The sequence below is a fragment of the Chenopodium quinoa genome, unplaced genomic scaffold (genome assembly GCF_001683475.1).
Source record: "Chenopodium quinoa cultivar QQ74 unplaced genomic scaffold, ASM168347v1, whole genome shotgun sequence".
Classification (NCBI taxonomy): Eukaryota; Viridiplantae; Streptophyta; class Magnoliopsida; order Caryophyllales; family Amaranthaceae; genus Chenopodium; species Chenopodium quinoa.
This window is the reverse complement of record NW_018742907.1, coordinates 648,857-719,176: the sequence shown is the minus strand read 5'-3', so window position 1 is coordinate 719,176 and position 70,320 is coordinate 648,857. Positions and strand designations below refer to the sequence as shown.

Sequence of the window (70,320 nt, the reverse complement as noted above, 5' to 3'; positions counted from 1 at the left end):
ATGAGATGCTGCCTTCTTCAAGCAATCTGGAAGGCGGCACTTTACAAAAGCATACACAGAAGAGTTCTGCTCCATTATCTGGACCTATCTCCAGAAAAGGAACCACTGAGATTGTTTCTATTTCTTCAGCACAAGAGAAAACTACAGGAAATTCTTCTAACTTTGAAGCACGAGAGGAAACTATGAAAATTCTATCTAGCACAGAAGATGTGGATCATGTCATTGAGCAAGGTAACTACTCTCAATGATTTACTCTTTTTGTCCAAAATCAATTTTCTCATTAGAGCTTCCACTTTTTTTCAAGTTTAAGCTTTGCTGACTGCTCTTGTTGATTAGCATCTCGTCTGGAGGCTTTGAGGGAGGAATGCAGCAATACTAAAATCACTCATTCTGTATCAAGGGCTTATATAACCTCTATAACTCAGGTATTGAACCAAAAATTGCAACTAAGTCTTTTCAGATCCTTTGGCTACTACTTGTTAGAAACCTTGTTCACTTTGATACATCTGTATTTTGACAGAGCGACCAAAGTGATAACTCGACAGTCAAATTTGAAGGACTTGAAATCAGGTCTAGTTTACTCTCAACTTTGCAAAAGGTATGGTCTAAGCATGGAAACTTAACAGAAAATATTACCATCTGTAATGGTGACATAGTTTCTAGGGTATTAGAGTCGCTGGCAACTGCAGTACTCATTCTCGAAGAAAACTCAGCTCGATCCTTGAGTGATTCCCAAGCTGATTACCTAAGCTCCACATTGTCTGATCTGAGATGTATGCAATTCAAAGTTGACTGGCTAGTTCCTTATGTAGAAAGTGCTGTAGAGCTACACAAAAGTAAGCCACTATTGGATTCTAGGGACAAGCTAGGCCATTGCAAGGCCCAAGTTGCTGAAAAGATATCAAAGACCCTTGAAGAATTAGCTGCACTTGATAAACTGGCCGATGAACTGGATGAAGAAATTGCCAATGTGTCAAAGGTGATACCTTTTTCTGGAAATGTAGATTTAGATAAGCTTTTAGGAGGTGGGTTGTCATGAATCTGCTGTTAAATTGGCTTGACACTTCTTCGCTATATATGTATGGATGTTAGCTAGTGTTTGGATTGTGGCAATAGTCCCATTGCATTTTTGCTTATAATTTATCATTGAATCATTTTCTCTTGTACAACATCCCATAACTTTCTGTTACTCTTGTCCTCTTGTAAATGCTTGTATTGAAAGTTATGAGTATGTGACTAGTCCAGTAAATGCTTGTATTTTCGGAAGTAAAAGAAAGATTGAAGCGAGCTTGATTTTAAATTCTGTGCTTTGTTACCATCTTGATAATGATAGCTACCTACTTAACTGGTCTCATAATCTAATGTTTATGTTTTAAATTAGTAACAAAATCTGATTTTAAACACTACTTTGCATTTTCAAAACTGTCAAATACTTCTTTCAAAAAAAAAAAAAACTGTCAAATACTTTTTATTCGTGTAGTTGTGTAAACGTGAAGTCAAAGAGATTAATTGTACATACTCATATTATGTAAAAAGTGAATATATAGTTATTATATACATCAAAGAGTAGAACATTTATTTAAAAATGAAATAAAAAGTAAATATATACATCAAAGAGTACAACATTTATTTAAAAACGAACACAACCGACCGTAATAATAAAACTCAAATATTCATCGGAAGTTTGGAACATTTTTATAGAAAAAAAATTTACAAAAATTGGGAGATGTCAGATATCCTCTCCAAAGTTGTTACCCAACTAGGCTTAAACACAATTCACTGAATTCCGTAGTTGAGAGTTGAGCAAGTACAGTAAAAGAAGGGAAGAAGATGGAGATGCAGCAGAGAAATCATCTTCACAAACCAGATTGGTCTAATCTTCCCACCGAAATTCTCCAATTAATCGCTCAATTCCTTCTCAAACCCATGAATTTGAAGAATTTCAGATTAGTGTGCAAGAATTGGCACTTCTCAACCCTAATCTCCGCCTTCTTACCTCGCACTATCATTTCCGATGTCCCGGAAAAGGTAATCTCCTCCTCCATTTTACTCCTTCGCCCTCACAATTCCCCTCATTTAAACCCTTTAATAGTTCTCGCTGTTGAACCCATCAAAGGGGTTATCAAATTGTTCAGCCCTTTCACCCGAACTCTGCTCGTAAATCTTCCCGAAAATCTCGATTTAGCTTGTTTTCGCTCTACTCGGCTCGCCACTGCGTATCATGTTGTTGATGACAATTATGAACCTGATATGTTTTCTTCTTGTCCTTACATCAAAGTGTTGATTACATGGTCTAGTCCGACAATTCCGTCTTCCCGTCACTGTTGTATGTTGACTCTTTCTGATGGTGGCAAAATGCTTAAATCAAAACCATTTACGGAGCACAATGTAAATGGAAAGCGATCACCTTGCGAGAATGCTGATGATGTTGTAAGGTATAGGGGGCAGACATATGCCATAGATGAACAAGGGAGTCTCTGGCATTCTAAATATTTTTATGATTTCAGTTTTCTAGTTATTGATTGTACCTTTTGCGGTAAGGTAAGACGACGAAAGCGTTTGGCAGTTTTAAAATCATCATCAGCTGAGAGATTCTTGATGATCGTACCTGTGAATGGGGAAGGACGTAATCTGCATTTCAAAGTTTACATGTGGACAAGGGACACCTATCAATGTGTTTGGTCTGAGGTGACGAGTTTTGGCAAAGCTGATCAGGTGCTGTTTGTCTGTAGATATTATTGCTTTTTTGCTGCTGCAGGTGAATACCCTGGGTGTCAACTAAGAAACTGCATCGTTTTTTCTGACGATGCGTTCCCTCGGTATTCTGAGTCTAAATTTGGTTGGAATTAACAAGGCAAAGTTGGAAATGAGCTTGCAGTTTACTCCTTGGTTGGGCAAGACTTTTACAGTATGCCTGCTGAATGTTATCCGGGCTTCCCTGTGATATTGTTACAGTCTCCTCCACCTTGGATTTTGCCAAACGCATCATCTTGTTTGCAACCTCAATTTCAAAGGTATTATGAGTAGAATCCTTAGAATAGATTATTAATATGTAATACTATACTGCTATTAACTAATTTATCTTTCTATGGGTAAAATATTATAGAGCTGTTACTGTTATTTGCTCATCTTGTTAGATTATAGAGCACATCTCTGAAATTGGATCAAATTATGGATGCTTGTTTCTAAAATTGTTTCCATATGATATACTAAAAATATCAGAATAATGCCCTTAGTTCAATCTTGGAAATCAACTTGGTTGTGGTTTCTTTTCTTGCTAGAATACAAGGTATATTGAGTGATTATTGGGGCTCCTCCTTATTACTTTGTTTGGATTGAAGGAAATGGAGGGTAAGGAAGAAAAGAGAAAATGAGGAATGTAATATCTTTCAATTGGATGACTAATGTGGAAGGAAGGGAATTGGTTGGAAAAGAAATAGAGGGATTAAATTATAAGAAAATGATCTCTCCAACAATGGAGAGATTTGGAAGGAAAATCATTCTTCCCTCCCCTTCTTTTCTTTCCTCTTCCTTTATCCAAACACACCGTAAATGTGAGCATTGTTTTTCTTCTTCATTCTAAATGGTTGCTTTGACATTTGAATTTTGAATGATAAATGCCAAGAACTTTCAGCTTTTCAGGCAGCTTAAACTTGCCTATAAAATGGTAAAGTTTTAAGTGTTATATTATTACTACATATAATTATCATTCTCTGTCAACTCAAATTTTTTGTGACCACTCCAATTTAACTACTAAGTACTCAAGGAATTTTGCTCCAAAATCGCCTTGGGCATACATTAATTGTCTGTCAAATTGCTCACAACTTTTTATTTGATGGAATTAAGGCTGGCATTGCAAGTTCCTTATACTACTAATCTACGTACTATGACCTTATTTGGGAGTTTTTACTTTACTATTGTATCTTAAAATGGGATAGTTTGACTGTCTTGGCTCTTATCCACATAAATCAATCATGAACAAATGCCAACATATCCATTTTACATCATCTATCATCTTATTTGGGTGCTTGTATTACTGTACTCATTTGTGTTTAGCTAGGATAAGGTTGGTTTTCTTGGTTCTGACTGACTTTTTACTCATGTATGTATTCCTTGATTCCTTCTACGTCATCTAGTTTTGAATTACTCTAAAACGCAATTGACTATACAGTTTGGGACAGGGCAACCCCATCTTTGTGCAAGGAATTTTCTTATATGATGTTAATTAGAAATCTTTTTGCTTATGTCTACATGCCTGAATAATGCTAAGAAGACTACTCAAATTTAGAATTATGTAATGTTTGTTTGTGAAGTGGGCTTGAGGAGGTTAAAATGATTCAGCAACCCGATTCCAATAAAGAAGATAGTCAAGTGGAGGAATCTGAATCTGAGCACAAGGACCAAACCATTGATATTATTTCTACCAATGCTGCTGGAGTTCAAACTACCAGCTCTCCTGTTGTGAATGATATAGAGCATGTTGCTGAAGAAGGTAACTGTTGGAGTAATTTCATTGTGGATTTGTGGGCATAAAAAAAAGGTTACTTTCAAGTATGTTAGATTTTGTATAGGTTTTTGTTTTCTTTTATTGTGCACTCATTATGAGTTTGTTTTATTTTATTAAGTTCACAGCTTTCTTTTCCTAGTTGAAATTGGATTTCACTTGCTGTATTTTCTAATTTTTGGTTTATCTCGTATTTTGTAGTTATGGAGACAGAGAGATTAGGTGATACCACTATTCAGGCACATCACATGGAACATTTGGTTCAGGTAATAATAGGATTTACGAACTTAAGTAGGTGATTCTTGGAAGTCAGTGTGGTACATTTTGTTCCCACTTCTTTAAAAGTTCTAATAATCTTCAATTTATACTCATTTTCCTTCATTGTGATTTATATCTTCATTTACTACATAGAATCATCTTTATATAATTTTCTCTGTGAGCCAAGGTGACACTCTTTTTGGCCCTCTACTATTTAGTACTGGATAATAAGATTTTACTTTTTCAATCATTTTTTTACAATGTTATGACAAAAAGTCACTCATGGACTAATGGTGGCCGATATTCAAGTTTTTGTTTCTGTTGCCTTGTTGGACAACAAAAATAAAGTTATCAACGTATTATCACTGGTGAAAGGGAGAATAAAAAGATAAGTACATATGAATATATGATAATTTCAAGTTCATTCCAATCAAGCATAAAATTTTCCTATTCTTTACCCCCAGGTTTTAGAACTTCATTTCATGGGAGTTCATAAAGCATAAACCTGCTATAAATAGTGACTAAATTTACATGGTCTTGTGCAGGCCTCTGTGAAGAAAGTTGTTACTGTCAAGTTTCAAGGATTAGATGTTGAGTCTGATCACCTATCTGTTTAAAAAAAAGTTTGGATGAAGCATGGAGATATTGTTGAAGGGAGTTTGATACGTAGTTCTGACACTAAAACCATGGCATTGACTTCTTTGGCAAAGATGGTGCTTATTCTACAAACCAATTCTGGAAAGACCTTGACAAATGACCAAGCTCATTATCTTGATTCAACTCTCTCTGATCTCCAATGTATGCGACTAAAGGTAGATTGGTTGTCTCCATTTGTTGAAAATGCTTTGTCGATGCACCAAAGCAAGCCATTGCAGGCCTCTTTGGTGGAGCTTCAGAAGGCCAAGAGTAACGCAGAAGAGTATGGAACAGAAGTTCCTTTCAGAAATGGCAGAAATGAAAAGAGAACTGGATAAGGATATAAAGGTGGTTTCTGAGAGTTTGCCAAAAAATCTGGTTAAATGGCTTGGAGAGGGCCTTTGCTAGCTGATGACTTACTTCATAGAATATAATCTTGATTGTTGGTAGGAAATTATGTTTATTGTCTTGTTGTAGTAAGTATGCAGCACACTTGTTTTGGCTGTTTAATGGCTGTTTTTGGGAATGTTAGGCCATATAGTCACAAGGGATCAGTCCTTTTGCTAGTGCTGAATTGCTGATGTTACTGTTGGAACGAATTAATGTGTTTGTAAGATATCTAACTATATAAGGATTGTGTCTTGCTATACTTTTCACCTAAATTTCGTCACTTATTCCAACTTATTAGCCCTGAACATTTGATATTTTATTATTAATATCTAAACCTATCTTATACCATAGTTTTTATCTAATCTTAATGACTGAGCTTATTAGCCAAAGCTTTTCAACCAAAAGGAGTCAATCTACCATGAATGTTTTTTCAACACTACCGGAGCTCCTCCCACCTTAAATGCTCTAAAGGATTTAGCTGAGGAAGGTACTGCCTTCATCGATATGTATAGCTATTTCGGATTTAACTTTTCTTCGTTCTTAGACTCGAGCTGATCTATCTTTTCTTGTGGATTAGGGCCTCATCGGAAGACATTGAGGGAAGATATCGTACACTCTGTAACTATGATGCTTTTAGAATCAATTTCGGACCATCTGCTAGAGGTTGTATCCTCTCTGAACCAGGTAATAAATTAAGCATAATATAATCTATTTCATAGCAGTCCTCTGATATGTACCTAGTACAACGTTACCATTCTTTTTGGAAGCAAGAAGTAACACGAGTGACAGTTCAATAGTTAGATTCAAAGGACCTAATATAAGTCCTAACTTAGCCTAAAATTGCAAATATTTGGTCTAAGCATGGAAACATCATAAAATTTAATTGTTTTTCTGACAAACTCTTCTAAACCGTAAAGAATGTTGTTACTGTCAAGTTTCAAGGATGATATATTAATTCAAAATTTTAAAGGGATGACATATTATTCATAAAGTCCTAATTTAATTTGTTTTTGTGTTTTTTAAGTTTATTTTTACCATTTAAAATTTTGAATTAATATGTCATCCTTTTTATTTTGCTATATCGTGATACCAATCCATTTCCAACCCTTTTTTTGTTAAGAAAAAAAATTTGTCAATAAGGGGTATGAAATTTAAGTGAAAATTGATATTTAAACATTTATTTTTATTTCCATAAAAAAAAGAGTTGAAAAATTATGTGACAAATTTATTTTTATATTTAAAATAAACCACCACAAACTAAATTAAGCATTTACAAGTGACTTGTTAAAAAGTTTAGTATTTTTTTTTGACTAATTGTAGCTTAAGATTATTTTTTTATCAAATTGTTGCTTGAAGTTAGTTTTTTTTATTAATCAAATTATTGCAGGAGTTATTTTAATTATTTTTTTATTAAATTATCGCTAGGGAACTTTTTTATTTACCAATCTGGTAACTTGGCCAAGAAAGAGAGTTTTGAGTTGGTTTCACACGTGCGAAATACCAATGATGGAGCAGAGTCCAACTGGGAGATATCGCCGAAGCCATGATGCAGATTGGTCGGAGCTCTCGCCGGAATATCTTTTGGCGATCGGAAAGCGCCTCGAAAATCGCACCGACGTCTGCAAATTTCGATCAGTATGTAAGAAATGGCGATCTTCTTTACCCCTTCGCAAAAACCCTAGACTCTTAATCCCTTTTCTCCCTAAAACTATATCTCTCCCTTTTTATGATAAATTGTTTGATAATCATCGCTATAATCTTGTGGTTTCTACTGTTTTCCATATTCAACCCCTTATTTATGAACCCAATTCTAACTCAAAAGGTTGGATTTTAACTGTTGAAGAAAGAAAACCTGGAAAACTTCATATTATGAATCCTCTTTCCAGGGATGTTATCTAAATGAAGTACCCTAAACATCTTAATCTGTTCGAATTTAGAGTTTCTGAAATTGGTAAAGGGTATCTCATTAGACGTACTCCTCTCCGTATTATTGATCCTCATTTAGATAGAAACATATCAATTGAAGGTTGCAAAGTTGTGTTATGCTTGAATCCTGCTCAAAAATCTGTTTATGCTACTGATTGCACAGCTATATTGCTATACTCAGATGGGACTTTGATGGGTTTCAGATTGGGAAATAAAGATTGGGGCTATGTTTGCCAAAGCTTAGTCTTGCGGTTTAGGGATGTATTATGGTTTAAGGGAATGGTTTATGCAGTTGATGATGGTGGAAGATTGTATGTCATTGACCATATTACGCTCCACGTGACTGAAACTGTTGTTGATCATAGGATTTTTGATGGTCCGCACTCATTTAGGCTAGTCGAATCGAGTAATGAAGTTTATTTGTTTGTTGATGTTAGGAAAGTGTACAAGTTGAATCAGATGCAACATAAATGGGATGAGGGAAAGTCTCTTGGGGGTAAAGCTGTGTTTCTGGGTTTTGATTGTTGCTTTATGGTCTCCACTCAAAATATATTATCTCATGGAGGGGATTTTGTCCTTTTCAATGAAAGTATATTGAAAGATTCTTATATCAACAAGTCTGAGTTCAAAGAAGTAGCAAAAGGTCTTGGGATATATATATACTGCTTTGCTGCTAGTGACGGAACGAATTCACAACCAGATTTATTTTACCAAGCTCTTTGTAATTTGCTGTGGCCGCCCTCATCTTGGTTCTGGCAGGATAAAATGCTACAAGTATATAGCAGGTAAATTAAAATCATTAAGGTTGAACTTCCCTTTCTTTCTTCCCTTGATTAGTAGTTTATGTTGTGTCTATGTGACTAGTTGTATAATTGATCACTCAATCATGTAGTTCATTATCATTGAGGTGGCCTTTGAGATGGTTGTTTAACAATCCATCCATCCATCCATCCCAGGAAATAATATACCCTGTATTTCTGAAAATCTTCGTTTGTTTCCCAAAGTCCTAATTTCCTTTTCAAATTTTAGTTTGCAGACTTAACAACTGATTTTGTCCTGCCTTAAAATTTACTCTTGTAATAAAAAATTTACTCTAGAACTCTTAAACTTGATCATGTGTTTTTGTTCTTTCTCTGAAGGGATGCTGGGGAAAAAGAGAAAGTAAATGAGTGCTGAAGGATTTAAGCCAATATCATCTTACCCTGGATTTCCACTCAATCTTTGGTTACCTCCACAGTGGGTTTCACAGGATCACACACCTGTCTCTGTGCCCTCTCATAGGTAATTTGTGTTATTAATACTCCCTCCGCCCCTTATAGTTTGCTCGGGGCAATCTTTAAGCTATGAAAGTAGTACTTGTTTCAAAATAGAAGAAAAACTTACGGAAATGGACTATGTCTGATTACAACGACACACCTTGGCAGCCTAGCAATTAGCAAAAGGATTTAGGAATAAAGATTGTTTATCTGGTTTCAACACTTTGTCTGAAGGATCACATAGAAAAAAAACAAGTATGTTGAATGTTGATGCTACTCTCTTACTGTCTTAAAGTACTCAAAATAAGGAATATAATTTTCTTGTCCTTTATATTCATTAACTATGATGCTGCTACCTCCAGGACTGGAGTATATATATTCCTATGTGTTTTCTCCAACATTTTGTTTTGGCATTTATTTGTTATCTTTGACATTGTATCCAATCTGCAGGGTGTTGGCTAAGTGTAGGAATTAAAAATAGATAAGTAAGGTTTAAAGAATTTAAATAATTGAATTGTAGATTGGTAGTGGGTGGTTGTTTTGATAATAGTCCGTATTTCATTTCTTCACTTATTAGCATATGTCAGTTATAAATTTCATGTTCTGTCCTGCTTTGCACCTTGAATCTCAGATATGTCTTACTTCCTGCGGTGATATGAAGAGAACATAATCTACCCCTGTGAAGTGTTTGATTGAGCAAGTGCATCGAAAAATCTTGCAGTGTAAACAGTAATAAACTTTCTTTGTCAGAGCATCGACTTTGGCATGAAAGAATTGTTAAATATTATCCTTGTCTGTTAGGCCAAGTAAAGACATATCTTTAATTCCATTTAAACCTTTTGTATGTTTAATTATGAAGGGAACCTATAGAGAGTGATGAGATGTTGCCTGCTACAAGCAATCAAGAAGGTGCTCCTTTACAAAAGCATACACATAAGAGTTCTGCTCCATTATCTGGGCCTAAATCCAGAAAGAAAACCGCTGAGATTGCTTCTACTTCTGCAGCACAAGATAGAACTACAGGAAATTCTTCTAACTCCGAAGCACGAGAGGAAACTACGAGAATTCTATCTACCACAGAAGATGTGAAGCATGTCATTGAGCAAGGTAACTACTCACAATGTTTTACCCTGTCTGTCCAAAGTCAATTGTCTTACCATAGCCTTCAACTTTATTCAAGTTTACTCTTTGCATTGATGACTGTTCTTGTTGATCAGCATTTCATCTGGAGGCTTCAAGGGTGGAATGCAGCAATACTCAGATCACTCACTCAGTATTAAGGGCTTATATAACGTCTATGAGTCAGGTATTGAATAAAATTTACACGTTTATGTCTTTTCAGATCCTTTGGCTTCTAGTACTTGCTAGAAATCTTGTTCACTTTGATACCTCTGTATATTTGACAGAGCAACCAAAGTGATAACTCGACAGTCAAGTTTGAAGGACTTGAAATACGGTCTAATTTACTTCCGACATTGCAAAAGGTATGGTCTAAGCATGGAAACTTGATAGAAAATATAACCATCCGTAATGGTGACATCGTCTCTAGGGCATTAGAGTCACTGGCGAGTGCAGTACTTATTCTCGAAGAAAATCCAGTGCGTACCTTGACTGATTCCCAAGCTGATTACCTAAGCTCTACGTTGTCTGACCTAAGAAGTATGCAATTCAAAGTAGATTGGTTAGTTCCTTTTGTAGAAAAGGCTGTAGAGCTACACAAAAGTAAGCTATTGATGGATTCTCTCGACAAGTTAGGCCATTGTAAGGCCCAAGTTGCACAAAAGAAATCAAAACTCCTTGAAGAAGTAGCTGCGCTTGATAAATTGGCCGATGAACTGGAGGAAGAAATTGCCGGTGTGTCAAAGGTGGTATCTTTATATGGAAATGTAGATTTGGGCAAGCCTTTAGGAGGGGGGTTGTCTTGAATTCTCCTCTTAATTGGCTTAATTGACAGTTCATTCCTTGTTCATATTGTGTAGGTAGTATACTTGCTTTATTATCGAATTATTTATTTTTTGTTTCCAGCATTTATTAATTCAAGCAATTGTTGAATATGGTGGGGAACAAAATGGTATAATGAGGAAATAAAATACTACTTGTAAGTCGTAAGTGTTATGATAGATTTTGAAATTCGTTACTTGTGAGTTTATATTAGTCATTGAATAGATCCATTAAATTATTTTATTTTTTCAAATACCTTGTAATCTTATATACATAATTAACTGTCAAAACGGTTTGACAATTCGGTTTCGGTTCGGTTTGAAATCGGGTCGGTTTGTAATTGGTTCAAATGTCTTACGGGTCGGTTTCAGTTCGGTTTAAATATTTATCAGTTCGATTCGGTTTCGGTTTATTCTTGAACGGTTTAAATTCGGTTTGGGTTGTAAACGGTCCGGGTAGTAAACGGTTCGGTGCAGACGGGTTGCGATTTGTTAACGGTTCGGTGTAAACAGTTTTTATCCCGGTTTAAATTCGGTTCGGGTTGTAAACGGTCTAGGTAGGAAACAGTTCGGTGCAGATGGGTTGCGGTTTGTTAACGTTCGGTGTAAATGGTTTTTATCCCGGTTCAAACAATTTCGGGTTAGAAACGGTTCGGTTCTTTTTTGGTTTAGTTTTATTTTAGTTCGGTTTATAACTTGTTCGGTTCGTTAACGGGTTCGGTTCTTCTACGATTTAACATTATTTGGATCGGTTTTATTTCAGGTTCACTAAATCACGGTTATGGTCCGTTTTTTATTTCAAAAAATCGGTTTTTTATCGAGTCGTTTGGATTCGGGCAATTAAACAGTTTTGGTTTGAAATTTTATACTACTTTCTAACTTTTTGCTGGTTAACAAGTTTTATATCAAGCCGATACTTCATCACTTCATATTGAGGCATCATATTATATGCAAATTCTCATTAATTTTATAAATACATATCATGTTATGTTTTAAGTTTAGCCATACTGATCTTACTAGTTTATATATTACGAAGTAGATTATAAAAGTTTAGTGCATTAATGTATTATTGTTTTACTATCAGATTATTATCTGCTTCTTATTTGATCATTTAGTTAATAGTATCATAATCATGATTTGATGAGTTATTGTAAGTGGTTTGTAAACGGTTCGATTTATAAGCGATTCAGTTCATAAACATTTCAGTTTATAAGCGGTTCGGTTTATAAACGGTTCGGTGCAAACGGTTTGCAGTTTGTTAACGGTTCGGTGTAAACGGTTTTTATGCTAGTTCAAACAGTTTCGGGTTAGAAACGGTTCGGTTCATTTTCGGTTCGGTTTAGATTTGGTTCGGTTCTTAAATGGTATAACGTTAATCGGATCAGTTCGGTTTTGAGTTTACTAAAATGCGGTTCGGATCGGTTTTTCAGTTTCAAAAAATCAGTTTTTAATCGGTCCGATTCTCATTCGGATCGGTTTGAATCGGTTTAGTTTGACCAATTCGATTCGGTTTTTGACAATACTAATAATTACGTTTGAGGTAATTTATATTGTATTCAACTTATGTCCTTTCGAGGCTACCCCACTTCTAATTGGTGTACTTCGTATTTTATTGAAGGTTATCCTTTCTTATTTTTCATCAAGCCTTATTTTAAACATTTTTGCAAACCATACTATCAACAACTATCAACAATTAATATGACTAACTGAAGACTTATTTACCATCATTATTATTACCACTGACCCCATTAGAACCTTCATAAATACATCAACCGTGAACCTCACATGGTTCTCATCTCTAAAATAACTTAAAATCACCTAAGAAAAACATTGTGATCTCAGAAAAAAGGGGAAAAAATGAGCAGTTCCCGCCGGCGGTTTGACTCATGGTCCAATCTTCCTGGATGAATCATCCACAAAATTTCAAAACTACTCAAAACCCGAGATCAAATCCTCCGCTTTAAGCGGATTTGTAGGAAATGGAGGAAATGTTCTCTTCCTCTACCTGTGAACACTCTATCCCTTAATCTCCCTCTTTCCATTCTCATTTCTTCATCATCAGACTCTCCTCCTTTTCACCTTTCGAACCGCCCTTTAGTACCCCAAGTAAGCTCCGTTTATCTGATCACCCCTTCTCAGCCTTCCTCTGTTTCTTTCAAGTCATGGATGATCAAGGTTCAGGAATCGAACCCGGGTAAACTCCGCATTCACCACCCCCTCACTGCGAAACGAGTTAACAAGTTTCCATCCACTCTTGACATGAATCGGTTCCGAGTCTCTGAGCTTGCTCAAGGGTATAACTTCAAGTATTCTGACTGTGTTCTCAAAGTTCTCCTCTGCTCATCATCTTCCCCTTCTTTTGTAGAATTCCTGGTGTTGTACAACAAGGGTAATTTAGGAAAACTTACTGTAAGAATACCAGAAAGCCTAGTAGTTGAACAAGACAGTGAAGATGATGATGAAGAAGCAAGGTATTCTTGGAAGAGTTTACAATCGCGGGTAAATTGCAACTATTGGCACATAATTTACTTGGATGATGTGGTAGAGTTTAAGAAAATGTACTGTGCTATAGACAGGAAAGGGAGGCTCTATAGGTTGGATACTGAGGCAATGACTGTGGCAGGTGTGTTAGTGTCCGAACCGATATGCTAGGGTGGTGGACCTACTGAGAGGAGGAAGCGGCTGGTGGTGGACTTCACTTCAGGGGAGCTGCATTTAGTGTTACGGGAGAGATTGAGGGCGAAAAAATCAAGGTTCACAGTGTATAAGTTTAATGAGCAATGCAAAAGATGGGATGTCTTGGAGAATTTGGGATGTGAGAGAGTGTTGTTTGTGGGTATTGATCATTCTTTCTTTGCGAAAACTGAAGATTTTCCTGGGTGTAAAGGGAATTGTATTGTGTTTGCTGCTAACTGTTTTACTCAGTATAGTGGGCGTGGTAACCCTGATGGAAGTTTGTTAGTGTATAGACTAGGAGTAGGGGATGACATTCGATTGTTATCCTCTGCATATCCTGAATTTTCTAAAATGATATGGCCACCTCCTACATGGTTTGCCTGCAAAGGCCAAGGGTATGTGTTTCTGCAAACATGTTCATGATAATGCATAATGCTTTCTTTTTCTTTTTTTTTTTTTTTTTTTTTTTTTTTTTTTTTTTTTTTTTTTTTTTTTTTGACGGGAATGTATAATGCTTTCTTGTTACATATGCTGTTATACAATGTCCGACAGATTATTGAACAACTTCATACTTGATTCAAGTAAGCTGTTATGCATTTGTATGTGTTATATGTGCTTGTTTTTTCAAACAAACTTTGACAGCTGACCAATTGTTCTTGTGCATAGTTTTGGCATGATCTTGGATTATAGATATTCGTTTCTTGTTTTTATTGACATTCAGTGAAGTTAGAGGGCTCTTATTATTTGTAAGTCAAGTAATAAGAAATTTACTCCAATGATCAGTATATGTATAAATGATGGTCCTGTTTTCCTATGAATGATGGTCTTGTTCCTAAATACTAGGATAGGCTAAATCCAAGATCTTATGTTATAGCTGGAATAGTTCAATCCCTTGCTTTAATTACAGATTCCAACCAAAACAAATGACAGCCTCTTGTTAAACTCGAAAATAACAGATCACAGTTTGGGAGGGAATGATTGCTAAAACTCGGTTAATGACTTTGTTTGTTTGTTTGTTTAAGAAGCAAATGTAGATTTGATGATGTAGAGACCGAGTCAGGATCTACCAGCCAAGAAAAAGCAGATGAAGAAACTTCCGGCAGCATAAAATCACTTTCTGATGGTCATGCAGAAGGGATGCTCACTGATTCATCAGGTGAAAGCTCTTCTGACGATGAAAAAGATGAAATGCAGTTAGATTCACCGAATCAGTCCTCTGAAGCTGACGACAGCAATGGAACAGCCGAGTCTGAGGAGGAGGACGAAGAAGAGATACAAAGAAGCTCCTCTAGTGAACAATGTGATGTTCAACCAAATTTCTCTGACGAAGCAATGAATAATGATTTACATTCTAGCCCTCTGTTGACACCTGAATATGAGAAAAACAATACAGGGACTTTCAAGATGAATAATGAGAAGAATGCAGAAGATTTAGATAGCTCAACACCCAACTTTCATGGTATATATATATGATCACATTAATTATGCTTTAATTATTTTGTTAGATTATGACAGCTTCTTAATTTGATTAATACGGAGTACCAACTTTCCTAATATAAACTTGATTTAATTGTTCTTATGCAGGACAAGATTTCTCAACGGAAAAGGTCTCCAACAATGCAAATTCCACTCACTCAACTCCAACATTAGTGCCATTAGTAAGCTCATACTACTAGTAAATTTTAGTACATTTGATAATTGCAGCATGTTGATTGCATTTCCTCTTCTACACATATTTGCAGGCATGTATAAATTGCTCTTCAACTGTCAAATTTGAAGGGGTTGATATCAAGGCTGAGCTTTTGCCTACTTTAGAAACCATTTGGGTTAAACAAGGTAGCCTAATTTCTGAAGCTACTGTCCGTAACAAGAAGATACGAGCTTGTGCATTGGAGTTATTGGCAAAGCTCGTGATTAGTCTTCAGAATACTACAGGTAGGAGCTTAACTGATTCTCAAGCTAATGACATAAAGTCGGCTATGTTTGACCTACAACGTCTAGGCTTGAAAGTGGACTGGTTAACTCCAATTGTTGACAAGGCATTGAAACTCCAAAGAAACAAGGCATTGATAGAATCTATGATGCTTCTAGACAAGAAAAAACCTCAAATTGAGAAAGAGGAAAAGGAGTTTTTAGCTCGTAATGCTAAGGTTAAGCAAGAAATAGAGGATGATATGGCCTCTTTATCTGCTAAGGTTCCTTTCCCGGAGATAATAGATCTTGATGATTGCTTGGGAGGCGGACTATTTTGATGGTAGTACATGCAACTATTATTACACTTTTAGGTACTCCTTGAATGTTTTTTGGATAGAAGATGGTAGCAAGCTATTAGTAAAACTGACTTGTTTAGGTAATTTCAATGCAGCAGTCTAATTTTGAAGGGCCGTTTCAGAGTGCATTTTAGTAATCTCTTCCTAATCATAAGCGCGAACATAACATGTTTTGGCTTGGTTTTGATGTGAAAACTAGAAGTTTATATCCCTTGGAGTACATTTTGGCTGTTTGATCAATGATCTTAATGAAATTCTGATAATTTCTTTGCTCTAGTATAACTGGACTCACAAATTTGTGGTAAAATGAAGTTTCAATTATTAAAGTCTAGTTTCATTCTCCTGTCTTTTTGAAAGTTAAGAAATAACTTATACCATACTTAGCTATATTTTTAAAACAATCATGTACAAAGTATACTCAGTAGTAATTTAATGCTAGCCATTTTCCCCCCGCAAAACTTACTCTGTCTAAATAATTTTATTGAATTTGTCCATAAAACAATCATTATGTTAGTTAAAATAAAAATTTGATCCATACTATCTTAGGATGCTACATTAATCCATTTGTTAATTTACCCACTATAATCAATAATTTAGTTGTATGTTTTATATTACTCTAATATGGATTTCGCGGGTGTCTAGATGAACAAAGTGTGAGTGATTAGTGGACCTAAAAACACATGTAATCATAAAACTTCTATATTTATACTCACTCGTTACCAAAATATTTTTAGAAAATGCTAGCAAAACATGGGAAGTCACACTTCTTACAAGATCTCACTTTTCACAAATTAGAGGAAATTGTTTTATCAGACTTCCCTTTAGATAAGTAGAGCTTTTTCGTGAAATGTTGACTACATTATCTATGTTTGATTGAACAACTCCCGCATGGAAAAAGCTTCTTAATTTTTTACTCCTATGTTCAACTAATCAACTAATTGAATTTCCTTACCAGCAATAGAAAGAGAAACACTAATGTATTAAATATTATTGCAATTATTATGAGACTTGTAACAATAAAATAAAGAATCCTTTTCCTAAATAATGCTGCCAAAAAATTCAATTTCACAAATACAATCACTTTTTTTTAAAATTTCCCACAATACCGTCTAGTCACCGGTTCAAGTCATTTTTTAATTTTTACGGTTTTATGTGAAAACCGCTACTTCAAGTGGCGGTTTTAGGGCTTTGAGTATTAAATAAAAATAAAAATAAAACGATAAACTTTATTCTCTCTCACCTTTTCACTTTTGGCTTCCAATAAAAGCAAAAAAAATCCTCAACGACGACATTCATTCTCAGACTTCTCACACTACTCAAACATAGAGAAAAATTATTCAACCCACCTGATTCCGCCATCGGAGCGGCGCTTGACGCTAGAGATGGTTGATGTTTAAATTAGGGATAATGGAGGGTTAGTATAGTTTATGCCTAATTTTGTTTTATTTTTTCAATTCAATTGTTAATTTATGCCTAATTTCGTTTCTATTTTTTCAATTCACTTGTTAATATATTCAATTTTTGTAATTGTGTAATCCGGATCTAAACAACTAAGTTTTATTTATGTATTTATTTTTTATTTTTTTGTAAGTTTTGTTTTTGTTTGATTTGGAGTTTTATCAATCATATGCATAATTAGCTCTGTTTTGTTTTCTTTTAAGTATTACTATCAATCTTGGAGTATTATAATTATGTAAACTCTGTTTTTTGTATTTTGATTATTTGTTTGTTGAAAGATTTATGTTGCTAGCTTTATATTTTTTTTTGAAAAAAAATTATAGAATAAAACCGCTACTTGAAGTAGCAAGTAGCGGTCTTAAGTTTTGAAAACCGCCACTTCAAGTAGCAGTTTCTTCCTGAACCGGTAAAAAAAAAAAAAAATCGGATTTTTCTAACTTGCTTACGTGGACGGTAATTAGGGAATAAAAAAAAATCTGTATTTAAGGAATTGGAGTTTTTCCAAACATTATTTTTGGAAAGAGCTCTAAAATAAATAGCGAGCATTGCACGCATGCAATTAATATAGAACAAATACAACAATACAAGTTTTCCTCTTATATAATATCAATGCAAGAAGTTCAACTTTGATTTATTTAAAAGACTGATTCGACTATTTATAAAATTAATCAGATTGTACTTGTACTACAAACGTAACTTATATGCCTGGTTCATGCATCCGCTAGTGTTATGAGTCAATGTTTTATGTTACACTCTTGATTATGATGCATAGAAAACAAGTTACTTACAATTGATGTAATTAATTGATGATCCATAGTCCATACACAAGTTTGAGTATAACTTGTCACGTGTTCAAAATGATCTGTAGTAAGATAGAAAGGAGTAGATTTTGCTTGTACCTTTGGAAGTTTTCAATTGTTAAAACTCTGACATAAAATTTGCTTGTTTATCAAGTGAATGCAAAGACAATGATGATCAAGAGACCAACTCAGGACCTTCCGGTCAACAGGCTTCTGACGAAAGAAGTCCTGATAAATCAAATGAGACGGTTAATTCCGAGGAAGATGACTTTGGCACTCCTTTGCCTCTGCAACTGATTCCCTAGTTGAGGAGCTACAATCAAAACTAGCTGATCTTCAGTGTCTAGGCTTGAAAGTGGACTGGTTAGCTCCTGCAGTTGAGAAGGCCACAAATCTCCATAAAAGATACAAGACAGAAACTGAAAAGATACTGAAACTGAAGAAGAGTATTGCTGATATCGACGAGAAAAAAAAGAAGTTCATGGAAGAAATTGATGAGAAAAAGAAACAGCTAGAGAAGGAATTGAACTCCCTGAATACTAGGATTCAATCTTCTGCGATTATTTTCTTGGGGTTGGGCTATAATGATTGATGAAGACATCAGCTAGTTTCATCAGACAATGTTTATGGTTTTTTTTTTGGATGGTAAATGGTGAGTAAATCTCTGTTACTTACTGTGAGAAACGTTTTTGTTTGGTAGTTTCGTAAATAAAATGTACCACCGTGACTTAAGTGGTACAAATTTATCACCCATTTCGTAAATAAAATGTACCACCGTGACTAAAGTGGTACATTTTATTTACGAAACTGCCACTGTGAGAAACAAAAACGTTTCTCATAGTGAGTAACGGGGGCGCCCTCGTAAATGTTTGCGTAATGTATAACAATTTGGGTGAAAACAAACCTTTTTATATTGCTCTTACCAATTATTTGGATAGGAAGATGTGAACTCTTTTTTATTTCTTTTTTTGAGAAATATGTGGACCTCATTCTGTGTTTTAGTATTGCAGTACATTAATTGGTAGATGTTCACTCCTTTCTCCATCAAGATAGAATCAAAGATCAATCCTATTTACCCAGCACTAGGCAAATATCATGGCAAATCAGTATTATACATATACAGTTAGCAATGCAATCCCAACACTAGGCAAATCAGAAGGCCAGGAAGGCGATGAGGCGTAACAGGAAAACAAAATTCATTAGCAATCACTGTCCATTCAATCATGAAAACTATATATTATCAATTTACTAGGAATAGAAAACTATTGTATTAAGCAGGAATGAATACTATGAGCAGAAAGTTTAAGCACCAGCTATAGTAATTAATTAATTATATGCATCTAAGTTTCCCAGAAATAGCCAATAAAAATTAACTTAAGAGCAAACTAATTTAAAATATTTCTATATGAAGGTCAAAATATACTCCTGGAATTTCCATCTTCATCTGTTTGTCTTTATGAAACTGAAATGACAAAGTCTTCTGGAAGTGTTCAGCTAGACCGCTTTGTGTAAGGGAGCTTGCATACAAGTCTACACTGATATTATAGCCGTGATCAACAGGCACAGAAACACGAGATTCCGAAAGCAGCACTCCTACAAGCCTATTACATTCATCTGAGAAGCTCGGTTTTAACTTATTGTCAGCAATCATATTAAAGCATGAACGGGGTTCATCCGAGGAGCTCTGTTCTGTATTCTTGGGAGCAACTATACTAGGGGAATATATGATATCATCAGGCTCGTCATAAAGAATCGTCCGATAATATTTTTTCTCATACTCACTTGTGTAGTCAAATATGTCAGACCAAGCCACAACCTTTCCATGAACTTTGGCAACATCAACAACACCCTTGCACAACAAAACAATCTTCAAATCCACCCTTGCTGCTGACTTGAACACTGCGTAGTGCAGAGCGCAGTACCCATTATCACCCTGAAAAACGGAGCATAAAGCCCTATCAAAAAGTAAGGGATCAATCTCAATATCAATACATAGTGTCTCAATATCCACTAAGCCCTCCATCAAAATACTATTATCAGCATCCTTAAGATTCACTCTAATATAAAACTGGGGGAATTGCACCTTAAACTCAAGTATGAACGGTCTATTGATAGTTAACAACTTCCTACCATCCATCAATCTATCTGGATTACTGTCATCTCTCTTGAATATGTCAAAGTCTTTACGACCGTATTCTACCGAAATTGACCCACAGACATTCAAGTCATGATCGTTTTCCCGACCAATGAAAACAGAAAAAACTTCCAACGTAACTTCTCCCCCACTTCGTCCTTTCCCCCAATCTAATGACTTCCTCATTGTGTCCCTAGAAGATGGATACAGAGTTCATAGGTCGGTAAGTCTAAATCCAGTTGGTCAAATGCAGTAATACTGCCATAAACAGCACATGGCAGATTGTTAGGGGAGATGGTAATAGAAGAAACATCAATCACAGGTAGTGCAATTGGAGAACTGCACAATACACCAAAAACAACAGACAAATAATTTCATAAACAAATTGTTTAATGAATATGACAAATCATATAAAAACCCTCACTAATCATCTAAATTTCAAAAATTACAAGTTACTAAAATACAATACCAAAATATATACTTCCTCTGTTCTATTAATGTTACAACTAAGGATGAAATTACGCATCCCAAAACACATTTTATATGCTAAATATTTATAATTGTGTAAGAGTAAAGATTATAAAAAGTTGATATTGTGAAAGTATTTTATGAGACAAATCCAATAAGATCCAACAACTATATTTTGCTTAAAGTATGAATTATATTATATGGTCAAACAAGAGTAATGAATAGTGTAAAAAGTCCATTGTTGCAATATTAATAGAACGGAGGAAGTATATAGGTTTTATGTCCATCACCCATACATTAATTTAGATATTAACAAATTAACAACTTCAATCAACAATTTCACAGCTTTAATCAATAATTTCTCATCTTCAGTCAACAATTTTATAATTTCAATTAACAATTTTACAACTTCTTTACACGTTTAAGTTTTCAATCAATACTTTTATAAGTTCAAAAAATTAAAGATCAAACCTGAAAAAGATGAAAGACACTCAAAGAAGGGAGACAACAAGGAGAGAGCGGCGATTATTCGACAAGAGTGAGGAGAGAAAGAAGTTAGGGTCTATATTGGTTTGATGACTTGTTTCGGTATAATTATGATTTAGGTTAACTATGTCTATTTATACTAGGTTTTTAATTTTAGTTAATTTTTACAAGAATATTTATTTGGAAAATTATCAAAAATAAACTAATTTTTCCAGCCAGGCTTTTAACCCACCCAACCACCCTACAATCACCCTCAACTCAAACACTACCCATGCGATCCACCATCCCTTTGTAAATCAACTAACCACCAGCCCACCCTAAATCTTCATAAATCCACACTTTAAGCAACTCGACCACATCCCTTTGTAAATCCACCAGCCACCGTTCTACGACTCTACGTCACTTTCACCACCTTCCTCCGCCATCCCTCCACCCTCCCTTCTTCTTCTTCTTCTTCTTCTTCTTCTTCTTCTTCTTTCGCCCATCATCCACCACCCCAACATTGAATTTAAATATGCTTCTCATAATCAATCTTGCGAACCATTGATTTGAAGAATAATCACCAACCCTGTTTACCCAATATTAGCATAGAATAATCAACCATTAATTAGCTTAACATTCACAATTATATATAACAGAGATACAAAAATCAAACATTAAAAAAATACAAAGGAATGGTGGAATGGTCAAGGATGAGAAAGAAGGAATAAGCTTAAATTACTAAGGCGTGACTACTAAGATGAGTCATGATTTGCCCAATAATGCAATAAGCCTGGACCATGACACCACAACCAATAAAGTAAAACAAATGTACAATAATATAAACTTGAATCTATAAGAGAAATGTAAGCATGTTGATGTATACAAAAAGCTACTCAAACAATGACATCTTTGACAGAATCTATATATGAACTACCTAAAGGATTTTCTCAACTATAATCTATCAATCATTTACTACTTACCTACGGTAGCCAAAACCTATCATCACAAATATATATATCAGGCAATATATATACTTGTATTACCCAATAGAAATTTACAAAAAAATACTAATTTCGGGTGATGAAAAACACAAGTCTCGACTGTCTCGTAATATTTCTAATCACACTTAATTTAAAAGAAAGATATATCATTGCTCTAAGATTCAAAATGAAAAAATGTTAGTAATTGATGCAGATACACTGACAATTGAATATGCAGATTAGTTTAGAGTCTTATTGATAGAAATAAAAATGTTGTGTGACCCTTAGAAAGTTAGAATCCTTTTAGAACTCCCACTTTCACTCAAAAATAATAGCAAGAATTCTTTTTAAAACTCTCACAGTTGCCCTATAACCAACCTTCCTAACACCAGTCTTAGAAACCAAACTACTCTACATGGAACCACCACAACCTTTCCCTTGTCTCCTGCCCACTCAGACATTTTCTGCAACAACCTAGCAGCAGCAACCTTATCCTCCATCTAATCTTTCCTCTCCTCATCCGTCTTGGTAGCTTCATTAATTTCATTCGGCCTCCTCGCTTTCAAATTACCCGTCAAAAAGTACTTCAAATCTAAAGGCTCCTTACTTTCTTTCATATTTGTCCCTCTTTCTTGTCTCATTTATCTTTTTTATCCCCCCAACCTTATTGTTCCCTCTTCCTCCCTCCTTATAACTCTATTTTTACGGTTTGAATGATTTCCCCCAACCTTATTGTCCCCTCTTTCTCCCTCCCTATAACTCTATTTTTACAATTTGAAAGATTTTCCCAAAACCCCCATTGACCTTCTTTTGTAACTCTTTTGATCTCTTAAAGGTAAATTAAAGGTAAACATGAAGTGAAGGGTTTTGTATTCCTTACCCTAAGTACACTCTATATGATCTCTTAAAAGTGATCTCTTTATCTCTTTCCCTCTCCTTTTATAAGCTTGCAAAGTTTATAACATATAAAAGTTCATGCTTAATTCAACAGTCATGTGGATAATGCAGATTGCACTTTGGAAATGGCTTTGCAAAACATAGAAGATATCACTTCATGTTTACCTCTAAAAGCATATGAAAGTTCATGCTAGATTGAACAGTCATGTGGACAATGCATGAATCCCAACAAAATTGATCAACACTATCGAATGGTGTAAAAACTAATTTACAGCAAAAAATAACATAACATAACTACAGTCATTGCCCCCAATATTATCAATACCAAACAAAATCACTAATTGATAACTGCATTAATCTTATTTAAATTCATTGATCAGATGCATAGCAAAAAGTCATCATAGTTCAAGTGTGATTCACATCACATACTTGATAATAGTACTATAATAGACAAGCAATCAGGCTATAAAATAGCTTCTAAAATGTCACCAACACTGAAGAGTGAAGTCAAACAATGAAAATCATTGACGTTATGTTGTCAAAAGAAAAGTACTCCTTACAAAAGTCGAGCAGTTTTAAAGCACAGACCTCATTTGAAGTTACCTTAAAAGTCGCAAGAAGGGAGACGTTGAAAGAGAGCTAAAAGGCAACAGGCAAACATAACGCAATCAGATAGATTACCTGAGTTTGGCTCATTTACCATACAGTTAACACAGTGAAGCCATTAATATTATAGAACTTATGAAACCCTATGATAAAGATGTTGCTACTTAGAAATAAGACCATTTCAGAAGTCTCGGCTACAAATATGTATAATCAGCGGGTACCAAGAAGCAGAGAAGCTCATAAAATTAGTATGAAACCTTTCCATTAAAGTATACTAGTAGACAGATTCAAATCACGCTGACAAACTGAGTGTTACTATTTCCAACTCTATCGATTACACAATTTGAATTAAGGCAATACCATCATGTATATGAGCAAGAAAGTCTTGGTACTTTATATCATATACGTGACAAAATAGACCATATATTGACATCCGTTCCCCCTGAGAAAGAGCAAGAATTTTAAGCACCAACATAATATTCTCTTTGAATTTTCATGGCTCCTAAAATTATATGCTTCGACCAAAATGGTTGGATTAAACATATGTTGGGTATGGCACTAATTTTATAAGCCCATTATTTTGGTCGAAGTATTATCCATATTCTAGAGGCTTCCGAAATAATATCCTACTTGAATTTCAAGAATATTATGGACACAAGAAGGATGGAGAATTGAGGAAAAATCTAGAATTATTAAATGTCAATGAAAATTCTAGATTTATGTGGAGAGTTTAAGAATATCTACATATGTGGAAGTCTCCACACAAATCTTCCAAGCTCCATCTACACCTATAAATATAGGTAAAGGACATTCAAAACACAACACAAGAAGTCATACCAAACACAAGCCTTTCTACAAAATATCCTCCCTCTTTGTAATATTTCACTACTATCATAATACTTCTTGTGAGTAATATAATGTCCGATCTAATGATCGACAAGGCTTGGCCAGTTTCGGTGATGAGCTCGGGATGTTAAGCATCCCGTTCAAAGAGTTCATGACCAACAACAGCAATAGACAAATAATGCCATCGACAAATTGTTTAATAAGTATGACGAATAAAATAAAAACCCTAAAAAAATTACAAAATTAGTACCTGTAAGATCGTATGTAATTATGTATAATGATGAATATAACGATTTGAACAATTTCTCACTTTCAGAAATTACAAATCACCAGTATTCAATAGATGATTCAATTAGGATGACAAAATTGAATTGATCACAACTATCATGTAAACCTAAATATCATTGATTATGAATAGCTAATCTACTAACGTATTAAATCAATGTCACTAGAAATTAAATAAAGCAACAATAAATCAAAACTGAAAAAATAAAAAAATTAAAAAATAAAAAATAAAAGCCTTAGTCAACTAGACTTACAAATTGGTGTCGTCTCAGGAAGATACTCCAAATTGAGGTTTAGGGCTTTGGGATTTTTTTTTTACTTTTTTCATATACCGTTTCCTATCATATCACTAATAAATAAAGTCGGTCTCGTAGCCATGTTACGAGACAGCGACACTTGGTATTTCAGCTTTTCGCCAAGTGTCGCGCCATGTAGGAGATAAATAGGTATTACTGTGACACATGTGATGCTAATGCTAAGTAAGCTGTTTTTGGATAGATTTTTCTAAATAAAATTGTCGTATAAAGTTTTATTATCAATAAAATTCTAATATTTTATATATACAAAATTAATCATAACTTTTAATAAATTAAATATCCTATAACTCGGTTCTATTTCCATCATCAAATTTGTTTTAAAAAGTTCTGTAAAATAAGATCCATTAATAATATATTTAATCACAAACTTTTACATGTAGCTAGCCAAACTGTGTCACCAGCTATTACAATAGTTACTTATTAGTGCTATAGGGGTTACTTGGTCATTGTTATAGTGGTTACTCAATTATAGATAGGGGTTACTTAGTCAATGTTAGAGGTTACTCAGTTAGTATTTTAGGGGTTACTTGGTCAGTTTTATAGGGGTAAGGTTACATTGTCCGGCCAGATGGTGTAGCTAGCCACATACAAAATACATTGTTATTTAATTTATTTAAAAAAAATATTAGTGAATTAGTAAAAATAATTTTAGTTTGGTAAAAAAAAATTCATTTCAGTAAAAATAAATTAAGTTCAATGAAAATAATTAATTTCAAGTCAATAATAACATATATATCTATTTACAAACAAAACTACAAAAAATAAACTATTATATAAATATAAGTCATATGATATCGTATGTCTAAATATCCTACATTATCAAAACGAATTATTTGACAGTATTTAAGTCAAGTAAAAAATTTGTCTTAAAATTTTATCAACCATCTAGGCATCGTCCGGGCACAATTCTAATTATTTATGTTAGTTTTCTATTCATACGTCATATCAAATCTTTTTTGAGAAAATTTAACTTAATAATAAATATAATAATCCTATCTTCTCCCACAATATGATCTTTTTCTTTTATTTGCTAAGTTATAAATACTTTTTTTTTTGTTAAGGCAAGTTAAAAAAAACCTTTCAATAAAGTGTCACAGTCTCACAGAGACAAATGTATAAAATTATTAGAAATATATTATGGAGTAGAATATTACTAGTACTAGTACTCTATAAAGAATTAGGGTTTTTTTTATTAAGAAAACTAGTATTCAGCCCGTGCGATGCACGAATTATATTTATTTGTAATTTTTTTTAATGGGAGGATTGATCAAGTTGTGTAAGTCGCGCCTTTAAAAGTGAAATGGGGGGAAAATTTTAATAACGAACATATGTATGAAATATAATTCCTTAAATTCGAATTTTCCTAGCGAATAATTGGATTGCAACTCTTGAACAACATTGAAAGCCATGCCTACTACCATTCGTATTTTTCAAAATATCTGTCAATTAAAACATTTTATATGGATTAAAACTTAATTAGCGACTAAACTTCTTGACTCAGATGCAAAATGAGGAAAAATACAAAGATCTACTTCGTTCAATGAATCTACTGTTGGTAGGATGCCCAAAAATAAGTGCATTAAAAATCGATTAAAAGCATATATACATATATAGATTGAGAGGAACGGAAAGATGCAAACTAAACAAAAAAAAACAGTAGAATGATCACACATACAATTTAATATTGCTTTTGACATACGATTAAAATTTTAATAAATTATTCCCAAAAAAAAAAAGAAACATGATGGCTGCGAAGATATTTCAACAAATAATATCAATTCAAACCAAAAACTTCACACAATTTGACATAAACCTATAATGAATAAGCAAATTGAGAATAAGTTAAAAATATATATACAAAATCATGAATTGCATTTTACTTTTTGTTGCTAATTTTGTTTTTTTAAAGAAGTAATTAATATTAGAGTAATGAATTAGTGCTTTAGTTATTAAAAATTGGGGATGAATAAAAACGATTTGGGGTAGAAAGAAGGGAAGAGTTAGTACTTTCATAATTGAAATTTAATTAGGGAAGAAAGTAAAGTGCATTTTGATCATATATATATATATATATTTGATCCAATAAATTATTTTCTTGAATAGGAATGATTAGGGGATTGGGACGGGAGAGATGTAGAAGAATTGTTTGATTGATTTTCTGTTTTAATAAAATTTTTTAGATGAAAAAACTATTTTCTTGGATGAATAGGCATGATTAGGGTATTGGGATGGAAGATATGTATATTTTTTTTGTAATTAAAACAAATAATTTTAAAACATGAATGTTCCTTTCTAATTTTCCTGTTTTAAAATAATAGTATTAATTTTCCTTTCTAATTTCTTTTTTTGAAAGCATTAATGTTTTAGGAAATTCGATCATTATATTTATTTATTATATTTAATTTTTTGTAGACTATTATTATAGTTAACTATTATGTTATATTTTTTTCTAAAAACTTCTATATTTCAATTTAACAATTTAAAAACCGAACATGGCTTGGATATCAATCTATTACATATTACTAAAGGCAAACCTAAAATGACACTTAGCTTCATTGTATTGAGTATTTTCCCTCCAAAAGTATTTGCTTCAAAAAAAAGAAAAAATCTTACCATAATGCAGGATCATTGTATATAAATAAAGAGATTTGCTTTACATAAAATCTAAACTAAACTTTCCAAAATACGAGTATCAAATTATTCATTATAACTATTATATGTGGTTATTTTTATTTATATACTTCATACTTTCTAATAATTGGTGTAGAGTCTTTATTTTTTGTTTTTCTTTAATGTCGTTTTATAATTACTTTGTATTAAACAACTGTGCATCTATTGCACGGAAATTAATGTTGTACTTCATTATATAATTTAGTAAAATTCGTGCATTGCACGGGAAATTAACTAGTAACTATCTATATACTAAAGGCGAATAAAAAATGACACGTGGCAAAATCTAGTTAAATAATTTTCCACCAACTTTTTGTTTACTTTTTTGTCAAATTATCTTAGGAAAATTTTAATTCACTACTTGTATAATTTTTTTCTACTTTAACAATATATATAAGAAAAATCTTCCATATATTTTATATAAGGTAATCTTTTCCTCCCAAATTCAATAAAACAATTTTGTAACAACTTTAGAAAATTTAAGCAAAATATTATTATTAAAAAAAGATATGCATAATTTTTAATATAATATAAATTTGTCCGGAGTATATATATCATACAGGTATGTATAACTTAAAGTTTACTACTCCTCCGTTACATATTAGTTACAACTTTGGAATATTTTATATCTTACAAATAATACCCCAAAGTTGCAACTAATATATAACAGAGGTAGTACGAAGCATTTTTGTAACGAATATTGACCTTTGCATATTATTTATAAATAGAAAAAAATTATAAAAAATTGTTGAAATACAAACTTTTATAAAAATTGCTAAATCCGTGCATTGCACGGGACCATAAGCTAGTTATCTAGTATAGTCATATGTATTGCAGTAGTTTATTCATTCACTTGGATTAAATCAAAGCTAGAAGACCTAGCAATCCTGACCCGACCCGCAACCTGAATGTTAACCTGAAAAACGACCCGAACCTGAACTAACCCGAACCGATCCGAAATGAAGTTGACCCAATGCCCGAAATGACCCGATCCAAAATTGACTCGAAATCCGAAGTTGACCCGACCCGAAGTGACCCAACCCAATTTTAACCCAAATTGATTAACCTGAAACGACCCGACCAGAAGTGACCCAACCCAAAGTGACCTGACCCGAAGTGACTCGATTCTTGAAGTGAATAGGGTGAAATGGTGAATTACTTAGTTTAGGGCTTCTTTCTTTCTTAAATAATAGGTACTCATGATTTTTTTTTAACGATTTTACTTTATTTTTCCAACTATTTTTTTAAGTGAATTTATTTTGGTGACCCGACACAAACTTGACCCGATCCGAATTGACCCGACCCGAACGACCCGTTTGACAGGTCTAAGCTAGGCCCAAAGGAGCTGCTTTTGGGCCAACCCTATTCCCAACATTCATATTGCGCGCGAAAAATGTAGAATTTTCGCGGGAAGGTAAAAACAACAATTAATACGAAGATGACAGAGATGGTTAACAGTAATAATTCTAGATCATCTCTTTATCTCCTTCCTCCATTTTTCTTCCTAGTCTAAACCTCAAGCTCAACTCTTAGAACTGAAACCAAGAACAACTCTTTCTTTGTACTAAAAATGCAAAATTCTCGCCGGAAAGTAATGTGGGCGGACCTCCCGGTGGAGATTATCCGATCGATTGCGAAACGCCTTCGAAAGAAACAAGATCTACAAAACTTCAAATCAGTTTGTAAAAAATGGCGTGGAGCCACCGCAATCTCCGCCCTCTTACCGTACGATATGGGTTCGGAAACTCTGTTTTCATCCTCTGTTTTTCTCCTCCGCCCACCTGTCTCTGGCCCACCATGGCTGGTCACTTCGGTTGAGATCACTAAAGGGAAATTTCAATTTTGCCATCCTCTTTCTGGTGATCTACTACCTGATATTCCTGAGAATTTCAGCCTAGACCGGTTTCGGCCGCGTTGTCTTGCTGTTGATTACCACATGGCTGATGAAAAGGATAAGTGTAAACCTTCGAGGGCTCTGTTTTGTCATGATAAAGTGCTGCCGTTTTTTGATGATCAAAGTGTTCCGACCGGTGTCGATGATGGTTCGTTGTTGGTTTTGTTTAGAGGGGGGCAATTAGGAGGGTCTCCTCCGGTTAGGCCGGAGTTTCGGTATGGAACGGAGTTGCCTTGGTTTGATATTTCGTATGGTTCGCTTGACAAGTTCGATGATCTTGTGTGTTTTTGTGGTGTAAATTATGTAATTGATAGAGTTGGGAAGTTGTACAGGATGTTTACTAATCAATTTGCAGTACTTAAGACAGTAGTCGAAAAGCCGGTGATTAAGCCGGAATGTGTAAGCAAGGGTTTGAGGAAGCGTCTTGAGGGATTAAAATCATCTGGAGAATTGTATATGATTAGGCGAAGTAATGATATGATTAAAGTTTATAAGTTGTGTAAGTTTGCTGATAAGAAGTCATGGAGTTGGATTAAGGTTGAGAGTTTTGGGGATGATGATGATCCTAAGGTGTTGTTTGTTTCGAAATCGTGCAGTTTCTTTGTTTCAGCTGCTGAATTTCCTGGTTTTGAGCTTGGAAACTGTATTATCTTTTCCAACGGCGCCTTTCGTCCCTATAGTAAACCTGCTGAATCTAAGGTTGTAGTTCAGTTTTTTAGGTTAGGAGATCATGATCATGTTGATTCCATACAGACTGTGGGTTTCCCGGGAAGTGCTCTTGACTTTTATTCTCCGCCGTCTAGGGTTTTGCAGGCTCAGTCGACTTCATTCCCGTCACATTTTCAATGGTAATCAATTTTAGTTCTTTAAAGTTCAAAAGTAATGGTTTTTGTTAGGATCAATATTAAATGTTGGAGACGTGTTTGCTTTGGAGAAACTTATTTGTACTGATTTTCAGCCAAGAAATAGAAGCTATTTCTTAAAAGAATAAATAATTAAACCCACCAACGAAACATAGACTAAGATGATCACATATTATACAAGTAGAAATCATGCTGAATTATCATTATTATTGTGGTGTGTGTAATAATTATAGTCTATATGTGCAGATGATTTGAAAATATATATATATATATATATATATATATATATATATATATATATATATATATATATATATATATATATATATATATATATATATATATATATATATATATATATATATATTTTTAAAGATGGAATAAAGATCCCTGGACATTGTAATTAAGCTTTATACAGCTGAAATCTAAGAGCCTTATATGACTTGATGAATTTTCTAGTAATGCTATGGTATGTGTTATCCTTTTCTTTCGTTGGATCGGACAATGCATCACTTATGTCTTAAAGTTTTGTTTAAGGTTGATAGGGTGAGAACTGAGGTTCAGAGTTACTGATTAGTGTGCAATAGTATGTATAAGATGCAGCTGGACAATTATTTTGGGATAGCACATTTACTCTTTAGTTCAGAGAATTATAAGTTTATTCCTGTTAAATAGAGGGAACCATTTTGTCTGCATAGACATATGCTTGATTAACTGTTAAACTTAACATTTGTATATGAAGTGAACCTGAGGAAGATGCAATGATGGAACCTGGTGCAAGCAATCAAGGTGGCACGTCTTCACACGAGCATGTCTTTACTGCCTCACGTGCACCAAAATCCGAGGAACAAAGCACATCAGACTCTGCAGCAAAAGCAAAACCTACCTCCCACCCCCCTGGTTCTGATAAAAATCATGAGGAAGGTAACTTCACCAACCATCCCCCAATCTGATTCACCCTTTTTTACAGCCTAAGTTCGCTTTTTTTTTCATGTTCTGTCATTGTAAATGCCTTATTTCCCCCTTGTATTATTTCTGACTTGATTTTGTTCATGCAAAGCACCAGATACCTCAAAGAAAGCTTCTGCTGCAGAAACTGCACCTGAAATTCCTTCAGTATTGGTAAGCATGCTTTTTTCCTTCAGACTTTTATGCAAGCATCACTAAAAAAATCTTACACTGAAATTTCAAGGAATAATGTTTTGGGTTTCTTGCTTCTTCTGTGGTGTTGTAGGCTTCGAAGGATTGCGAGCCAAACACCAAGTTTCAAAGTTTAGAATCACTAGACATCAAGCCAAACCTATTGTCAACTGTGCAACTTATTTGGAACAAGCATGACAACCTAGTTGGAAAGTATACGGTACAAAGCAAAGACATGTTAACCTGTGCCTTAGAATCACTGGCAAAGCTCATAATCACTCTTCAAAATACTACAGCTAGGACCTTGACTGATTCCTTAGCTAAGGACCTAGAATCCGTTTTGTATGACCTTCATTGTGCAAGATTGACGGTAGGCTGGTTAGTTCCTTTTGTTCAAAGGGCTTTGGCACTGCACAAAAACAAGCCTCTGATTGAGTCTTTAATAGCTATTGACAAGGAGAAAGCTCAGGTTGATAAAGAGGAAAGAGAGTTCCTTGCTCGCACTGCTAAAGTGAAGCAAGAACTAGAGGAGAGAAGAGCTTGTTTGTCTGCAAAAATTTCTATTCCAGAGCCAATAGATCTTGATCAAAGCCTGGGAGAGGGGTTATTCTGATTTGATAATGCAATTTGCTGTAGTGTAATTCAGAGTTAGGTATGTTTCAGGAAACATATTGTGCTGTTAGTTTTTTACAAATTGCAGGCTACTTGAGGCTTCTAATCTAAATTGCCTTGCTTATTTAAATGTCTTAATCATTTATATTTCTTGGTGCAAAATGCCTTAATCTTTTGTAAAAGCATAGAAAGGCATGAATATCATCGTTAGATGCGTATTTTATCTTGTGTTGTCAGTTAAGCCAGGCTGAATGTCTTAATATAAAAACACTGATCATCTGTAAGCAGTAGTTCTCCAGTTAAACTGCTAATAGATCTTTTATCTAAATCTGTTCTTAATGAAAAGATTTTACAAAAGACTTACATAGCTATGTTGCAATGTAACAACATAACTAAAAGTGCGTTTTCAAAGAGAAATGGACAGAATGTAGAACCAAATGATATGGTACCAAAACCACTACAGTTTTCTGATTGTTCTGTTTATAACCTCGTGTTGTGTTTTTATCTTCCTAGGTTTTGATACGAATCATGACATGGAGAACTTCGAAGATTTGCTAGTTAGACATCAAGAAAGTTTGTCCCTAGACATTGATTCAAGCATGGCAAGCAACGCACACTTTCTTGGATATCAAAGTAAGACTACGGTTTGCATAATAGTCTTCCTTGGACTTCCTTGAACGTTCTTGGAACGTTCTTTAGGGTTCTTGAACTTTCTTTAATTAGCTTTCTTAGATTTTTGCTTGCAAGTTTTTACCTTTCTCTTGAAAGGGTTTTTCTTGGTTTAAGCATTAGGTTTTGTTAAGTTTCTTTAAATATTTCTTTGTTAGGATATTCTCCTTGATTTTAGGCGTGTGGTACTAATTAAGGGAAGTATGGAAGGTTCCTAGTTGGTTTAGGATTCTAACCAGCATAGGAGTTGTTAGTTAATTTCGGATAGCTTGGAATTCAAGCTAAGTTAGAGTTTTACTTGCCATAAAACTCTAGGCCGAATGGGATTAGTTCTAGGATAAAATTCTAGTCATTCTAGGCTAGAAAATTCCTATAAATATTGATGTAAAGTTGTAAACCCATGCCTATTTTCAGATTAGAATATACACAAATTTACGGAATTTTATTGTTAAGTTGCGTACTTAAGTTTGGTTGATTGCGATCAATTGCTGTTTTGTTTGTTTTAGTTTAAAACATTCGTTTAATTAGGTGGATTCTTAGTTGATTAATCTTAGTTTTTGTTTATTTCTTGGTGGATTTCCTGTAGAGAATTAGAAATAAACATATCCCTTGTGTTTTGTTGATTTTCGGATCAATAAATCACATCAGGTTTTCAGATTTATCCTTTCTGTCAAAATCACAAACGTTCTTTTTTATAATGTAGGACATGTTTCAAGTCCCCAATGTAATATCAGCATGAGTAACAAAAATTTTAACAGAGTCAGAAGCCAACAAAGTTAACAGATACATACACAAGTATGCACTTAAGATTCATGACCATATATATTTCTTTCAAATTGTATTTTACAGAAGTTTATTTGTCAGGTTCAACTCTCATTAACATGAAATACTTTATATACTTTTCCCTGCCAGAAACTGGCTATAAAAGTACAGTGCTTCTCGCGGTTTGTATTCTGGTACCGTATGTCCTGCCCCCTGCACCAGAAATGTTCCATGTTGCAATCAGTCATATCAAAGAATTCATGTGTTTCAAGACATGGATTGTGCTAAAACTTTTTAAAATCTTGGTTAATTAGCTAAAATTAACTGCATGGACCAACCTTTATAGTAAGGAAAGTGAGATTCTTCTCATATCCCTGTGTGAACCTGCATTATAATGAATAGCAGTTAATTTTATTACCACTGTAAACTAAAGAAACTTGTTTAACATACAATGCCATCAGTATGTTATAACCACAAAGTCTGAAGACCGAGACTCACCCAGAAACTTGTTCATTGCAAACCCATGGCCTCCAATCATCTACTACTTTGTACCCAACAGATTTTGTCCATGCCTCGCTCCCAGTGTATGGAACACACATATCATGGTCTCCACTGTCAGATTGACAAAAAAATTGAAAAACTACATTATCAGTAAAATTATGCTGATATATGTTTATTAATCTCACTAACAGATATCAGCAAGCTGATAAACCTGTATATGAGGGCTCGATAACCTCGAGAAGTGAGGTTCTTATGGTATGTAATCATGCTTCCAGCATCATGGTTAAATGAAATTCTGCCTGTGCAGAGTTCCCAGGGACCCGACACACTTTCCTGGAGCATTATCAAAAGAACAATGAGTTTGGCATTTAGAAATTTGACATGTAGAAATACTTATTTGTATCTCTTTTGGAAGAGAAAGGAAATGAGTGCGTAGTCCTACCTCTTCAGCATGAATTGCTTTTCTCACTGCCTTGTCATTCAGCCACGAAGTTGCAACTTCATCATTCTATATATTTCAAATTTTGCATATATACACATTAAAAATTAGTCCTTTATATAGTACTATGCAATTTAGTACAACACTTCATCATAGAACTGTCCTCGCTAACTTACAATGCAAGGAACAGAAGCGCTGTTAGCAATTTCTGGCCAGGTAGGAACTCGTCCATCTCTCACAGGAGCCCTGAGGGGCCAAGCACGGCCAAAAATTCTTTTCCTCACAGGAAGAGGTCTTTCAGTTTCTCCTAATGCCTTGAAGCTGGAAATTTTCGAAGGTAGTCTTAGATGAGCAGTACTCTGCATACCTGAGTCAGGGGAGTGATAACAAGGCTCCAAAATATCATATATATTCAATCCATCAACGTCCTGCAGTTGATCAAAATGCATTAAGTAAGAAGAAACCTAACCAAATCAATGTATATAATAAATTTCCAGAATTAAAAAAGTATAATAACCTGGTTAACTTTTGAAAGCAAGGCATCACAACTATCAGAACTCGGATTGTAATAGTTTCCTTCACACTGAGTGACAACCTCCTGCAGATTTAGACTATAAGTTGTCAGCCAATAGATGTTTTCTTCGTATGATTATCCGTATTAAAAAAGAATGGATAAATGAACAAGTTCTGCAATGATAAAATGACAGGTCTTCTTGCAAATTATGAAACAACTTATGAAACTTGCTTAGTTCAGTAGGAAGAATTCCTTTGAAATAATGATGTGGCAGTGCTAACATTTGCAGTAAATGACTACGAAAAACTTCACGTAACTTGATCTTGCCATCTCATAAGCCAAGAACACATAATATATTACAGTAGTATCATGGGAAGATCTGAATAAATGTTAAAGAGTCAATAAAGATGAGGACAGGGATAGTCTCCGACATAGATGAAAACTATGTGTACCTGATATAATTGATCAGAGATCAAGCCCATTCCATGTGCAAAAGGCACTAAAGCATTTCCATCAAAGGTTTCATCTGTAACACCATTTCCTACCAAATAACCCTGTACACCAACACAACAAGGTATTAATAATTGGACATGAAACCATATTTCAATGCACCAAGTTACAAACTTTAATTACCTTCAAATTGATAACAGGCTTTGAACCAGCATCAAGTCCTGCATAAGTCAAGGGATTATTATTACCCTTCGGATAAAATGGAATGTAACGATCATATTCTCAAAAATATTAGGAAAATTTACCTTTCACAATATCTGAAGCAAGGGTTGGCACATAAATCCCAGCATAAGACTCACCCGCGATGAAAAATGGGTTTGCCACAAACTCTTTATAGATATCAAACCACTGCGCAGACCATATCAGCAAAATCAGGATTAAGTAACCAATTATCTAATTAGGTATATATTATGAGATATCATATATCTCTTGGTATTATGATCATTAGGATATCAAACCACTGGACACACCATGACAGCAGCATCAGGATTAAGTAACCAATTATCTAATTAACTATATATTATATGAGATATCATATATCTCTTGGTATCTTGTTGATTATGATATCATAATGATAACAAAAATATTTCAGCATATAATATATGATACCATAATGATCAAGATACCAAGAGATTATAATATCAACCATATTCATTACATTAAAGCCTAAATTGAAATGTACCTTGAGCAGAAATGTATGTGAATCAGAGGCGGTCTTAAGGTCCCCGGTATCATACTCACTAATGTTTTGTGCATAAGAATACCCAACTCCTGCTGGAGAATCCAAGTATATTACATTGGAAACCTGTAATTGCATCAAATTACTTTCCAAACGACGAATTAAGTGACTAAACTATGCACATTGATGAGATAACACGAGGCCGATTATGACCTTACCTTAGACCAGCTGTATGGATTAATATGCAACTTTGGCAAGCCTCCTTTTGTCTTTGCTGCCTCAAAATTAAAAGGACCTGAGATATATACACAGTAAATAACTAATCATATTCACGTAGACAGCATTCATCATTGAATATTAACCTCTACCAAATTCATTACATTTGAGAAACAAAACAAATGCAATAGTTATAACCACAGTCCACAGATTCATTAACTAATTTAGAACCCGTACCATACTCATACACAAAGCCATCGAAACTCGAGCATCCGGGTCCTCCATTAAGCCAAAGAACAACAGGATCCTCTGATGGGTTTCTCTCTGATTCAACAAAGTAATAAAACAATTTCTTCCCTTGACTCTCATCAATTGTCACATACCTTAACACATCATATATATATACCAATATAATAATGTCAAAAAATAATCAAAATTTACCAATAAAATTTTACCGCTGCATTGATTTCAAACCATAAACACACTCATTCAGTCATGACAGATTAAATAACAAATAAAAAAACGGAGCAAATTAAAATCAAAATAGAAAAATGAGAAAAATTATATTAAATCAATAATAAATCAATACCCAGAGTAGTGTTTAGAGGGAAAAGTGCCATTAAATCCAGGAAGTTGAGTGACAATAGAACTTTGAGGGGCAGATTCAGTCATTATAAAACAGAGAAAAAACACCATTAATATTGGTATTAATATGTGATTAAGATAATAATGGTAAGGTTTTGCCATGGCTGCTCAGATTTTCTCTAGTTTTCTACAAGAATCAAGATAGAAAAGAAGAGAAAAAGGTGGGGTTTTTTTTTCGTAATGAAATTTGAACCATTTGAAGGCGAATGTAGATAGACAAATTTATAGAAGAGTTTGTGATGGATGGATTGCCCCAAAACGTGTGCTTATTGATTTTGTTTGCTATTGCTTAGAAGTCAAGGATATGGTGATTAATTAAGATTAAAAATTTTAACCCAAAAGTTTTTTTAAAATATCTATTACGAGTAGTCGAGTAGTATCTATTTGAGTCAACTCTCAATTTGATATCCGTCAAAAATAACTAAAAAATAAGGAAAATTTAGTAAAGATAAGGAAAATTTTACTTTTACTACCAGCAAAACACACGTATTTCACTTTTATTATCGGGGAAAAAATTAATTTTATTTTACTACCACACAAAAACAAGTTTGTTAAAAATTGCTACCACGATTTCGTTAAGTTTATTCAAAAAAAAATTTAAAATGTTTAAAAAAAAAAAAAAAAAAAAAAAAAAAACGCAGCCACCACCTTCAATTGCCAGCCCCCTCCCGTCAGCCACCCTCCCCCCTGCGAGCGCCCAAAGCATCGCCCGACGCCAGTGACTCCAATCCCCATCCCTTTCCTCCACCTACACAGCCCACCCCCCTCCCTAATCCCCTTCTCGCTGCCCCAACCCCCACCTCGAAACCGGAAAACAACCCTACCTCCACATCACCCCATCGGAATCGGCCCCCCTCCCCTTCCCCCACCGTGAATCGACCCCCCTCCTCTTCCTCCACCCAAAACAGTCACCCCTAACCCTTAAACACCAGCCCGACACCACCATAAATGAAACCCTAAATCCTGTTTAGGGTGGTTTCGGGCTAGTGGTTTAGGGTTAGAGGTGTTGGTTTTTGGTGTTGGAGATTGGGGTGACTTGTTCGAAAGGAGGGGCAGTAGTAGTAGCGGCGCATTTTGGTGGTGTTGCGAGAGGTTGAAGATGAGTAATGTGGTGCGGTGGGAAGAGCTGTCGTGGGTAGTTGAGAGGAGTAAGGGATGGTACGGTGGCTGTAAGGTTGGGTTAGGGTCGCGACGTGGGGGAAAGCCTGTGCGCAGGTGGGAAGATGTACCGAGCGCTAGCAGTAAAGGGGGAGGGGTGGCTGATGGGGAAGGGCTAGGCTTTATTAAATTTTTTTATTATTATTTTTTTTTATCTAGTGCTATTGTTTTTTTAAAAAAAAAAATTTAATTTTTTATTTTTTGGTGGTTAACAGGGAGGTAGTTAGGGCGGCTGAGGAAGGAGGGGTGGCCAGAAGGTGACAGTTAGGGTGGTTGGATCTCACTAACGGAAATAATAACTGAAAGTGTTAAGTGGTAGTGAAATTTAACTTATGTGATTTTAGGTGGTAGCAAAATAAAATAAATTTTTTGATGGGTAGCAAAAGTGAAATAGGGGTGCTTGAGTGGTAGCAAAAGTGAAAATTTCCTAAAAATAAATTCACATCAATAAAAATATGTTTTATATTGTAAACGTTAATAATATCTATCAAAGAACAAATACAATAGTAAATTAGTAAAAATAAGCTTTATTTTAAAAATAATAAAAAAATATCTTAGGGCTTGTTTGGTTGAATGTAGGAATTGCAAATTCCTTGAAAATTTGATGTCCCATGAAATTGAACTTCTTAGGAAATTCTACAAAGTGTTTGGTTAACCAAGGGAAGTAGAAATTCCCATGAGAAGTTCCACTTACCTAGTTCCCCCTAGGTAATTTACTTCCTCCATTTTGTAGGAAGTGAGAATTCATGGGAAATTCTACTTCCCATGAATTTGTCAACCAAACAACTCCAAACAATTTCAATTCCTAGCAATTTCAACTTCCCAAGTTTATATTTGTCAACCAAACAATACCTTAGTTACTAGGGGTGTTCAGATCCGGGTACCCGAATCTTCAGGTAGTTGATAAGTCGGCCCTTGTCCCGTCCCAGATTTTTTTTTTAGTTTTTTTTCTTTAATCTCTCTCCTCTCACCTCACGATCACTACCTCCATAGCAATCACCATATCACCACCAAACCTCCATTCCCACCACCATTGACCCCCACCACCCATGGGCGCCCCTGAACTGAACCCCACACCATTACCCCACCCAGAAACCACTACTTATCACACCAGCCGCCTTAAATCCCGCGCACCCCACCCCCTGACCACCAACCCACCACCAACGGTCCACCTTGAAACCTTCCTCAAAACAACCGAAACCCAACCCACCCACCTGAAAACCCACTCTGACCAGCAGAAAACCCTAGCCACCTAAAATCCCACCACCCCACCCCCTGATCACTTATCCACCACCTACAACCCCACCTCGAAACCTCACTCAAACCAACCGAAACCCACCCTACCCACTTGAAAAACTCACTCAAACGAATTTATTTAATTATTTTTTTAACGGGTATCTGGGTACCCGAGATTAGCAAAGCTTGGCCCATGTCCCGGCCCACGAAACTGCTATTTTAGCGGGACGAATACCTGACCCAGAAAAAAACAGAAAAATCTGTCAATTTTCTATCGGGGTTTTTGCGGATCATCGGGTAATCGAAACGGGACAACCGGATCGGGTTTTTTTAACACCCCTATTAGTTACAATAAATTCAATGAAAATTATACATGTGGAGAATTGGTTAACGGAAATAATGTAGGGATCTATTGGACGTGGAAGTAAATATATTTTGTTACTACATTTGCTACGTTATCATTAAATAATTATTGTTTCACAAAAAAAAAAAAAAAAATGATGATCCACTTCCAAAAAAAATTACTTCTTATGAGTTGTCATTTGCCACGTTTCATACCATCATGGATCCGTATGTATGTATTTTTTTTTTTAAGACGACTCATTTAGTGCACAAGTCCTTACAAGTGCATTTTTAATATGGATAATATATGGAGTAGGTTTTTTTTCCTGATCATAAAATAAATAAAAATTAAAAAAAAAAAAAAAAAAAAAAAAACCTTATACAGTAACATGATAGAAGAAGCAGATTATCAAGCTGAGATTACAAAGTCAGTAAAAATCAAAACTATTATTCCTCTCAGAAGAAGAAAAGAAAAAAGAAATCAAAGCTATGATAATTATTTTAAAAAATTTCAAATGAGAAATTATTTGTGGGAAGAAAAAAGTGTTAAAACTTGATATCACGTATAACGTATCAAATTGTCTAAGCATTTCATTTAATTTTATGGATTACTTTTAGTAATTTTTATTATACACCCTATCCTTATCAAAAAAATAATAAAATATTATATACACCACTAAAAACATTCCATATTTACCTCATTAACTTCTTCGATTCTAAATATGGTGTATATGAACATATTAGTACAGCTCTAATTTTTATTGCCATTGATATACAGTATAATAAATAGATAAAACTACCATCAATACGAAAATAGGAGTTAGTTAAGTGTTAATTTAAGTTCGACCGTCAACACATAAGGCAAATAACTATTTCAACTAATAAAGACTAACCAAAATTTTGAAACATTTTCTAAAAAAAAAATTGAAATATTTGATTTGATCAATTATACTTAATTAAGTAGTCAAACATTTTGTGTATTATATGGGCTTGAAAACTAGTTTAGCCTGAACAAAGTGCTTACTATCCAGTCCTTAATCTTTTACTTGTATATAATTGTATTTACAAGCTAAGTGCTTAATGCTAGTATAACCTCTTACAAAAGACTTGTCTTTGGGTTGGTTTTGGTCTGTTGCCGCGTAGTCCATCAATGTCTTTAATTTTACGTTTTATTTGGTTTGCAGTTCGTTGTTGTTTGTTTGTTTGTTTTAGCCTTGTTAGAATGTAATTCGTTTCTTAGGTTGTAATACTGTTTTTCGTTAATAGAATCTTTTGTAAAAAAAAATAAAAAAAAAAAACCTCTTGCAAAAGAAAATTAAAAAAAAAAAAAAAAAAAAAAGAAAGAAAGAAGATATTTTACTTTAAAAAAATTGCTTTGCTTTCGACTTAAATGAGTGTCCCAAAAGAAATCATCAAAGCTAGAAGCAGCCAGTTTATCCATAAAGGTCAACGTCAAAAGCACAAGAATATTCTGAATTTATATTATTATAATTAGTTTTATTTTAAGTATATTTAATATAATTATTAGAGACCCATTTATAGTTTATACTTTTATGTACTTAACCAATGGATGAACAAGGGAGTGATGACGTGAAGTGCAATTATGAAGTTAGCATTTCGTAAGCTAAAATCGCTCGCATTAGATGCATACATATTTGAATTACCTCCTTCCTACCATGCAATTATTGTGGTGAATTGGTGATACCAAATACTTTGTAAAGTGTCTACTCAAGTTTTGGTAGATGATTGTAGATAAGGAAAGGTGCTCCAATTTCACCCAATAGATGATGCTATCAAGGTTTAATTTCGGGTAGAATTAAGTTTTTTATTAGTGTAAGAAAATGTTGCATGGGTAGTGTTCTAAAAGATCGAGATTTGATCCCAAACCTTAGACCATCTCCATTGGTGAGACTCAGCTTTGAGTATTGAAATATGAATTGAGTTGTTTTTTATCTCCAATGGTGATACTCAACCCACTTCTCAATTTAACAACTCATGTGAAATCTAATTTCTCAATGGTTAGACTCTCTAAAATATACTAATTGTAAATTTTTCAAAAAAAAAATTAAAAAAAAATCAAAACTTAAATAAATTACAAAATATATTATAATATATTATTAAGGGCCCACACTTTTTGTCAAATGAGACTCAAAGTTGGGTATCTAAACTTAGCAACTTTCTTTTGGAGTTGCTAAGTTTAGATACCAACTTATTGGTATACTTTGTAAAAAATACTCTCTCTCTCTCTTAAAAAAACTCCCTCAAGTCTCACCATTGGAGATGGTTTTAAGTACATACCAGTATCTACTCCTAGGACTTTAAATAACTAAGTTGACATCTAAGGCCGGATAGGAAGTAAGTTGAGTTTATAAAAAATTATTTGTTTCGTTTTGACATTTAAAATAGCTATTAGACTTGTTACATAAAAATATTACATTATTCAGTATTTTGTAAATTGAAAATGATATGAGATGATTTTCCAAAACAATTGATAGTTGTGTGGTTGTGTTGCATTGTAAAACTAATTAAAAATGATCAAATACAAGTATGACATAATTTTCACTACTTTGCTATTTTTTTTTAAAAAAGTTTAGTATTACTTAGTATCATATGTATATGAATATGATCGAATGGATGGAGTAGCTAATTACTAGAATTTTTTTTGTTGCTATATTATTGCATATCTTTTAAATATTTTCATTTTAATTAAAAAAGGTACGTGAATCACTAAAGGTCTCTTTATCTAAAGAATGGACTAATAGATCAATTGAAAAAAAAAATACAAAAAAAATCTCAATATGTTGTAACAAGTGATGGAATGCTTTCCTAGGCCTTTTATCAAAAAGAAAAAAAAAATGATTTTACATAACTTGATACATAAGCTCCCATACACTGATACACCTCAGAAAATTATATTATCTTCTACGGAGTATGACAAAAAGAACAAGAATTGGCCACTCTTGGCTGATAATTATGGGTATCACCAATGCAACTTGTAGTAAATTTTTAGTAAATTGACCGAAAAAGTTTCAATAAAATAAGGATATAGAATATTCAAATGGGAAATAAAGTGGTTAAAGTGAATAAGCACATTCTAACAACCAATTTTGTTGGTCACTGCTACACGCCCTGCCCTGTGGGATGATGAGTCTGTATGCTTAAGCAACATCCCAACTTACCTCATTTATATTATTGGCTTTCCATTCATTATATACATAAATCCAATGTCTAGCAAGAATTTATTGCTACTAGGAATCTAGGATATTTGTTTATTTACTCGTTTTAGGTCTTGAGTACCACTCGATGCCTATTGTCTATTCAACATGGCAACACCCCGTTGTCCATTATATGGATTGGACAGTAGAACAAATTCCATTTTACATCTTGCTTTAATATAATATTCCTATGCATCTCATGCACTTTCATAGATGTTGAAAAAAAAAAAAAAAAAAAAAAAAAAAACTCTACATGTGAATATAATTAATAGTAAAAAAGTCAATGTATTGTAAGTATTCCGTATTTTTTAACCATTTACATGTTAACCTTAAACAGAAGAGTTATTACTATCTTACAAACCACACAACTAGATAGTGAAGCAGCAAAAATCTATATGTTGATGCGCACATATATATATAGGCCCTGTTTAGTGGTAGCGTTTGAGGTAGCGGTTAGCGTTTTAACTAGTCAAAACACTACTAGAACAAATTTGAGAGTGTTTGGCAAGGTATCGATTCTAGTAACGGTTAGCGATAGAGGTAGCATTTAGGTAGCTTTTTTCAAACGCTAAAAATAGTAGCGTTTAGAAGTAGCGGGTAGCGTTTGACAAAATTTTTTTACTTTTTAAACAATATTTATATGAATTTTGATATATTTTAGTATTGCAACCGCTACTTTTACCAAACACTCATACTATCAACAGTTACCTTGACAGCTAACCTCTACCCACTATTAATTGACATCTACTCGCTACCTTAACCGTTACCCACTACTCAACCGCTAAAAGCTACCCGCTACCGTTACTTTTGCCAAATGGGATCATAGGGTGCCCTCGATCTTATATTCTCATCTTTGGTGTTCATATCACTCAGAATTATGTGGAACTATATGCAAGATTAAAGCTAGATCTATATATCATAATCTAAAGTGGAATTAGTGGTAGTGCAATAGTGAGTAATAAGTGGTCCAAGCTGAGGGGCTTGACCGCCTGACTGTTTGAATATGATGTTCAACAAACTTAATTGCTCTAATTAGCAAAGTGAAATGATGATACATCATATCACATTATCATCACTGACATGAGACTTAATTACTTAATCTAGGTTTAATTGTATTATATCTGATCTAATAACCAAGAAAGTGCTCTCTTCATCTCTAAATAACACAAATGTATTTTGTATGTCACATTTGATTGAAGGTCATTTTAAGGAGTTGGGTTTATTAATTTATTTGAATGCCAAATATTTGGGGGTCCAAATAAGCCTATTTGGGTCGGTCCATTTAATAATCAAAACCCCATAAGTCCTCAAAGGCCTTTCCATGCCAACAAGTCCAAGCCTTCTATCATCCATTGTTGTAGAGTTTGTCTGTTTGAGTATTGTAGTTTTGAAGATTATGATTAAAAATAATAAAATCAATTCCTCTATTTATATTTAGAATAAAATTAGTTTCCATAAGATAAATTTAACTTCAACAAGAAAAAAAAAAAAAAATCAGGTTAATCTTTAATTGTTAAAGGGAAAAAAAGTCAAATTTGAATTTTGATGAGCAAAAACTCTTCTTTTAATTGCTGTTATTATAAAGAAATGAAAAATTAGGCTTTTGCCTGTACAAAATAATCACATGATTCAATATCGCAAATGAAAAAGTAGAGAAAATCATCAAAGATTGAGCCTCCAATGTCTTATTTATCTCTTAATAGCAGTATTGAAAATTTTCATCTAACAAAACCCTTCTCGACATAAACAGATATCTATTTTTATTTGTAAAAAACAAATTTGATGAAAAAACAAACCTAGGTATTCATGACAAATTTGGGTGAATGAGAGAATTGAATGGCTTGTTTATTGATCGACCAGGTAGTGTATTTATACAAAACCTATGCATATAAGATAGGAAATATTTTTCCTAAAAGATATACTACCCTAACTAATGATATCATATCTCTAACAATCCTTTTCTTTTTTTTTTTTTTTTTTTTTTTGTTTTTTTATGAAAATTCAACTTCAAAGTTCAAACATTTGCCTCCCCCATGAAATAAAATAAAATAAAATTCTTGTTGCTCTCTTGTTTTTTTTTTTTTTTTTCGTTTTGGGTTGATGCAATACATCTTGGTAGGCCGTAGGCCCAATACAAATGCAAAACACATGAAAAAATAAATAAATCTGAAGTACTCCGCACCAACAGGACCGCACCACAGGACCGACCCATTTCAATTCGATTGTAAATCATTAGAAAACCAGAAAAACCAGAGAACTCGGGAAGCCATTGTAGCAGCAGCTCAAAAATACTACAATACAATGATGAAGAAACGTTTGTTCTGTACTCAAGCTTCAATTCAAATAGAAAACACCATTACAAACACTAATTTCAGCAAAAAATGGAGAATTAAGCAAGTTAAAAAGTCCAATTTTAATCAAGTATTAGAAGAAATTAAGCCCCACATTTCAAATTCCGATTTTATTGCAGTTAGTCTTCAAAAAACTGGTTCATATTCATCTCCATGGCAAAGGGTTCTTCCTTTTGACACCCCAGAAATCGCCTATTTGAAGGCAAAGCGTTCTTCAGAGAATTTTCAGCTTCTTCAGTTTGCTATCTGCCCTTTCACTCTTAGGGCTTCTAAGCTTACTGCTTACCCGTATGTTTTTTCCCTTTATTTCTTGTTTTATTTGGTTTAAATCCTCTTTTTCTGGTGTTTTTATGGTTGTCATTGCTTTAGTTTTTCTGGGTTTGATGTTTTTGTAAGTGTTGAATGGTAAATAAGTGAACTTTGGCTGTGTACTTTTCTGAGGCTAATTGGTTTTAGCTGATTGCTTTCTGGGTTTTTAAGAGGGGTGCTAATTTTAGCTAGAATTTTCAATTTTTTAGGGGGTTTATTGGTTTTAGCTGATGGTTGTTTGGGTTTTTAATATGGTGATGGTTTTAGCTAGAATTATGATGGGGTTTGTTGGGTTTATCTTGTAAATATCTGGTTTTGATGTCTGAATGTTGTATACTACTTCACTAATTTAGGTTTATTGATTTGGGGGTTTTGGTAGGGTTTCAGCAAGAAAGTCTTGATGGTGTTGCTCTGTGGTTTAATAAACTATACAATGAACCGATTCTAACAAGATCGCACATGAATATATTATCACTTATAGATTAACGAGAATTCATAGTCAAAGTTTTAAAAGTTTGACCCATATTTTTGCAATGGGGCAATAATTAAGGGGCAGAGGGAGTATAAAGGAAGATGATCAATCCATCATGAGGAATACTTTGATTAGTGGAAAATGAAATGTGTAGAAACATTAAGCATTAACATTAGAAACACCAATCTGACGCGTAAGATGCAATGTGAACTTTAGAGCAAATTGTTTCAGCAACATGAAGATGACATCTTTCTCTACACAGGAGGACTCAAGGAATTGTCGTCCATCATTTTTAAAAAGTTATACATATTTTAAAAATGCGCTATATGATTTTGCCTGCTTTAGTTAGGGGCTTTGGCATGAAAAAGGTCTACTAGACTGTGCTCACAGCCTCACTGGGATCTAGGCTTCTAGCTGCTCCTCTTATTTATAGAATTTAATACCTTCATAATAAAGGTATATGCTCTACCTTTACCTCCTGCATTTTTTATTCAAGGAAAGATAATTATTCCAAGGGGCATGGCTTCCCATGAGAGGTGAACTAATTGTCTATTCATCTGTTTAGGACCACTTTTAATTATTTGCCATAATATAACGGAAGATTTGAAGTCTTCAAGCTCAATTTGAACCTTAGGTTATCATCAGCTGTGGCATTTTTAAGTAAACAAAGAGGTCGCGAGAGTAGTATGCTCCTCAGTGTCCTTCCTTGCAAATTGTTATTAGTGATTGTTAAGACATAATTCCATGTACACTGCATGTTTAGGTTAGCAGCCCTTAGTTCATAAGCTACTGCAGAGCAAGAGCTCATATCACCTACCATGGTGGCAGTCCTTGTTTAGGCCAATGATTTTCTTGTAAAAACTGTGAGTTGGGGATAACCATGTTGAGAATGGATTGTATTTATGTATGTAAAGTTATCTTGGTTTGGAAACAGATGCCTAAGTCGTGATTCTACTTTTTTTTTCATGATTTGCAGATATAATTTCCACCTATTTCCAAGGGATGAACTGAAAATTGGGGTGCCTTCTTACACTTTTGCATGTCAAACATCGTATTTGACATCCATGGCTCGACTCGGTTTCGATTTTAATTCCTGCATATATGATGGTAATTTCTAGATGAAGAATAAAATCACATGTGTGCAAGTGCAATACTTTATTTCTCTGTTAAATCCTTACTCTTACTCATGTGTTATATTACTAGTATTGACCTAAGGATGGAGGGTTCAGGATTGTTGCTAGTGTTATAGGGATCAAAACATTGTTGACAAAGCTTTTGCAGTTTCATTATCTCATAAGATGTTTAGAAAAGGGTGTTTGTATTGATGACTTGCATATTCTAGCAGTACCTTTCTAGAATTACATACTCATAATTCTATTATCTCGTTGACTACCCCCTTCCCAGATTCATTATTTTTCCAAATAGCTTATTTTCATCATTAATTCATTACAGTTTAATTCTTGAATAGGGATCTCATATATATCCACAGCTCAGGAATCAAGTATAAAACGACATCCAGGAAATTCAATGCTGAGGGCAAATGCTGTACAAGCTTTGCCAGCCGCATCAGTTGCTGATGCTGTATATATTGAGAGAATCAAATTACGAATTAAGACCTGGAAAAGTGCTTGCCAAGACTCAAAAAGGCTCAAAGAAGGTGTGCACAATTCTGCTTTATAAGAAAATTTCTTTCCGTCCCTTCTCAGCTGAAAGTAGAACATCTTTAATCTGCAGATCCATTGGTCAAAGCTCTGAGAAAAGTTGTTTTGGGTGAACATGGATCCAGACCCTGTCTTGACGTGGATGTTTGCAGTGAGCGCCAAGTGCAACTTGTCCTTGAGGTTGCATATTCTTATAGTCTTTTATCTTTGTGCATACAATGTTCATAATTCACTGGATGTGTGTTGCCTGATTTTAATATGATGGAATAATATTGTTATATGTTAAGAGTTCTTTTAGAATTCGGCAATGTCCTAAGGTCATTTGTATGCTGCAGCTTATGAAAGAACACTCTGATGACATTGTCCCTTTGTTGATCCCTACAAAACGTGGGGGCATTCAAGGGCTTCGGATGGTTTTGACAAGTTCGAAAGAGGACAAAATTCTTTTTGAGGTAATAATTTAAGATTGTCTTTTTCTTGCATTTTGGAGTCAAGATTTTTTTGGAGAATAAAGCTGTACTTAATATTTGTAGAAAGAACTTCAAGATCTGGAGGAGGGGCAAGGCAAGAATGTTCGTGGATTTCGAGAAGTGGTTGATCTGATTTCTGCTTCAGGAAAACCTATTATTGCACACAACTCACTTCATGGTGTGTGCTGCTGTATGGACTTTTCAGCTTAATGTGCTTTCATCTTCTAAATGCAATTTTCTGCAAGGTTGACCTTCAGCATTTTGCTTATACAGATTTTGCTTTCATTCACTCCAAGTTTCTGAGCTCTCTACCTTCAAGTATTGACGAGTTCAAGCACTCTTTGAGCTCTTATTTCCCCTATATCATCGACATGGGCCATTTAATGAAAGAATTTAACCCTAGCGGAACCATGAACAATTTGCCTGCAGCTTCATCTTTCTTGAGAAACCGGTTTTTTGCACCTATTGATATTGATATTCCTCTCAAAGGCAAGTTGCTTTTTAATAATTATATGTTTGCAATTATTATGCATAGACCATAGACCTATATTTTATTGTGATTTATGTTTTGTCAGCTGGAATGTTAGAGACTAGTGCTAAGTGTACTTGTAACTGGATACGCAGGTACACCAGATGAGATGAATGAAGGGAAGATCCACGGCCATAATGTTTTACAGATAAGTCATCTTTTTGCAAAACTCTACTCCATAATCAAACGTGGTCCGCAACATATTAATGAGGACAATAGCTTAGTGCTCAAAAATTTTGCAAACATTTTTGACCCGTGCAGTTGTCCTCTTGAAAACTCTGATGAGGATGTCAGGATTTCATCAGGTAGCATAAGAAGACTGAGCTGCAATGATATAGTCTTCCTATGGGGATTCAGGAGTGGTTTGTCAGCTGGAGATCTGAAAACACTCCTTTGTAGATCTCATGAAGTTTTCTCTGCAGAGTTTGATGTCAAACTAGTGGATAAGAGCTGTGCAGTGGTTGCCTTTCGGCGGCCTGGACTTGCAGGAGCTTTCATTAATGCTATGGGGTCTGGAGGAGCTTGCCATGAAGGCTTGACGGAACTGATTGCTGAGGGTTTGAGAGCAGCAAATTACGAAACTTACAAATGTGTGTATAACATGAGCAAATGGGACTCCAATCTGGCTGATTCTTTGGACCAAGTTATGATGTCAGCTGACCAATTTCCTGTTGATAGTTATAAAAGAAGCCCATATGAAATCTGGTGGGATGACAATACTGTCCTCAACCTTGATGATGTATGATTATATGAACATTGGGTTTGTTTATATTCAATTAATCATCGGGGCAGAAAACTGAAACCAATGCTGAACCGTGTGTGTTGTGCTAGAGGTATCTTATCTCTGATAAGACAGAAAGCTGAAGCCAATGCTTATTACTCTGAACTCGAAAACATGATTTCAACGGATGGTGGGTAACAATACTTACCCTGTTACTAAACTTCAGGATCTGAAGAAGCAAAAGGACCGACTGTTGATCGGCAACTTACACTTACTTTGTTGAGTAACCATGCTGATGCTATTGCAACATTATCTGTATGGGATTCATTTATTCTTTCAAACCACCTTCATTGTGGGATAGGATATACTCCTTGTACAACATTACTCTGAGTGAAATTTGTAATTTGTTCAAGACTTGGGGATCAGAAGATATCAAGTGGTCTATCACTCTATCACATTGAAGATAGTTTAGTTTGGCATGTACGGAGGACTTGTATTACTTGAATACTTGATTGCCAACATTATTCCAAGTAACATGATTGAAAATTTGAAATATATACAAGGTAAAATAATTTTGCAAATTTAAATGCCAAAACTGCTTGGCAAATCAGTCAAATTCAGCACTGATTTTGATTGATAAATTATAGGGAACAAAATATTCCACATTCTAATTATCATTGATGAATTGTAACATGTTTGATAGTTGGAATAATATAGTCTGAATTTCATTTACTAAGTAACTATTACGCTAAGTGACTTTACAATCCTCTCATAACTTTTAAAAAAATTGATTTTTTGAGATTTTAACTAGATACAAATAATTATTGAATTTCATTATGACCAACTTTAAATACTCATATGAGTCGAATCCGTACGATTACTACTTCTCATGTTTATTTTTCTTACCTTAAAAAAAAAAAATGTAAATGTATTTAGTCTTTTGGTTGATTTTTTCAGTTACCAAACGCAGCCCATCATCAACTAACAAACTCCATTATCAAAGAAGAGGAGCTTCAAAATTTTGCAGCAAGATAAATGAAGCAGAAAATGGCGGGAATTTCAATACTTCACTTAAACCCTAACCCTAGCCTGAAATTCAAACACCAAATTCACACTTCATTGAATCAGAAAAACCAGCTATTCTCAATTTTGCCGTCGCCCAGAAAAATCAATTCCAGAAATGGGGGTAATTTAGGGATTGGCGCAGTGTGCGCAACCCATACTTTCGACGTAGTGGTGGTGGGAGCTGGAATAATTGGGCTGAGCATTGCCAGAGATCTCCTTCTTCGTTCTAATCTCTCTGTCGCCGTCGTTGACGCCGCCGTTCCCTGCTCCGGTGCTACCGGTGCCGGTATACCTTTACTCTCTACTACTTTTATTTATTTATTGTTACTTTGATTTTGCAGAAATTTTAGTTATATATGTTATATTACAATGTTGGATCAGCTAAATGCTTGGTTTCTTCTTAGTTGATTTTGTTATGAATGTTGTGTCTAAATTAACATTTATGTAGAATCACCTTATCTATTCCTCCCTAATTAGTGTGGGCAAAGTATAATTTACGCGCTTATTAATGTTTGAGTGTAGCTGATGATAAAGTAAATTATTGGGATTATGTTTTAGTTTGTGAGAGAGTGAAACAATGGTGCATACTTTTAGGGACAAAGAGAGTTGAGGCGAAGCGAGGTCTGGACCATGATGAGAGCCAACCAAAATATGAACCTAGAATAATAGTGAACTCGCTAAATATTAAGTAGATTGTAATTAAATTTTATGAATAATCAAGAGTTGGAGAGAGGGGGGGGGGGGTGCTTAGGCCTTTTAGTTGCCTTGTCCTTGGGAAAGAATGATTATAATATGTATAAGTACATGTTGTGCCCAGAGCTGTGCATTACCGAAACTTGATCAAGTTAGAATCCAATCCAAAAATCCAACATTTGAAAATTTGAGCCTGAACTCAAATAGTCAATCAGATTGAATTAGACAGCATCTAGGACTTTGTACAAATTGCTTCTACTCCTGCACAATTATAGAATTATTACTTAATAACAAGCACTACAGACCATTATAACTGTTCTTTTCGTTCCCAAGGCTTTTGGAATTTCTATTTTGAGTTTACTACACTTCAGTCTTGTAGAGGATTCTTCCAAGCTCTTTTGCAGCTCCTTTATCTTGCCATAACCTTTTGTCAAATATTGAATATTGATGAACATGCCTAAAATCTTCATTTGCTAGAATTTAGGATTGAATGAATGACATCACCAATTCATCATCGTAGCTTGATGATTGACCTGTTACAGGTCAGGGCTACTTATGGATGGTGCACAAAACTCCTGGTACTGAAGTATGGGATCTTGCTATGTGAAGCCGGAAATTGTGGGAGTTGTTGGCAGATAATGTTCAAGATCAAGGCTCTGATCCCTTGGAAACATTAGGCTGGAAAAAAACAGGTATTGAACATGTGTATGCTAATTACCCATTTATACCGTAGTATAGCTGTTTTTTTTTTTTTTTGAAGATCTTTTAATGTTAATGTGCATAGGCGATGTAAAATCTTACTTCTTATAAGAATATTCAATACATAAAGTGATGCTACCACTTGTTATCTTTCTCGGATTACCTAATATCTTGCCAACATTCCTAATACACATTTGTATAATCATTAAGTAGTCTTGTAACCCTTATCTGACCCCTTCTCACTATTTAAAATTAAACTAGTATTTAGCCTGTGCAATGCACGGGTCAAATTTTTTGATAAAATGTCTTTTTGTGTTATTAAAAAATTATTTTAATGTATATCTAGATTGCTCTAATATTTAATTTGAATGAAAATATACATTAATATTTTTCATTCAATTTTTTTTTTCTTTCTATTTAAGGGTTGTTTATCTTGTTATATTGCATATTTAGATTGAGCTTGGATGGAATCATTTGGGAATAAAAAGTTAGTTTTCGTATGAATCATGCATAAAAGTTAGTTTTCGTATGTATGACCTATGAAAGAATAAACTAATTGTTTGGTAAGAAATTTAAGAGGAATGAAGCGTCATTTGGGAATAAACTGGACATTAGGATGAAAAGACATATATTAAAAAAAATTGAAAAACAAAAATGACACGTGGCACTCTACATTTCCTTTAAGTTTGCCTGTTATTAAATATTAGTATAGATAGTACTTCTGCTAGTACAAATTAGTTTCCCAAATAAAATTTTACTAGCTTGTCTGTGGGGTTGTTTGTTTGTGTGTGTGTGTGTGTGTGTGTTGGGGGGAGTGTGATGGCATTGGCAGTTTGAAGCATAATTACTCCTGAGCTCCATTTGGTATGTATACTGACATTTTTATTGAGCATGGTGTTTACCTGAATCATCACTACACTTGAGCACCCTGATAGGCTTCTAGGCAGCACAAACCTTTTATATGCCCTCATTATGTTGTCATGGTATTAAAGTCTCTGTTAGTTTCAGAAGTAAAGCTGCATGAAGCCTGATCTCTCATACCTTGCCAAAAAGGGGAGGTGTAAACTTTGAGTGTGGGTGTATCTCCCTTTTAAAGTCATGGACTCAACTAAAGTGTCTAATAATCTAGATTTTGCATAAAAATTCTGTGACATCATGTGATATATTGATTTTTGGTATTGGCCATTTGTGTAATTCTTTGGATGAATGGTGCTGGTGTCTTTTTTGTTAGGAAGCTTGTTAATTGGTAGAACAGAAACAGAGTTAAATCAATTGAAGAGGCGCGTACAAGAGCTATCTAAGGCTGGGATAAGGGCAGAGTACTTGTCACACAATGATCTAGCTAATAGGGAACCCGAACTCGGAATTAACCAGCAAAGTGGTGCTGCCTTTCTACCTGATGATTGCCAATTGGATGCTTATCGTACAATGGCATTTATAGAAAAGGTTTGTGCAGTCATCTTAGATCCTGATCAGAATTTTATTGATTGTTGTTACTTCTTTTTAACAACCTATCACCAAAGTATAGCTTGACTTAATAGGTTATGGTTCATTCCTTCATTTCCAGGGTAACAGGCTCTTTAAGTCCCTAGGCAGATATGCAGAGTTCTATCATGATCCAGCTGTACGTTTCATAAGGTCTTTTCCAATTTTCAGTGTTTCTTCTTTCTTCCCAAAACTAGGAACAGGATATTCTGGTATGAAAATAAAAACTGAGATGTAATAACTTTATATTCTATATACATTCAGATCAAATGGAAAAGGAAAAATTGACGGTATCATAACTCAAAAGAACACTTTATATGGCCGAAAGGCAACTATAATAGCAGCTGGTTGTTGGACTGGATCTTTGATGGACAAGCTGCTTCAGGATTCACATATAGTGTTACATGTTCCTATTAAGCCTCGGAAGGTGAGAATTGTTGATTAGAAACAAGATTGGTAGCAGGCTAGCAGCTAATACATACTGATATCTCTGGAGCATGAATGTAACTTAAGTGTTGATGCCAATAAGTTTTATATGTTCGGACTCTTGCATGTGTTTATCTGATGTGTAACAAATTAGCTTTGAAACCTATTGTTGCTCTCAGTGGGTACTGTCCTATTCTGTATTGAACCTGCTATATGAAGAGCGTAGCTAAAGTTACTTATAAATCAGTAAAATGAAAGAAATTTGCTATGAACAAGGGAAAATGAGGAGAGAGAAAGTAATCTAGAAATTGAAAAGTTTTCTTCGTTTTACCCCGTTGGGAGTGAAACAAGCAAGGCTAAACTTAGCCTATCTATCAGTTGTTCTGCTTCTAGAACTCTCAATCAAATTTGTCTTCTTGTTCCGTTATTTCTGCCCTGTTCTTGTCCAGTTATGCTAGTACATAACTGTCCCTAAAGTCTATCTTGTTCATGAATGTTGAAATTATTTTGCATGCAAGTATGCTTCTTTTATTTATTTTTTATAGAATACGTTCACAGGGTTTTCTTCTGAACCTAGAGAACTTTGATAACCTTGATATTAGGCATGGTCTAATGGAAGCTGGTTATGTTGATCATCAAAAATCCGTCATATCTGAATCAGAGGGGGTTGATCATAACAAAGCCTTGTCTGTTTCAATGACTGTAACAAGAGATGCATGTGGGAATCTTCTTATCGGTAATTGTTTTGTACTTGGGTTTATTTTACACTGTGTTTATATGGTGTACATTCACTTTTTTCTTCTCATAATCTTCACAATTATGTGGCATGTTTTTATATTTCATCCTTCAATTGCCCTATGACTTCAGGAAGCAGCCGACAATTTGCTGGATTTAACACTGAATTGGAAATGTTCATTGTTGATCGCATATGGGAACGTACTCAACAGTTTTTTCCCGCTTTGAAAGAATTCTCAGTGAAAAACTTGAGTGAACAAATGAATGTCAGAATTGGATTACGCCCTTACAGTAAGTAATCTTTAAGGATACCAAAATGAAATAATCCCATCAGAAATTTAAGTAATTCTTTAGTGTCGAAGTTCTTGTAATGATATGCTTATTCCTTGTGCAGTGCCTGATGGCAAGCCAGTTATTGGCCCAGTACCTGGTATTCCCAATCTTTTCCTTGCAAGTGGACATGAAGGAGGAGGACTTAGCATGGTAATATTATGCTTCAATCTTGCCTTAATACACTGATAGAACATAGAACTATAGAAGTGTAACTCTTTGAATGGTTTTTTAATGTCAGGCTTTAGGAACAGCTGAAATGGTCACCGACTTGGTCTTGGATAATCCATTGCAACTTGATTGTAAACCTTTTTCTGTTGAAGGTCGATGTTGCTGATCAACAAAAATACTAGTAAAGTTTCATTCAACGTGTTCCCGTGGTATTGATTGTGTATTAAGTATTTTTGTGTAATTTAGGGAAATTAGGAAGCCTCTAGTAATATGCTACCTTGTTATCTTAAGTTATGGATGTTATAAGATATTTCGTTAAAAAATATCTCGAATTCATTGAAATTTTCCGATAGACCATGGAAGTATGGTATAAGCTATCTCAAAATCAACCCGATACTTGACGTTTTGAATCTCATGTATTGTAGGTTTTACAAACCTAGAACACACATGCCACATATCTCCAACTAAATACCCAACAAGTTATACACTAGGTTTATATATTAAAACCTTAACTAATCTATTCCATCGACGACCATCACCAATACATGTGACAATAAAAAAATTGACTAATCTATACTAATGCTTAATCCCTACCTTATTATCCTCATCCTCAGCCCTTACAAAGTTTCAGTCTTCTACATTATGAACAGTAGCTTGTGAATTTGGTGTTTGAATTTAAGGCTAGGGTTATGATCCTTCAATGGTGAATTGAAGAACGTCAATGGAAAAACAGAGAACCTTCGAAGGAGAGATAGAGAAAATACTTTATCAACAAATTGTCAGTGGAGATTAGAATTGTCAAACTCAAATAATTTTCACATGCAAAATCACTAGAAGAGAGAAAATTTCCATGTTTACCTTTGATTTTTTTTTTCCAAGTAATTCCCTTGTGTTTAGCTAGATAATAGAAAAAACACATCTATCTAAACTTCTTTATTATCTCCTCGACTCTAACATTAACATGAAAAGTTTTTCTAGTGAGTTTAAAAATCAAAACATCTCCTAATTAAATGAAAAACTTATGGAACCGCACCGGCTTGCAAAACATCAACATCATACTTTGTAATGAGTTTTCCAATTTAGTTTTTCTTTGTAAAAAAATATCTCGAATTGATTTTAAAACTAAAATTTTCCAATAGACCATGAAAGTTTACAATCTGGGCATCGTCCAGGCACAAAACTAGTTACTTAAAGAATCTCATTCAATCTACGGGCTTCATTATTTTTTTTAAGGAAATTCATCAATCAAACCCTCACAAGTTATATTATCCAATACCTTATTTTTTTTATTTAAAAAGAGTCAAGAATTTAAATCCAATAAAAATATTAATAAAGAAGAAAAATTAAGTAATTAAAGCTAACGTAACAAAAATTAGGTAATTAAAGCAAACAAATAAACTAAAAGAGAAAGTATATAAGAAAAAAGGAAAATGAAAGCTCACATAAAAGAAAAAATGAAAATCTAAAAATACAAAGCAAAAGGAAAATTAAGCAAATAAACCAAACCTCTACTTCGGTGCTTCTTCCTTTCTTTAGGCTGCTCTGTTCATTTCCTCCATTTGAATCCCACAAAAAATCACTTAGCTAATTAAAATGATCTTTTGATTCATTTTTAGATTAAGTAGGAGTTACACTTGTGATTAGTACTATAGGTCTACATTACATAAATTTATGACCAGTTTATTTATTTATTTATTTTAATAATAAGATGTTAAAAAAATATGTGGCGTTTGAATTATTTAATTTTAAAATTTTTTACAAATCTCTTATTTAATTGGTTATAACTAAAATTTATAATTCTACCTGACGCTTTAAGATAATTTAATCTTACGTTGTTTTCTAAAAGCTCGGAAAAAAACTCCCCTTTCTATACACTTACCTATGTTCTTTTTAGTTGAAACGAATTCTTTTATAGGAAGTTTATTATTAGTTGAAACGTTTCCTTTTTAGATAAGTTTTATACATTGCTTTTTTTAGTTTACCATTCTCTCTTCACTCCTTAATATGTGTGTCTAAAACTAACGAACGTAATATAATCGGAGAAAGTATATACTTGTATACAGTATTAGATTGTCATACAATGGTCTCACGGCCACATTTATAAGGCAGGGAAAAGAGAAGCTAAAATTGCGCGGTAACGGGGGCTAACAAGTAACGACCGAACAAATCCTATCCATCTTTTCAAATAGTCTTACAGAACCAAGATCATCATATTCTTTCTACATCCTAGTAAAATTACTACCCTTTTACTTGTTGATATGTCTCTTCAATCTGCCAATGTTACCTCTTTTCACAAACCCCATCACTTTAAATCTTCTATTAAACCTCTTTCTAAATTACCCAAGTCCAAAATTGTTGTTACCAAAAGGAGGAAACCATTAAAATTAGTTTGTAGCCAAGATGAGGTGATTAAATGTTTATATTAGTAACTCTAAAATGGTTTTAACTAAATGGGTTTTTCTCTTGGATTAATTATTTATTTTTGGATGCAGGATTATTACTTGGATGCTCCTGTTTCTGCTGGTGATGGCTTCTCTTTCAGTGGAGGTAATAATTAATTGTGGATCTCATGTATTTAATTATGTATTATGTAAAAGACCACTTTTTTATACTTGGTTGTATTGTTAGATTGCGTAAATCTCCTTGTAACAGGAGTTTATTGCAATGATCATATCCATAAGGGTTACAATAGCAGATAAGCAATGCAATTAGCAACTTGATGGGATGAAATCATAAGAATTAGGGTTACTCAATGATTTTATTGATTAATTATCATAATTCACCTTTAACATAATACATGGCTTAACAAAATAAAAATCACTTTTTATTTTTTTGGCAGGAAAGTATTCAGATGGATCAAGTCCTGCTGATGAATGGTTCAAGCAGGGAAAAATGGTCAGGTTTTTTTTTTTTTTTTTTTTTTCCTTTGGTGCTATAAAAAATGCTAAGTATGGAGGAGGGCCAATGCACAATACCTAAGTGTGGGGCACTTGTTGCTGTTGCTGCCTAAGAGCATGCACATGCCCTTGGGGCGGTTGTGCTGCTGCTGCACGCCCATGTCCTAGGCACGTGCACAAAGACGAGGCATAAAAAGTTAAAAACACCCCATCCTTGAGAAAAACACCTATTTTAGCAATTTAGGGAAGCGTATTGGCTTATCTTAGGCCCAAAGCAAGGCAATGCAAGGCCTTGGAAGGCAAGGCAACACAAGCCAAGGCAATGTAGCCAAGCCAAGACAAGGCAAGACAACTAGACAAGGGATGACACCTTAAGACACAATGACGAAGGGTCCCCCAAGGCATGAATGAGATGATTTTGGGCACTAAGTAGGTCTCTCTGAGCCCTTTGGAAACCTCGAGAATCACCTCAATACATAAACTTGGCAAGTCCATAAATGTACTCTGAAGGCCAAATTTGAAGGCTATAATAATACACAAAATCAGACCAGATTTAAAGATTTCGGGACTTGATGTCGAAAAATCTCGGAATTGAAGGGGATGCATCTCTAGGTCATTGATGTTGTTTGAATCCATATATGATCATTAGTTGGTTACATAAAGTCCCGTGGTAGCCTTGAATTAATGAAAGTAGGCGTGTACATTTTTGTGTATTAAGTTGACATTTTTAAGGAAAAGTGAGTGGTTCTAACCACCAAAATGGACTCCCTGGGTGTTATGGGGCCTATGATAAGCACCCTGACCTTTTCCTTTTTGGGCCCAAAAACGTAAAAAAAATTGTCCAAAACGCAAGGCTATAATCCACTCTTTTGAACCAATTTTGAGAAATTTTCCCATTTTGAACTGAATGCGTGGGGTGTCCCTTGAAGTCATATAAATGCATTTGGAACCATAAGAGGCCTACCAATATGTTTATAATATCCCGAGAATAAGTTTGGTTAACTATGTAGCTGTATTTGAAATTATGTTGCATTTGTAGTTAAATGGTGCAAGAGATGGTCGTTTAAATCACCAACTTGGCATCCTGGGTTCCTATCAAGGGGTCATAGGGTTATCAATTATACTCAAATTCATTACCTGCAATTGTCATACCTTCAATAAATAGCATGGGTTGTTTATACTATATATTCATATCATTATACAGTATTGGTGTTGTGTTTGTTATCCAACACCAATCTTTGTTGAATTTGGTTGGCTGATTGTTTGCCATTGTTCATTCGTTCATGATGGAATGAATGGAATGAAGCAATGGAAACCTCATCTCATGGTTGACAAGAATAGTCATTATTGATGGAAAATCATCATGCTTCTTCTCCCTTAATTTTCAAATTTCCCCCCTAATTATCTAGAATTGTCATATTTTCTGTACTCTATATATCCTTGATTAGCTTTGGTGCATTGTTTCAACTTGTTTAGTGATGTGAAAACATGTAACAACAATGACTAATTCACTATGTCACAAATATACCTTAAGTTGATTCCTTGTTTTACTGGAATATGAATTTGATTTCTTACTCTTGTTTATATGCTCAAGTTCTATCCTCTACTTCTTGGTTGTGCTTGCATAGTTCAGATGTAGTGCTTCACCTCAATTACAGCTGTCTTATCTTTGACTCTATGATCTTGCTTCCATCTGCCTCCAATTGTCTTACCTTTTTCATCAACATTATTCAGGTGAAAGCTTATGTTGTTCGCAGCTCAGGTGAGAAGGCAAAAGATCCAATATTCGGGTTGACAATGGGCAGCAGTTCTCAAGGTTCTGATGACGTGTTTAGGTGAATTCCTCAAAACATTTGGTATTCGTATCGCAAATTTATGGCCATGATAATAATTTTGGTGCACTGGTGGCCTAGCTTCATTTTATACAGAAATTGAAGAGTGATTAATTGCAGGGTTTACCCATACACGTATTGTTTTGTGCAATAATAGATGGTTTTGTGTTGAAAGTGGAAGTACTGATAATCCTTCAGTCATGCTCATTCATGGTTTTCCATCACAGGTGTGTCTTGTTAGTTTCCCCTTCCTTTTTCGCAATTATTTCTGAGTGAGTGTTGAACTGTTGATGTATGTTTCAGAGTGTAATACTGTCAGACATTAATGACTCATACCAATTGTTTCATGTTCATACTTGCTACCTTGATTTTTGAATGATCTTACAAGTCACAGTTAGCATTGATTGAAGTAGATTTAGATGCTATATGCTAAAATGATTTCAGAACACAACACTCGAAATATGATAGCATTTGATGCAGCTGCATTTTATCTTAGGCAAGGATTCATTCTTGTAATCTGAATCATCATATCTAATCGAGTGCATGATTCCAACAGGCTTACTCATATCGCAAAGTTCTTCCAATACTTTCCAAGGACTACCATGTCATTGCTTTTGATTGGCTAGGTAATCTCAATTCTATCATAAATCATTAACACTTTCAACTTTTCTATCCTGTGGTAATATGTGATATGTAGATCTCCTCTTGGTATAGTAATATTTGTCACAGGTTTAATAGATGTTTTGAGGTAAAGGAGAATAATATATTTGTGTTGCTATTCCACTCCCTTGCAGGATTTGGATTTTCAGATAAGCCACAACCTAAATATGGTTTTGACTACACAATGGAAGGTGATTTCATCTTACCAAATTAATTGATGGATCAAAGCAATTATATGCAATTTTTCTTGGGTGTTTTTAGGATAACAAATATGAACTTCACATTGCTAATGGATGGTGCTATTACAGAATATACTGCATCCTTGAAAACTCTGATTGATGATCTGGTTCCGAATAAGGTTTCACTTGTTGTACAGGTACTCATTCTCTTCTTATACAGTTCCGATTTTAATGATTTCTGCAATAACATTCAATGGGTTGTTTACTGCAGGGATACTTCTCACCAGTGGTTGTGAAATATGCTTTTGATCATCAGGATAAAGTCAATGATGTCATCCTAATTAATCCACCCGTATGTTTCTCGAATCTTTTCTGTTAAATTCTTTTGTTTACAAAAAAAAAAATAAAAATAAAAAAATAAATAAAAAAAAAAATTACAGTTGTGTCAAGCTCAAACTTCTGAGAGAATGTTGTGTTTGTTTCCAAACTCTAACTGATGCTCGAATAAGTAAACAGGATTCTACTGCTATGAAATACGTTCTAGATTCATGTTGAAATATACAAAGTATTTCCTTACATTCCAAGTAGAAGTTTGACATTCTTCCCATCTTTCAAATTACTAAAGATAACTGCAAAGCACGCCAATCTGCCATCGTCATTGTCCATATTCAGCAACTTTCTGCTGGGGGAGATTTTTTCTCAGGTACAAAGTTAATTTAGTTGGCTTTGCTTTATTGCTTTTGCTTTAAATTTTCATGTTAAACGACTACTTTAGCTTGGCCAGCAAGTATATGCCACGATGATGGTGCAAATTTATTTTCTTTGCTGCTCATCTAGGATCCTCTCAGAGCAAGTGACAAAGCATTGACTAGTTCTGGTCCATACAAAATGAAGGAAGATGATGCTATGGTTTATAGAAGCCCCTATCTCACATCAGGATCCTCTGGTTTTGCACTAAATGCAGTCAGCAGATCTATGAAAAAGCAGTTAAAGGTTAAAGTTGTTTTTGCTGAATTGATTTGGTGTCTGAAAAAAGGGGGAAGATAATTAGAGAGAAATTTCTGCACACTCATGTAGTGTAGTGTTACATGACAGGATTATGTTCAGGAGTCAAGGAAGATACTCATGAATGAAAACTGGAAAGTCCGCACAACTGTTTGTTGGGGTCAAAGGGATCGATGGCTAAACTATGATGGTGTCGAAGATTTCTGCAAAGAGTCTAATCACAAATTGGTTGAACTCCCCATGGTATTGACTCTCTTCCTACTTAGACATGCCTGTAACTGTTTTCATCTACTTGAACATTGTGATTAGCAATCTTTTCCTCTCCTTTTCAGGCAGGGCATCATGTACAGGAAGACAGTGGTGAAGAGCTTGGGAATATTGTTGCTGGGCTGCTCAGTAAACAGAGACGTATATAGTACTTGCATTTTATTGAAGGTTTAACACGCAATTCTTGCTGATCAGGCGAAATAGTTTTTGCTAAAAAATTTAATGTAGCAATTTCTATGACAAGCAGAAATGTTTATACTCCTTAGTACGTCAAATGAATGGATGATTTAGCTCAATCTTTCTACTCAATCTAATGATAAGAATTTCCTTAGTTCTGTTTAATAGCTAAGAAACTATCAGTTCACAGAAAATATGTAGGCAGGGCTACAAAGTAGAGTGAGCATGTTATCTACATTGGCTTGTTTGCTTCTTTCTTGATGCTAAGGTTGCTAACTGTTTCTGGAATATTATTCATTTTCTTCAGAATAAAAAATGTTCGAAGAGTTACTGCAAGAGTAAAAAGAAAGAGAATACAAGAAGGATAAAACAGCTCATACATAGCACTGTAATCAGTTTGGATTCATTAGGAAGTATGAATGGTATACAACTTTACATATTTTGCCTTGTATAGGTAAAGAAAGAAAAAATTATCAAAAAAAACCTCCATCTGCTTGTCATATATGCAGCAGTAGGATAAGCTATCTGGAAAACTAATGCTCATAATAGGATGTGTGTTACTTCTATTACAACATCTTCACATAATTTAATCAAAAAAATATCAGCAATTTTTCTTCATAGGTCGCTGAAATGGATCTGTCCAGCAATCGTCATCATTTACTGCTTTCTTCCATCTATTCTTGAATTTCTCTAGATCTGTCAGTGACTGTTTTCGCACCTGCAGAAGAATGGTTTAAAATTAACCATCATCTTTATCGAAACAATCTGACTGAAAGTAACCAAACAAACTTAGAAATTTTCTTTCAGTTTCTTGTTCCATTTTCATGCAAAAAAAAAAAATAAATAAATAAAAATAAATAAATAAATAAACATTCAGTGTTTTAATTAGGACTCACTGCTTTTCTTGCATCAGTTTTGTTGGAAGTTGATGTTTCCTGCAAATGTAAAGTAGATGAATAAGAATACACTTAGCAACTTCTTTCAATGTCTTAAGAAAAATAATCTATGTGTTTGTGTTGGTACCCCTTGCAACGAATCCGATGAAGAGACTTCTCCAACTTCCTGACTTGAGGCTTCTGTATCAGTCTGCATAGAAAAACAAACAGTAATGTTACATCTTAACAATACAACCAACTATGGTTTTCCCTATGTATGGTAAAGAAGTAACTATCATATGCCACACTACACAAGGTACAATTTTGTTCTTTAAAATCCTGTTTTTGGGAGCAGGAGAAGGGTAAGACCTTTCCTGTTACAGTCTATCAAGGTATGGGAAAAGCAAGAGGCATATAATTGTCAAACAATAAGCTACATGCCAAAAAGTAATCAAAATGGTGCCAAAAAAAAAAAAAAAAAAAAAAAAAAAAAAAAAAAAAAAAAAAAACATTTAGTTGATGCCCATGAGTCAAGACTCTAGGAACTACTGGTAATTTATCTGAATTTCTACCTTGTTCTGTGCTGTGCCCTGGCTGCCCCCAGTGTAGAAAGGCCATAGTGAATAACATAGTCAGAATCAACAATTCCAATTTTTTTGGTTCTATCTTCCTGTGAAGTATATATAATGAAAATATCAGAATTTAGAATTTTTGTGAATTCAGGCAATAGATAAATTGAATATATTAAAATTCTAATAGAGGATATTTGCCTGAGCACAATAGCCAAGCCGAAAGTCCACACCCCATGCATGAACAAAGTCATTCTGCAAAACATAAGAAATGTGAAGGTTGTCAAATAATAGTCAAGTGTCTGGACAAGCATCCATACATGTAACAGCCACAGTATCATGGACATATCGGATCAGGTGGTTTAGTTTATTGAGCCACAGCATAAAGTATTTAGTAGCAGGAAATGTCTTCATGAAACTTCTGCAATATTTTTTTTTTTTTTTTTGGTGCAAATGAGGGCAAAGCTCGAAAAACAACAAAGAAAAGTAAGCAATAAACCGTGGCCTAGCAAGCCACCCCTATGATATCCTCACAAAGAAGGTTCTTTATTTCGATAGGTGGAACCTTGAAATAGATCACCCTTTCCGCTTCAATGATATCCACTACCCTATTACCATCACAAAAAACAATGAAAAACACAAACTATCTAATTAACCTACTACACTCATTCAACACATGCACAGTGGATTATATAGTAGTATAGTTCAATGTATAGTATGGTAGTGAAAGCACACCTGGATTATATACCATGCACAGCGCCATGCAGCTCTTGAGAAAACTGGAGCCATCATCTCCACCCATCTGTAATATATCAGCATTGCTCAATAGCTCAATTAAACTGTGTATTAGACAGGTAAAACTGAAGGGGTCATCAACTCCAATTATCTCAATAAAGAAAATATACAGAAGAAAATTCATCAAGACATTTTTTTTTTACCCTGTGCAAGGAGGTTCCGTACTATTTTCATCACACTTTCTCCCACCAGGAAGGACATTGTTGATTCTCCTGCAAGTACACCAAGATATCAGCCCAGAAAGCCACAGGAGTACGAAGTTCACTAAAAGAGATTGTGGCTTTTAACTACCAAATGTTAGAGACAAACACTGCAGCACATCTTAAAAATAGAACCAAATGAACAAATGAAATTACAACTGCATGATTTCATCATCAATCCTAAACTCTATCAAAGCAATTGCAATCATGACTATTGGACACATAGTTAACTGCGTTATTAAAATAATTCAAAGATAGCTAACCTGTGCACAAGTGCGCCCTTTTGTCTAGCTGTTAGTTTATGATGGACCTCTGATTTATCAGGATCAAGGGCAGGCTGTGATATCTCTAGCCCTTCTTTCTTAATGACATATAGATAGCTGTAAAACTTGTGGCAGACAATAAGAGGCAGAGCCAGAACCTACCTTGAAGGAACTGACAGAATTTAGAGGGTGATCATATTACCGTTGAACACTGAAATTCTCAACTCCAAGGTCTTCATCCCAAAGGAAAATGTATGAGTATTGAGACACAATATCAGGATGTAAGAAACGCTTTGCAAACCACCTGAAGGAAAGACAATTAGATAAATATTGTTGCCAGAAATGCAGTAGACATGATGTGATACCAGCCCCATGAATACCATTTAGTTTGATGCGCAGCAACAATATGCAATGCACGGGAACTCCACCTCAAGTCCTTCCAGTCATCCACATTGCCATCATAATGAAAAAGCATCACGAAGAAATTGTTTACAATAAACTGCAGGAGAACAATAAATAAACATTTCAGTCCAGTAGTTGTTTAACAATTCAGTCATAGCTTGAAAGCAAATTGTCTTCTCACCTTCCTCACGATTTTATCCACACTTTCCTTCTGCTTCAAGCCAACAGCCATGGCCAACAAGTTCATATTTTTTTTCTGAGGGATATGGAAGAGGTAAACACATTAGAAGGAAGAGATATTTGTATCAGATTACAGAGAAATCCCAAATCATTTACGGTATGTTTGGATAAAGAAATGGGAAAGAAAAGAAGGGAAGGGAGGTGAAGGGGAGGGAAGAAAGAGGAGTTTTCCATCCAAATCTCTCCATTATTGGAGAGAACAATTTCTTACAATTTAATCCCTCCATTTCTCTCCCCTCCAATTCCCTTCATCCCTCATTTGTTATCAAATGAAAGATTATCCCTCCCTCCATTTCCCTTCCTTTCCTTTCGCTCCATTTCCTTCAATCCAAACAAAGTGTTAGTGTCATGAGTGGGCATTAATGGCGCACATGTACTGCCATCAATCTACACATAGAGGTTTGTAGGATATACACAAATTTATATCATTCAACAATAAAGACCAAATTGCACATCAATTTAATTTTCAGATGAAAGGAGCCACCCCCTAGCATACCCAATTGTGGCCCTGCACTAAGGATCAGAAACATAATGTAATATACTCTCCACTAAGTTTCATCTAACTAAAAAGACCAAAAAATTGGTGTCAGTTTCATCTCAATTTATGAAGGATCAAGAAAGATGGGGAAGATGCAAGCACAACACGTGTACCCCACAGTGGTATTCATAGCATAGTACTTCGTATTTGCTAACCTTCTTAACAGGTGTACCCCACAGTGGTCGCATTTCTAAGTCTGAAGTACTCGAAATAATACCCTTTGGCAATCCCTCAGTACCAATAGGTTTACATTGCCCCTGAAAGAAAAGGAACACAATACAAGGAAATAGTACATGTTACTTTCTGAAACATCAATATTAGAAATTATACTACAAGTCCAAGAAAACCCATTTACTTTAACAAACCTCACACTTCTTAGATCTTGTTCGCATAAATTTATTCAGCATGTCCTTTGGTGAGATTCTCTGCAATAGTAGGGCTCATCATTGTCAATGCAATTACTTAAGCTAAAAGTCAAAGAAATCATGAACATGAGCTAACACAGTTTAAGCTAGTCTCGATTGAAAATATTGTTGGGTAAGGAATTCACAAGTCACAACAGAAACATGTGCATGCCAAAAAAACATTGACACCATACTCTACATCCACATGATAAAAATATAAACCATGAGCAAATCAAACAAAGATATGTACCTTTCTATAATCTGTTATAACGAATGCACTGCCAATAAAGACAGCAGCACAGAGCAAAGCCAGAGTCGGAAGGGACTTTATAGAAAAGGATCTTCGTCTTTTAGAACCAAAAGAAGTCACCTGGTTGGTAAATGATATACAAATTTAATTATCATATGTAATAGGTAGATAATTCAGTGAATTTCGGTATTTATATACCCCAATCATTTCTATCATGCAACAGGAAGATAAACCACAGTAATACATTCATGACATAGTTTTTGACCAAGGTTTAGGACTCCAGCAATTCACTGAAAAATCAACAAAAAATCTTTTGCATGTCACTTACATGGTACTAGTTGATAATCATGAATTTTAACCATCCTAATTACATTTATACTCTTTTTAGTTGAACGAAATTCACACGACAAAAAGAGCACCCAAGAAAAAATTCTAAAATCTTTATCATTGGTAGCATTGCGCACGAACAAAACACCATTATACACTATCAGTCAGCCAGCTATAGCATGCACTTATGTAGTATGAACCTCTGCTTCCTGTAAACGTAATGCAAGAACAAAGCTTTAAATCTGATACATCCCAGTTGGTTCAATTGCTGACAGGATTTAGATTGCTTAGCCTTATCAACAGCATAAATGCTTAGTCTAATTATCAACTAACAACAAACTATTGAATTGTTATTAATTATTCTTCTGGTTAATCTACCCACATAAAGCTAACAAGATGGTTCATAAACTACAGCTAATAGATCGGATTTATGGTGATTCACTATTCAGGCTTATGGTTCCCAATTCAGAACTTGCTCACTGATGAGTAATTTCCAGTAACAATAGTTTGTCATAAAAACAAGTACCCAGAGCTTCATACTAGTAGCTAAACATTGAAATTCTTCTACTTTCATCTACTAACATAGGATTATCAAAACCCAGTTTTCTCCATTCATCTATCTAAAGACCTACAGATTGTAATTAGACACATTGATTGCTCCATATCCATCCAGACACTAGAATTTTGCTACCGAAATAGATTGAAGCCTTTTATATAACATTATGATCCATATATTTCCATTCTGGCACCAATATTGGACAATTTATTTAAAACCCAGAATTATCTTTTATTCATCTTTCTCAAAACTTTCATAAAAGTGATGGGTTTCTAATTATTTACATAGAACTACTAAAACTCATGTGACATTGATAAACCAGCCTAGTAAAATCATTTCATTTTCCCAAACAGAATATACTAACACAATTGTTGAATTAATTTTCCACTCCCAACCCACAATTCATTCATAAAAGAAAAAAAAAATCATGCAATAACATTCCAATTAAATGTTGCCAAATAACATACAAGTATAAGAGCATAATAAAGCTTGAGCTAACACATTCACACATCATAAAAGGAAAGAAAAAACAAAGGGGAAAAAACTATAAAAATCAAAACTTTAAAATGATCATAAATGTTAAATAAGAATAAAAAAAAACTTACAAATTTGGAGGACTTCATTTTCAGGGAAAAAAGAAGAGAGAAGAAAAACAGTGATTATGAAAGTTGATAAATATTGAAGGTGGAAGTAAAAAAAAGGTAGAAAGAGAGGGAAGAATGTTTGAAGGAGTGGAGAGTGGCCCAATAGTTTAGGTTGCTTAGCAATTGATTAAAGTCTAAAACTAGCAGAATTTTTTTACTTTCAAGGAGGAACAAAGTGGGGCCTCTCGTGTGTTAATTTCTAAAGTTACCCAATGTAAGTGTGGATAAAGGTATAAAAATTACTCTAAGAGTTCTACAAATATTGCAATAAAGATGAAATTACGCATCCGAAAGTACGTTTTATATGTAAAACATCTATTATTATATAAGAGTAAAAATTATAAAAATTTTGATATTGTGAAAGTATTTTACAAGACGAATCTAACAAGACTCCACGTGACTATATTTTACTTTACAAATAAATCATAATTTGTAGTCTAACAAGCATGATAAACAGTGCAAAAGTACAGTTGTTGCAATATTACTAGAATGGAGGAAGTATCTGCGTATTTATTTTTTTGGAAAAAAGCTATATGCAGCCTTAATTAAGGCTGCATATAAGAAGCTAAAAGTGAAAAGAATGGACATTAAATTACATTTATTACACTAATTTATACTCGTAAATTATCAATAAATTCCCAACTTAATACTCGTACGAAGTATTAAAAAAAGAAGTATATTAATTACCCATTTTAAAAAAAAAAAAAAAAAAACACATTAATTTTTTGTTTTAAAATAACATTGAATATTTCATAATAAAAATTTGTTTCTAATACGTTATAAAGTTAAGGAAAATTTGAAAATACCACCATCTATTGTTATTATTTTTTACAATACCATCTCAAGTTTATTTTTTATTGTATTTTACCATCTAGTTTTATCAAAAAACACTAAAAACTACCATCACTTTTGTCCGACTCCCCTATATGATGCCACGGTGGGTCCCACTACCAATTGTTCCTCTCTTTTCCCTCGATTCTCACATTTGTTCTTCCTTCTTCTTCCTCTTTGTCTAAGTTTAATATCAATTTGCAAATCAATTAGACGTTATTTAGGGTTTTTATTCGCTAATTTGTTCTTCAAGCCAAACGACAATGCAAAATCGAGGGTATAATTGGTTAATTAGGATGATTAGGAAAGAAGAAAGGTGAAATTCGAACGAAAATTGGTTAGTGGGACCCACCATGACGTCATATAGGAGAGTCGGGCAAAAGTGGTGGTAGTTTTTACTATTTTTGATAAAATTAGGTGGTAAAATACAATAAAAAATATATATATATAAAAAAAAAAAAAAAAAAAAAAAAAAAAAAAAAAAAAACCTTGAGGCGATATGTACAAAATGACAACAATAGATGGTGGTATTTTCAAATTATACAAACATTAACTATGGTCAAAGTTAATATAGAGTATATGAATACTGTGATAAATAGAAAGTCAAATGTGTCAATTATTTTATAATAAAGGAATATATTTTTTTTACTAATGTGTCAATGCGCAATCAAAATGAGAAAATTTTTTAGAGGAAGTACTAACATTTCATAAATTACCCAAAAACTATAGTCAAAGTTAGTATATAAATAGTTAAAAAAAAGAAGTCGAAGTGCATCAATTGTTATGAAATAAAGAGCGTATCAGCTTATGTGTGCACAGTACACTTATTAAAAATGTCTTATTCACAGTTTCCAAAATTAATTAATTTTTTTTTATAAAAGTATCTTATACTTATGGATATTGAAAATATTATTGCACAAAGTTTTGTACAGGCAAACATTTATCTTGAAACAAATGGAGTACCAAACTTAATCCAAAGTGATGATGATGATTTGGAAGTGATGTTTAAAATTATTTACATAAGCAAATGGACATAATAATTTAGCATGACTTAAATCTAAAATGACATAATTCAACTAAATCGGACTCAAACCCGACCACTATTGAAATTG

The 70,320-nt window shown here is 34.1% G+C and overlaps 8 protein-coding genes and 1 pseudogene across 9 annotated transcripts; 7 read left to right on the top strand and 2 right to left on the bottom strand.

The window, feature by feature from the left end:
• The first annotated feature begins 7,674 nt into the window (after window positions 1-7,674).
• Window positions 7,675-11,155, top strand: LOC110727541. Its single transcript, XM_021907102.1, has 4 exons — window positions 7,675-8,499; window positions 9,830-10,077; window positions 10,188-10,276; window positions 10,377-11,155. The coding sequence occupies exons 1-4, from the start codon at window positions 7,688-7,690 to the stop codon at window positions 10,893-10,895; spliced, it is 1,668 nt and encodes a 555-aa protein (XP_021762794.1). The 5' UTR covers window positions 7,675-7,687; the 3' UTR covers window positions 10,896-11,155.
• Window positions 11,156-12,688: 1,533 nt separating this feature from the next.
• LOC110727445 lies at window positions 12,689-16,106 on the top strand. The gene is made up of 3 exons (XM_021907004.1): window positions 12,689-15,045; window positions 15,171-15,244; window positions 15,329-16,106. The coding sequence occupies exons 1-3, from the start codon at window positions 14,724-14,726 to the stop codon at window positions 15,836-15,838; spliced, it is 906 nt and encodes a 301-aa protein (XP_021762696.1). The 5' UTR covers window positions 12,689-14,723; the 3' UTR covers window positions 15,839-16,106.
• A 13,249-nt stretch (window positions 16,107-29,355) lies between these two features.
• LOC110727444 (probable F-box protein At1g44080) lies at window positions 29,356-30,531 on the top strand. The gene has a single exon (XM_021907003.1). It carries the CDS (start codon window positions 29,356-29,358, stop codon window positions 30,529-30,531), a length of 1,176 nt encoding a protein of 391 aa, XP_021762695.1.
• Window positions 30,532-31,292: 761 nt separating this feature from the next.
• Window positions 31,293-32,989, top strand: LOC110727423. Its single transcript, XM_021906985.1, has 4 exons — window positions 31,293-31,466; window positions 31,609-31,664; window positions 31,777-32,334; window positions 32,808-32,989. The coding sequence occupies exons 1-3, from the start codon at window positions 31,304-31,306 to the stop codon at window positions 32,293-32,295; spliced, it is 738 nt and encodes a 245-aa protein (XP_021762677.1). The 5' UTR covers window positions 31,293-31,303; the 3' UTR covers window positions 32,296-32,334; window positions 32,808-32,989.
• Window positions 32,990-33,739: 750 nt separating this feature from the next.
• LOC110727540 (serine carboxypeptidase-like 20) lies at window positions 33,740-37,506 on the bottom strand. The gene is made up of 14 exons (XM_021907101.1): window positions 37,174-37,506; window positions 36,822-36,967; window positions 36,587-36,663; window positions 36,372-36,494; window positions 35,935-36,037; window positions 35,813-35,850; window positions 35,632-35,733; window positions 35,183-35,263; window positions 34,842-35,093; window positions 34,669-34,734; window positions 34,438-34,559; window positions 34,224-34,337; window positions 34,064-34,109; window positions 33,740-33,938 (listed from the first exon to the last, which is right to left on the bottom strand). Exons 1-14 carry the CDS (start codon window positions 37,329-37,331, stop codon window positions 33,855-33,857), a joined length of 1,512 nt encoding a protein of 503 aa, XP_021762793.1. The 5' UTR covers window positions 37,332-37,506; the 3' UTR covers window positions 33,740-33,854.
• A 7,434-nt stretch (window positions 37,507-44,940) lies between these two features.
• Window positions 44,941-50,274, top strand: LOC110727538 (poly(A)-specific ribonuclease PARN-like). The gene is made up of 8 exons (XM_021907100.1): window positions 44,941-45,819; window positions 47,289-47,419; window positions 47,781-47,969; window positions 48,047-48,153; window positions 48,309-48,425; window positions 48,507-48,621; window positions 48,717-48,932; window positions 49,068-50,274. The coding sequence occupies exons 1-8, from the start codon at window positions 45,482-45,484 to the stop codon at window positions 49,715-49,717; spliced, it is 1,863 nt and encodes a 620-aa protein (XP_021762792.1). The 5' UTR covers window positions 44,941-45,481; the 3' UTR covers window positions 49,718-50,274.
• Window positions 50,275-50,600: 326 nt separating this feature from the next.
• LOC110727535 lies at window positions 50,601-55,895 on the top strand (annotated as a pseudogene).
• A 1,491-nt stretch (window positions 55,896-57,386) lies between these two features.
• Window positions 57,387-62,551, top strand: LOC110727536 (4,5:9,10-diseco-3-hydroxy-5,9,17-trioxoandrosta-1(10),2-diene-4-oate hydrolase-like). The gene is made up of 13 exons (XM_021907097.1): window positions 57,387-57,702; window positions 57,790-57,844; window positions 58,137-58,192; window positions 59,929-60,029; window positions 60,184-60,253; window positions 60,583-60,652; window positions 60,821-60,877; window positions 60,995-61,062; window positions 61,137-61,217; window positions 61,491-61,568; window positions 61,703-61,858; window positions 61,961-62,113; window positions 62,203-62,551. The coding sequence occupies exons 1-13, from the start codon at window positions 57,556-57,558 to the stop codon at window positions 62,284-62,286; spliced, it is 1,176 nt and encodes a 391-aa protein (XP_021762789.1). The 5' UTR covers window positions 57,387-57,555; the 3' UTR covers window positions 62,287-62,551.
• Window positions 62,552-62,677: 126 nt separating this feature from the next.
• LOC110727537 lies at window positions 62,678-68,518 on the bottom strand. 2 transcript variants are annotated; one of them, XM_021907098.1, is made up of 15 exons: window positions 68,339-68,518; window positions 66,851-66,970; window positions 66,562-66,621; window positions 66,352-66,453; window positions 65,600-65,674; window positions 65,397-65,515; window positions 65,219-65,320; window positions 65,017-65,133; window positions 64,697-64,765; window positions 64,494-64,560; window positions 63,960-64,013; window positions 63,762-63,859; window positions 63,338-63,400; window positions 63,211-63,249; window positions 62,678-63,032 (listed from the first exon to the last, which is right to left on the bottom strand). In XM_021907098.1, the coding sequence occupies exons 1-15, from the start codon at window positions 68,354-68,356 to the stop codon at window positions 63,014-63,016; spliced, it is 1,122 nt and encodes a 373-aa protein (XP_021762790.1). In that variant the 5' UTR covers window positions 68,357-68,518; the 3' UTR covers window positions 62,678-63,013. The 2 variants fall into 2 exon arrangements, with proteins under 2 accessions (XP_021762790.1, XP_021762791.1); XM_021907099.1 differs by lacking the exon at window positions 68,339-68,518 and having other exon boundaries at window positions 66,552-66,621; window positions 66,851-66,872.
• Window positions 68,519-70,320: the final 1,802 nt, after the last annotated feature.

Bases quoted from the DNA above. Each gene is read 5' to 3' on its own strand.
- LOC110727537 (XM_021907098.1), bottom strand. The intron at 66,622-66,850 runs GTACATATCTTT...CTACTATTGCAG, and splicing joins TTATAACAGATTATAGAAAG to AGAATCTCACCAAAGGACAT. The intron at 65,675-66,351 runs GTTAGCAAATAC...CATATCCCTCAG, and splicing joins GGGGTACACCTGTTAAGAAG to AAAAAAAATATGAACTTGTT.
- LOC110727541 (XM_021907102.1), top strand. From the start codon at position 7,688: ATGAAGTACCCTAAACATCTTAATCTGTTCGAATTTAGAGTTTCTGAA. The intron at 10,078-10,187 runs GTAACTACTCAC...CTTGTTGATCAG, and splicing joins GAAGCATGTCATTGAGCAAG to CATTTCATCTGGAGGCTTCA. The intron at 10,277-10,376 runs GTATTGAATAAA...TATATTTGACAG, and splicing joins ATATAACGTCTATGAGTCAG to AGCAACCAAAGTGATAACTC.
- LOC110727538 (XM_021907100.1), top strand. From the start codon at position 45,482: ATGATGAAGAAACGTTTGTTCTGTACTCAAGCTTCAATTCAAATAGAA. The intron at 45,820-47,288 runs GTATGTTTTTTC...CATGATTTGCAG, and splicing joins TCTAAGCTTACTGCTTACCC to ATATAATTTCCACCTATTTC. The intron at 48,154-48,308 runs GTTGCATATTCT...TGTATGCTGCAG, and splicing joins AAGTGCAACTTGTCCTTGAG to CTTATGAAAGAACACTCTGA.
- LOC110727445 (XM_021907004.1), top strand. From the start codon at position 14,724: ATGCTCACTGATTCATCAGGTGAAAGCTCTTCTGACGATGAAAAAGAT. The intron at 15,046-15,170 runs GTATATATATAT...GTTCTTATGCAG, and splicing joins CTCAACACCCAACTTTCATG to GACAAGATTTCTCAACGGAA. The intron at 15,245-15,328 runs GTAAGCTCATAC...ACATATTTGCAG, and splicing joins CTCCAACATTAGTGCCATTA to GCATGTATAAATTGCTCTTC.
- LOC110727423 (XM_021906985.1), top strand. From the start codon at position 31,304: ATGATGGAACCTGGTGCAAGCAATCAAGGTGGCACGTCTTCACACGAG. The intron at 31,467-31,608 runs GTAACTTCACCA...GCAAAGCACCAG, and splicing joins TGATAAAAATCATGAGGAAG to ATACCTCAAAGAAAGCTTCT. The intron at 31,665-31,776 runs GTAAGCATGCTT...GTGGTGTTGTAG, and splicing joins CTGAAATTCCTTCAGTATTG to GCTTCGAAGGATTGCGAGCC.
- LOC110727536 (XM_021907097.1), top strand. From the start codon at position 57,556: ATGTCTCTTCAATCTGCCAATGTTACCTCTTTTCACAAACCCCATCAC. The intron at 57,703-57,789 runs GTGATTAAATGT...TTTTGGATGCAG, and splicing joins TAGTTTGTAGCCAAGATGAG to GATTATTACTTGGATGCTCC. The intron at 60,030-60,183 runs GTGAATTCCTCA...GTGCAATAATAG, and splicing joins GGTTCTGATGACGTGTTTAG to ATGGTTTTGTGTTGAAAGTG.
- LOC110727540 (XM_021907101.1), bottom strand. From the start codon at position 37,331: ATGGCAAAACCTTACCATTATTATCTTAATCACATATTAATACCAATA. The intron at 36,968-37,173 runs GTATTGATTTAT...TGATGTGTTAAG, and splicing joins CCCTCTAAACACTACTCTGG to GTATGTGACAATTGATGAGA. The intron at 36,038-36,371 runs GTACATTTCAAT...TGGTCTGCGCAG, and splicing joins CACATACATTTCTGCTCAAG to TGGTTTGATATCTATAAAGA.
- LOC110727444 (XM_021907003.1), top strand. From the start codon at position 29,356: ATGCAAAATTCTCGCCGGAAAGTAATGTGGGCGGACCTCCCGGTGGAG.